Here is a 72,089-nt window from a genome sequence, read left to right as displayed (position 1 = left end):
GTAGAAAGGCTACATTCCATATACACTAAAACTAAATCAGCTGAAAACTACTTCAGTATATTACACTTGAGGGGGTTTCATGTGTGAACCTGAAAAGCTGCCTTACAGTGGTCAGAAATATGTTTTGAGACGTCAAATTTATGAAGGAACAGAATTAAGTGAAATTGTGGCTGGAACACTAAAGCAGATAAGAATACCCTTGAACTTGGCTAACTTCTGAAGTAGTTATTCGTTCCAAACAATCCCAGCTGGTTTTACTGCTCCAGAACTATTGTAAAATGTATATTTTCAAGAGTCTTCAATTAGGGAAAAATTCCAACTAGAAAATGTGTTTTGCATTTCAAGAAGTTTAAATCTTCTTGTGGTGTTCCTGGTCTCTTCAAATGAAGAAATCCTCAGCATATTTAAATCTAAGAGAGAAGATAATCATGGAACTGCTAAATTTTAAGTTCATTTTTAGCTAGTCGACAGTTTTGAAAGCTCATTTTTACTAGGACAAAAGAAAAAAGACTTTCAAAAGAAATCCAAGGAAAACTAATTGCATTTTAATTAACTTAGTTCTGCCTCTTCAAGAAAGTTGTAAATAGATAAAGTTATGGATTTATTTTTTAATTATAAGATTGAAGTGAAAAATTTTGTCAATTCTGCAGAAGTATTGGAAAGTTTAAGCAAACAGAATTTCCATGAAATAGTCACCCTTTATTATAACCTTAAATCTCAACAGGTTACAAACAGACAACAGATACAGCCTTTGCCCAAAAAACTTAAAAGCTGCGCAGTCAAATTTCAAATCTAACAAAGGTGTCTTTTGCGGGGAACTGTTCCTGTAGTAGCCTCTAGCATGAGGCAACTGGCATACACTGCAAAACTGTGCAGTGGCTTATTCTAGACGATTTTGAATTAAAAGACAGCACTGTCTCAGACCCCCCGACTCTGAATGATTTTCACATGGATTTCACTGCCTGGTCCTCTGATGGCTACCAAGAGCCTGCAAACGACTAGAAAATTATTTCTCATGACTGTGTTACCATTTACTCCATCTCAGGATACGAGTAAGAAAGTAACATGGAGGCAGACTAAAGAGAGGTAAGAAGGATCGTGCAGAGCAAAAGACCTGGAGAAACAGGTTCCTGGTTTTGAAGACAAAACATCTAGACTACAGTTTATATTTTGTTGCCACTTAAATCAACTTCTCTGAGCAAAAGGCTAGAAAGTATTCCACTGCAACACTGGTATAAAGTGGAAGCAAGTTCCTGAGGAAAATGACAGACACTCACTCAAGCTTTCTCAGAGGCTTTGCTTTCATCTCTTCTCATTATCCTCCTAAATTTAAAATATATCTTTATAATGAGAAAAATTAAAGAAGGAGCATTACAGCTCGTGCAACAGATTTGAGCTCCATGGTAAATACTTTTGATCATAGGACTAAAGACATTTGGCACAGGTTAAAGAAGTGATGTCTCTCATGGATCCAAATAGTAGAGTCCCACTCCAGGTACAACTAGAAGAAGTGGACCACACTCCGACTGTTTATGATAGCTCATCACGATCTCAGGAAGTCAGACTGAACAAGAAATCTCCCCCCTTTGAAACTCCTCCTCTAGAAAGACTGGCTATTGTCTTCAAACAGAAGCAAAGATTTGACTTAAAACAGACAAATGCTGCCCATTATCTTCATGATGAATAGTGAATGTTGAAAACCACCTATATGTCTATAGTCACTATCTACATAGGATCAAATTGTGCAACACTTATTTTCTGTGAGTTTTCTTCGCAGGGAAGAAAGGCATCTGACTCAGTAAGTTGCCAATCAGTTAAATAAGGCAGAATCACAACCACTTAGTATTAAATGACAGAGCTGGCTAGGATCTTCTCCATATTTTACTAGCCTTTCCTTGCTCTTCCTCTCGATTCCACTTTTGGCCTTTTTGCTCTTATATAAAAAGCAGTCAGAATGAAGCCCCACCAAAATCCATATTTTTGCATGATTCTTTTCTAAGGAACTGTATTTCAGCAATTTTCCGCAGGGACAAGGTTTTAATACTGCCAATCTTTCTGAGGATGGACACTCTGACAGGAGGGTCGGTAATGAGTTGGCTGCATGCCCACCCTCTCTGGGTGGCAAGAGACAGAAATGCTAAGTAAATATACACCCTGCAGTGTGATGAATGTGATATAAAGATAAGCTCAGCCAGTCAAGTAAGCAGATACTTGGGTTTGCAGGATTTAAGTTGGTGTCAGAATCTTGTCCTTGCTCAAAAGTACTCAAATGTCAATCCACTAAAAACAGACTAACATCGAGCCCAGAAGCGTGAGCTGCCTGCTTAAGAATACAAAAGTGTAGAATTTCATAATGTATTTTAATCTCATAGGCATAGAGACAATTCATTTATTAAAAGCAGAGCTATCATGATTACCTGCCAACAAATCCAAATTTTTACTTTCCTAAGGGGTCCAGCAGCTTTTGGCATATATGGAAAGAGCCATTTTAAATCCTGCTTCCAACGACTGCCAGACATCGCCTGTCCCAAGTGTTAATTCCACCCTTCCTTTGGCATTAGAAGGCATCGGTTATCAGCATGTGCCAGCGGTTCTGTCCTCTGCACTTCACCACAAAGCTGCAAGACCACTGTAGCTCCTCTACGAATAGCATAAAACTGCAGGCAGGAAGTATCCAAACAGTATGACCATCAATGACAACAGTATCAAGGAACATATTTATATTGTGATTCTAATGCGGAAGCCCTAGTGACATGACCACATTACTGCCTATCAGCCGGTCTGTGGTGACTGTCCCTACGCATATTCTTAAAACATAATAATAATGAAATTTACCATAGGTCTCAGCATGTTATGCTAAGCCAAATCAGCTCACATATACTGGAGGTTCAAATTAAACTGTATTAATGTCAGCTAATGTATAAGTTTGTTAAACCACATTAACTTCATCATGAGCCTTAAAACCTCAAATAATGATCATATGAAGAAAGCTACTCCCTCACAATATTTAACACTATATTCATAAAGGCCTCATTCAGACACTTTTAATAATGTTAACCAGAATCTTGTTCTGCGATTATTCCCCAGACTTTTTCAAGGCTCTTCAGGGTGTAAGATATTATAGACAGCAAAGGATGGCAGAATCAATCTCGCTTTGACAGATAAACTGACCAAATACACCAACGTCACAGGTCTGCTCCAAAGCTATTGTAAAAAGAGAGCTGGATTTGCCTGCAGTATGACAGACCCTAGCTTTTACACTCGTGAGCATGAAACTTTCTGTTCCATGCATCACTCTCCCTGTGATACCAGAAGTTGCTGAGAGCATTGCCAATGCGCACTGTCAGCCAATGTTCATCAAGCAGCGGTCTGACCTTTTGTACCTTTTCCCTCCCTCAGGGAGCATCCTCTGCCCCCATGTAAAGAAATACAGGAGCCCAGAGGACACAGAAAAACAGAAGATCTTTATTGCCCACAGAAGAGCAGACATCAGCCTCACAAAGTGATCACCTCACTTTGATCAAGTTTCATGCATCACTTACAGATCCCTAAAGCCAGTGTGTGTTTCTGACCCCCCAATCTCTTTAGGATTACTCAGCAGTGCACAGTGTTATCCAGCAATGGTCAAGAGGACAACACATGTTTGCCCATTTTCCCTAGCTTGGGCTTGTTGCTTTTATTGATTATGATCAGCTGTAAAACCTGTGAATTGTGGGTGCTCCAGGGGTTTTCTTGACAGCTAACTAAGCCTGAGGCAAACACAGACTCATGCAGCTCCAAACAATCCTACCTGGGTTTCCTCCTCCTCCCCCTCTCTGCCATGCACTGCATTTAATGGTAATTGTTTATGATAAGGAGACTGTAATTAGGAACATGCACTGGCATAAGTGTCCAGCATTTCATATGCCAAGCATGTGCCACCAGAGCAGTCACGATGCCTCCAAAGATTCTTTTAAAATTTATGATTTTCTTACAGCAGATAAAGAATCCCTTCCCCCTATGCACACATACATTTATGCAGCTTAACTCCATTTTCTTGTGACAGATGATTCAAACACAGCCCAAGTTACTAACACTTCATGAACAGAATTGTTGGTTCTTTCTGGGTAAGTAGGAGACAAATGTCACAGAAACTAGCACAGTGGGCTTTTAAAATGGCAGTCAAGCAGAGAAATTTGGGGCTAAACATATGCATAGACAGCTAGCCAATGTCTCATTCCCAGCCCAATGTTCATCAGTAGATGAGACAGTGTGAGGAGCTTGCTTTGCCTGTGTCTTTGCTGTTCACGCTGTACAGATTTCAGAATATAAGAGAATATAATATCCTGTACAAAGGATTTCACAATATAAGAGGAAGGTATGTAGGTTGTATAGCTCCCTCACAAGCACATGCAGCTCCCACGCAATCCACATAGACCCAGAGAAGACACCACTCCAGTGAGAATGGGCGGTTTGGGTTTGTGAAAGACAGCAGTGGGAATGGCAGTTTGAGTCTTACCTTAACAATCTTTCTTTAGAAGTTGCTTATTCATTCAAGCCATCAACATGTTGATTCATTTCTGTTTGGCTAGAGGTAATGTCTGTACTCTCCCATGCATTCAAGTTTCAACCAAATTAGAGTGCAAGTTAGGATTTTTCGCCTCTGGCTGACTGTCTTACACAGCTGTCAAGAGAGCAGAAGGCTTACTCTTCAGCTAAATGAGAGATCTGCATTGCTATGGCGTGGTTCCTGCTGATCGTTTTATCTGATACTCCCATAAGTAAGACCCACCAAAGAAGAAATATATACCATGCCCACAATTAACATACTCTGCTAATTGAGTTTCCTTGCAAAACAATGAGCTTCTAGGAAAAATGAAAAAAAAATCCTGTATGTAATTGATGGAATTAATGCTTCAACTTTTTTGAATCTAACTATGTACATAAAGAACAAAACCATTCCAGTCACATATTTTTACTAGATTTAGAGAAGATTCCTGAGCTACAGGCACTTGAATAAATATTTTTTACAGTGAAGATTGATCTGAAAGATGAATACTCATCCAAATTAAACCTCTTCCTGAAATGGAGACACAACCACCACTCAGAATATGATGGATTTCGCAACAAATTATTAGGCAGTTGCAACCTTAAAGTTTTTTCATTCTACCTAACTTAAATGGAGCTCAGTAAATGGAATTTACTAGAACCTCAAAGACAGGCTATGCATTACCCAGCCTTTATCCACCAACCTATTCCATACCATATAGAGCAGCCTACTCTTAAGAGTCTAAAAATGCCAAGAAACCTTTCAGTATGCCGTTAAGGTCAAGAAGCTTTCGACAAGTCAAGTCCAAAGTATATAGAGGGAGAGCCTGGGAAGGTTTCTGGGTAGTGTTACCCCTTGTGACTGCAGTGGCTTCCAAAAACTCAGAGTCCTGCATATCACAGTTAAGAGACAAGGCTAGTGTTGCAGGCTTTGAACTTTGAAGCATTTCTATTCCATTACAAAATCTGTAAAAATCAAGCTGTGAATTCCTTGTCTTTCTCTACTTACACAGTCAGCACATACAATCTGAGATGGTGAAGACCTGCCCCTCACATGCTAGACCAGGAGACTGCTACTATTTTTGTTGCTTGCTTCCATAAAAGAACTCTCTGATTTTCAACAGGAGAGGTGAAAAACAAATTTGTTCCCCAGAACAAGAGCAAAATTACATCCACTTTCTTGCTCTCACTTTCCTCTTCCACAGAGCATAGTCTCAGAGTCTTTATCTCCCATCAAGAAGCAGTAAAGCTGTTGCAGATGATGAGATCAGCCCTGGGATGGGAAAATGCTTTACCATTTTGTGAATGATTTGACCAAAGTCCTAAAGGCAATATCTGAAAGACTTGGTGAGCATAGTTCTATACATTATTATCTTTCCACCTCCTTCCCCAGCAGTGAGACACGACAGAAGAGAAGAATTTGCAATGAGACTTCAGATGATACGCTGTAGTAGCCAAGCAGTTGGTATTCAGATGGTTTTTCATCACACAAAATGTGTGAGTTTAGAAAAATACTGAATCTAAAGAAATATATCAGGACTATATTTATTAATTTCACAATGATTACTTTTTCCTGTCTAGCAATATTACTTAGTTCATCAACCAATTACCCTGCTCCAATAAAATCTTCATTTATCAAGATATCAGAAAATACATTAACTTAAATGATATATCTAAACTAAAAGCTCAATTAACCACAACTTTTTCTAAGCAAGGAAAAAGCCAGAAACCGATTCTGACCTAATGTGAGCTCACTTCGGCTTCTAGAAGTACCTGCATTTTGCAAAGACCATATCTCTAATTTAGACACGTTGTTAAGTGTTTGGAAACAAGCAGAATGAATCTGGGCTACAATGGACCTCATGTGCAAACATTACAAAACTGCTCCATTCACTGTGACTTTTCTGCTGTGCAGATCACAAAAGAAAGATTGGGTCCACATCACCTCTGCTCCAGTCTCTGTCTTCCCCTCAACTTCCTAGGCATTGACAGCAATTAGCCCTTACCTCTTCACAGAGCAGAGCTGTGGTTCCCTGTTTCTTCCCTCTTTGCACTAAGATAAGAGTGACGGCCAATCCAGCTCTTACAACAGATTATGTTTCATCTGGTCAGTCAATACAGGTTTGCCTTTCTTAGGAGAAAAAAATCAATCATCTTAGCTATTACGAGGAGTACTGTTCTAAGGCATGATCAACAGCATTAAATATGAGAAGCAACCCTACTGTTTAGATTGCTTTTCAATTATGAAAGATTATGACCTTTTCCTGAGATACCTTTGCAATGGAAGCATTTGCAGCAGACCCTTGAAATTCAGCAGAGAAGGCCCTTGAGCTAAAGTAGTGCTTTCCCCTGTCTTATGAAATTCCATTCAGTTTTAGCTGCAATCTCAACTGTTAAAAAATAAAAAAATCACATTTCCTTTCTTTCTCTTGCGTTCCCCAGAACATAAGAACAGCTGCGCTGAGTCAGACTAAAGGTCTATCTAGCTCAGTTTCCTGTCTCTGACTGTGGCCAGCAGCAGATGTTTAGGGAGAATGTATAAAATATAGGGCATACACACAATGATACTACCCCATAAACCTCCCAGCTTCTGTCAGTCAGCAGTTTAGGGACTTCCTGAGCCTAATTTAAAACCCTCCATTCTGTATATATGATTAGATTAAATATTCCCCGTGTGCATTACTTTGCATTTATCAATATAAATTTTGTCTGCCCCGTCATTCAGTATCATCAGATCAGTCTTTAGACTCTATTTTAGTTTTTTATGACTCTGAACAATTCTGTATCATCACCAGTCTTTTTCATCTAACACTTCACCCCTTTTTCCACATTATTTAGGAATATCCTGAATGGCATAGGTTCCAGAACAAGTGCTGTGATACTCCAGCAGTAATCCCATTCCATTCTGAAAAAAGACCATTTATTTCTGCTCTTAACTTTTCTGATACTTTTCATCCCATGACAGCTTTATTCCCTTAAGAACCTTTAGTAAGGACTCCTGATAAAGCTTTTGGGACACCTAAGTACACAGCATCAACCAGGGCAGCTCTATCCACATGACCCTTTACCGCTTCAACAAACTCCAACGGATTTGGGAGGAGACACTTTTTTCTTCAAAAGCTGTGGTGACTCTTCCCTATTAGATCATATGTATCTGTTTATGTACTCATTCTCTTATTTATTATTGTTTATTTCCAGTTTTTCCTAGTAAGGAAAACAGACTTACTGATTCATAACTCTGGAATCTATTTTGGACACTGCTGTCATGTTTGCACCCTCCATTCCCCTAGTACAGAGGTCAAGGTAGAGATAGGTTATATACTACTGCAGTGTCCGCACATTCCTTACTTAAGTTTCTTTAGAAGTTGTGGATGAACAGTTATGAAAATTTGCTACTATTCTTTGTATTACTTTATACTAAAACATTTCCTATTAATACGTGATTTTCAGTTACTTCCTCCAAGTCATCCCACATAAAAAAGCCATTGCTGTAAAAGAATCTCCCTACCTTGTTCCAAAGTTAACACTAATGCAAAAAAATTTTCCTAGCTTGGATTTCTGCTACTAGTCTGTTTTTTTTTCTGTTATTGAACTGTGTCAGGGTTGTTAGGGTCACAAAGATGATTAAGGGATTGGACCATCTCTCACACGAGGAGAGGCTGAGATAACTGGGATTGTTTAGTCTGGACAAGAGGAGGCTCAGGGGGATCTTATCCATGTGTACAAAAATCTGATGGGAGCAAGTAAAGAGGATGGGGCCAGACTCTTCTCAGTGGTGCCCAGTGATAGGATGAGAGGCAATGGGCACAAACTGAAACACAGGAAGTTCTGTCTGAACATAAGAAAAAAATTCTTCCTGTGAGGGTGGTTGAACACTAGAACAGGTTGCCTGGAGAGGCTGTGGAGTCTCCTTCCTTGGAGACTGGGCAATCTGCTCTAGATGATCCTGCTTGAGCAGGGGGATTGGACCAGATGATCTGCAGAGGTCCCTTCTGACCCAGCTATTCTGTGATTCTGTGTATTTCTTTTTGTTTCTTTTCAAGTCCTTTTGGTAGATGAGATACGCTTATTCTAAGTATATAAAGTTGTCTTTAATGTAAGCAGCCTATTTATCCTTTTGGCTGTCCCTTTTTATAAGCTGCCTTAATTTTATGTAGTTTTCCTTTGGGAATTTATATGAGAGTGGATTTTTTTAATTTTTCACTACTAATAATTTATTGAATTTTAGTACATCAGTGTTACAGTTTTGCTCTTTAGAATAATTTTTTGTAGTAGATCCCCAAGCCTGCACAAGACTAAATCAGGAATTACCTCTTCTCATAGTCACTCTCAAATTTTGGGTCAGATAGTTAATATAAGAGCCCCAAAGTATATTTTTTTCACTTCAGGTTAGGATTTTTTAATGCATGGGAATTCTGCATCACTTGTTGATAGTTAGATTATTTATTTTGTTTGATTCTAAGCTTTCCAACAAATATCAAAACTACACTTCAATGAGTCTGTTCTGTTCTTTGTTGCTTCCAAGTTTGATATTGTCAATTTCCATTATATCTTTTTCCTTAAGAACTAAGAGTTTTCATCACTTTACATTAGATTAAAAATCTTCTTGAACTGTGTGCTTATCTATTCTATCAGCTTTTCCCCAGTTCTTAATTTAAAAGCTCCTCTGTAACTGTTTTAATTTATATTATTAGAATCATTAAAAATAGACTAAGGAGAATTCTTAGTCATCAGGTTATTCCCTCTGTTCTAGGATATTTCTGTTTGTCTAATCTATTCTTGAAGATTTCCAACAATGGAGAGCTAACACTTCTTCCCAGGAAGTCTATTCAGGTCTATTCACCTCTTTTATCTGTGGAAAATATCTCTTAATATCTAACTAGAAACTTCCTTGCGGAAGCTTTCTTCTTGCTTAGCCACCATGCACTTGGAGAAAAGATGTTATGAAAAGAAAAATATGTCTTTTAAATGCTTGAAGACTGTTATCATGTATCCATCCTTAGTCTATTCCTTTTAATACTCATGATCCATTTTTTTTCCAAAGGCAATGTCTGTCTTCCTTGCACGTGATCAGTCTCCTGCTCTCCTCTGGATCCTCAGCAGCTGATCCACAGTGAGCAGGACAGCAGACTGCACTCCCACTTCCGCCTGAAGATTTACCTAAGCAAAGTAAAGCCGTGACTCTGCGTGCCCTATGAACTTCTATGATGTATCTCACTCCCCAAATTACCACTGGATTTCGGAGCACTAAGCTCTGAAGGGAATTTAGAAGCTTTTTAACATCAATCTGAAATATACACTCTGCAATTTCTAAGTCAATTAAAAATTAAACACAACTTTTTCAAATATGTCTAATTACAGAATCAAAAACCAGGCATGTCAGTTCTTTCAGCTACAAACAATGTTCATAAACTAGCAGCTGCTACTTACACCCCTTTCACACTACAAAATGACCCTAGTCATATGATTCAAGAAATACACAACTGTTTTGTGTTAGAAAGCAGCTGGAGGGTGAAAGCATCTTTGGTTTGAGCATAGCTGGCCTGTTTAATTCTGCTGCCTGATCAGTCTGCAAAGTGCTATAAATTCTCTCTTTTCACTGATACAGTCTCTGGACACTGATAATAAGGTATCTGCCAAACACAGAGACTCCCTTTGGCATCTCTTGCAGGGGAGACAAGACTTCAGTATAATAAATAAAGGGGATTTCTTTATTCAGACTACTGAGCAGAGGCACTACCTGCAGTCCTCCCTGGATCTTTCATTGCTAGACCAAACAGCACAGACAGCACTGTAACTAGCGAGGTGACACTTAATCTTCACTTTCGTGCGTTAGCATCCCACCTTTCAAAATTGAATTCGTGCACCCTTGTGCACAATACACCCATGACTCTGCAGTCAGCACAGGAAAAGAAATGAATATTTAAAACAATGTCAGTGAGTCCCATTAAAATTCTTCTTCTATCATTTAATATTTTCAGCTTAGTATATATCCTTGTATTGGAAAGCAAGTTTGTATGCAGAAATTGTCTAGGCAAAGCTGGATATTTCAGAAAGTCAACAGAGATCTGAAGCAGCTGATATTCTTGATTTAAGGAGCACATGATTAGTTTTGGCAACTAAAAACAAGTGAAGCTTTTTGGCAGAAATAGGGGCAGCTGTGACTGGCTTTAGATTTAGAAGAGGAAGACCTCCCCATGCACACATACCCACATGTTCTATGTCTCATATCTAAGAGGAGATATATTAGCCTGAGAGATCTACTAAAATGAGTAACTGTTGAATTTATAAAGTCTAAATGTACACAAAAGCAATCAGGCACTTATTTACTAAAGTAACAGCAAGGCAGATAATTCAATACATAAGCACTTTCAACCAGTAGGCATGCCGAAAACTATGAAAGTTCTTGCAACATTAAACTCAGAGCAGAAATAGTTTGCACCTAAGGCCTGTGTTTTATTCAGCTACCATCTTTGACCCAGACCCTCAGCCTTGGATGATGCCAATCAGCTCTCAGCTTTGTACAGTAGACATATAGCTGGTTATGAATTTTATTTTATTCTGCATCAGCATTTTCCATCACAGAAGGAAGACAATGCCAACACTTAGGCATGGATGGGCAAGAGGAAGGACTCTTTTTTTCCTTGAGAAGGGAGCAGCCTGCCCTAAGTCCTTAAATTCACTGGAGAGTGGGGGGGGGTTAAAACTGCAATCCTAAATGGAGGTAGGATCAGGAAATCTATGGGTTCACTTGGAAGCCAAATAACACTTTGTAACAAAACTGTTGTTAGATAGAAGTTATTTCTACAACTAGAAATTTCTGAGGTACAGATTTCACTGGCAAGCAAGGGAGAGGTTAGCTGTAGAATCCGTTTGTCAATGATTTTTTATGCCCAGGAGCCTGATTGGAGCTGTTGGGCAGTTTGTTTCCTGGTGTTCAAAAATTACAGAACAACAGTCTTCAAAAATTCAGATAAACACTCAAAATGCAAGTAGCATGAAGAGCTGCCTAAACTGTTTCATATTAAGCACTGCAAAATCAGAATTGACAAATAAATTTTGACTATAGAATTAAGAATATAGTTCTTGGCATTTAGATTTGTCCTCTTCACCTGACTAAAATAAAAATCTTGGCCACCTAAATCTGCACCCATAATATCTGAGTTAATCACATGGCACAAATTATCTTTCCAGCCCAACCCCAGCTTTGTGCAAAAGAAGAAAGGATGGGAAGCAGAAACTGCATTATTCCTGATTTTGGTGTGTTTGAGAGCTGTGAAGAAAGATGACCTTTTGCATGCACAATCTAAACCACATATTTTTTTCAAAATATTAATTCAAAAATAAAATTATTTATATGAGTTGCTGAGGCTCCTAAAGTTTTGTCAGCATGATAACCCTACCTGAGCATACAGCGTAAAAATAACAATCAGAAACATTGTTGCTCTAAATGATGATCGGCTCAGAAATTCCCATGTTTATATATTATCTGCTGCAACTGTCAAAACACTGGGTTACTGAAGGTTTTGACGAAAGTTTTGCAGATGTTTGTTTTGCATTCACTATTCACCTATGTTTATCTATTGGAGAGCAGGCCTTCAGCAACAGCAATCAGCGAGCCGAACGTGAGCAGTCCACCTGTGCAATATACATACTCCACGCACCTCAGACACGTTAGATTACTGCGTGTACCAAACACACCTCAGCTCCACGGTTCACGCACCAAGGCCAGCCTGCAACAGTGAGCCTGATGCAGCTGGATCGCTTTGCAAAGGGCAGGACCCCGACTCAACACGGCTCGCCCCGAGCGAGCTCTGCGCTGGTGCCTGGGCGCTGCCCCGAGCTCCCGGGTTCCGGCATCGCGTGCTGCCGCGGCGGCGCTCGTCGCCTCCCCACCCCACCGGTGCTGGTCGCTCTTAGCCTGTCCCCCGAGCTGGACGCTAGCTGAAATATAGCTACTATGTGCATGTGGCTCCTCTTGATGTTTTTAGTGGCTGTCTCAGGCAATGTCACAGCTTCCCTAGGTCCCATGCCGAATCACACAGCCTCCCTTGTACAGGCATGGGCATGTGCTTGAGGAACCCGGGTACCTAATTAGAAGCTGGGAATTCATACAGTGCGGCAAGAGATACGTTACAGGATGCTTACAGATTTATCTTAGTGTCAACATTCGGAGTAATTTTATAGGGCTTTACATTTCATCTATCTTTGATATTAGATGTGCAGTAAACTGATTGTCTAATTGCTCAAACAGGTGGCACTGCATAACTGCACAGTTCATTAAAATCACTTCAGAGCCCCGAGCTTAGGGAATATCCCACTCAACACCACTTCCTCTTCAGTGAAATCCAAGTAGCTGAGACACAAATATTCAGCAAACTCAAAAGAAGTACAATATGTGTTAATGTGTATTTGATACATTGATTTCTTTTAACCTGAACTATTAGCAAACGAATATTAGAGAGTTAATTATTTATATTATAATATTTTCAGAACAGTAGAGACAAAAACTTAACCAATCATACATTCTATGATTTTTTTTTTTCTGTGACACACTTCCAACCTGTATTTTCATTTTGTATGTAATATTGGCAAGGAGAAATTATTTGCATGAATCCATAGTTCTTGAGCTAAGAAATCTAACTTTGATTTCTCAGATATAGCAGCTTCCTGATTAATTTCATCGGAGAACATTCTTCCCTGAAAAAGAACCTCAGGCAAAGTTATATGTAACTACGTATTTTGCCTTTGTTTGGACAAACTTCTCAGGAAAGTCTGCATCCTTTTAGCACTATTTTTTTAGCACTTTCAAAGTAATTAATGAAGTCAAAAAGTCTCTCATGACATCACATTCCAGCCATGTTAAAACCTCCTGCTTTACTCTCCACTTTCTGAGCCTGGAGTGAATAAATGAAATTTAGTTTAGCTCAGTGAAATAAATTACCACAGAAAAAAAAGGTCTATCATGCACTTCATTCTGTAATCTTACACATTTTAATGAAACTTCATGCCAGTGGTGTATCTCTCCCAAGATAAATATAACACTATTCTATACAACTGCAAAAACATTAAAATAAAGTGAGAAGGGAAAATCTGGCTTTTTGCCAATTTCAGACAGTGCAGAAATATGTTATTCTCATACACTGCAGGTTTACAAATTTTGCTGTGAGCAAAACACATTTTTGCTGCATCCTTCCCTAAGTAATTTTCCCAGGATAGAATATCATTCTTCCTTGAAGATTTTTTCTTTGCAAAAAAATGTTAGAACTTTTTTTTTTCTTATTAAAAGCAGTTTTGTGGAGTACATTACAAATAAATACCCTCTCCTAACCACCTAATTATTCCAGCATCTATAGAAATCAGAGACAGGTAGTGGCAGAGTAACAGTTCTAAATTCTTCCCTAAAGGTTTCTTTCCTCCACACTTCCCGAGCCTGCTGGAGCGCATGCTAGCCAAGTTGCTCAGAGACATTCACCTGAGGAAGCCAGAAGATTCTTCCTTTTGAACTAAAAATCAGTGAACAAATCATCATTCATTTTAGTGGGATATAAAAAAATCCTTGAAACATCTTTCTCATGTAAAAGATATTTATTTGCAGCGCATTGTCCAAACTGTTATGTTATTCTTTAGCAACACTGAAACTAGCTCCATGGTATGGAAAAAGAGAAGAAAAACATAAACTTCTGTCACACAACAGTTCATCCACTGCAACTGGAGCACATCCTGAAGCAGGTCAGCTCTGCACCACTCCTTACACAAGGTAAAGAGCAGATGGTTTTTCCAGTCCTAAGTGAGTGACAGGAGAAAAGGGCTTCATGCTACAGAGGGATGTCTGTACTGCAGGCTGTGTGGTCTTCTTCAAGCTAGCTAGTTCGGATAGCCCTAGCAGCACGGGCCTAGCAGCACAGAGCTCAGCAAAACCCCATGAAACAGAAGTGCTAAGAAACAAAGCAAATATTCAGTTAATTAGCCCAAACAGAGCTCTCCTAGCTGGCATGGCCAAAGTGCTACTGGTCCTTGGCCATGCCCCTTAAAGCTGCTAAGGAATGTCTTAATTTATAGGCCACGTCCTTAGCAGCCTTCAAAAGCCCTTTCTCCTTTCTGTTCCACCCTAAGTGGATGCAGATCAACAAGGCACTGCTGTTGATTTATTTTTGTGTATGAAGCTGGCAAAATCAGGCATGTCTAGCAGGTAGATTCTTCCTGTATAGCTCTTTCATTCCAGGGCAACAGGAAGTTTTTCTGTTTCCTGACCTCTATGCTGGAAGGATTGTTTCCTTTGCTTTTTGTTTAGATCATACAAATTAAAAGCAATCAGGTCTCATGCTTGTGAGTTAAATGGTTCACTAATATACCATATTTTGCTGTGTAGAAAGCACTTTTGAGATGCAGAGAGACAGCAGGGAGGGAAAGGGGGCACCTTCCTCTGAAACAGCTGCTATGGAGGCTGAATACAAGGCCTGGTAAATCTGTGGCTTAATCTGTTATAGTAAATCAGATGGTTTTATATTTAGTCCTTCTTGTGCACAGAAAAAAATAAAGTAAAAATCTAATACAATAGAGGTAAATAAAGCTTTAAAATAGTTCTTCTCAGCAGAGCCAAGATGATAAACCTGCTGCATTAAAAAGAAAAAAAAAATCAATGATACTTCCCCAAGTGGTCACTAAAAATAGTGTATGTTAAAGTATTTCATCAGATGAATAAACATAAGGAAAGTGTGGCTAAAAGAAGAGTTGAGGCCCCAGGGTGCCAAAGCTAATATTAATTCCTGGTTGTCACAAAACTAATCAGTGCTAGGACAGGAGGATGGAACTTGAAACAGTGTTGAAAGGTGAGTTATGATTTCTGCTTGGGCACTGAAGGCGCACGCCCCTCAGCAGGGATGTGTTAGGGATAAGAAGTGTCCTTTTTCTGAACTGTGAACCTTCTAAGGGTTATTTTTAACTAATTCTACTACCAACACCTGATTTCAAAGGCCTGATCTCAGTCCAGTGCAGCTGGATGTGCCTGGGCATTCACAAATATGATGACCTTAAATTCACACCGAGACCACCGGAACTGCAGGCATTCATCTATACAATTAGAGGAGCTGGCAAAGTTATAAGTAGAGGCCATAACAGACTCACTCATACTGTACAGCCAGCTCAGAGGGGGATATTTAACACACCTGCATCAGTGGGTTACCCGTGACCCAGTGACTTCAGTCTGACTCTGAGCTTACCTGGGAGGTCATGACTGGCCAGGAATTTTTTCACCTTTTACATGGTAGAAAACTAGACATACCTCATGTGCATATTCAGTCCCAGAGGTAAATCCTTTAAGATACAGTGTTGCTGAAAATTTCTGTGTTAAATATACTTTGGCAGACTGGATATGCAGTCTGTATATATTCTATGAACTTCCCCCACCAAACAAATCATGCTTTCCAACTATTTCAGAAGTGACAATATGTCACACAGAGTGCATTAAAATACATGAAAAACTGTAAGATGTGTACATGGTCAAATGCAAAATCTAGTATCAAATGTAGTGTTTAGGTTGCTCAATCAACCACTCAGGTCAGGAAATTCCAGGAGTTAATGGGCCATAGTCCTCTCTTCTGTAACTCTGTTGAAGCTGTTTTGCATTTCCAGAACTCACTGACATTATACATAGGAAGGATTTCTATTCAGTTTAATTTATTAATGTTTGTGTTATTTAATCCATGCTTGAGACTACTAGGAAATTCCATAAGGATACATTGACATGGTGGTAAAACTGAGATAAATTCATCCTGGGTATATAATCTTTTCATGAAACGATCTTTGAACCTGAAATCAAGCCAGAGTGGTCCAAAGACCAGTGAAGTACCTGACAACTCAGGAGTTAAGTTAATTTTCTCTCTCTCCAACAGATTTCTGTGTGTGACCTTTGGCAAGTCACCTAAACTTTCAAGTAATATTCATATAGTCATATAGTCATATATTTAATACACAAGCACTTCATTTCAGCTTGAGCTGCTTTATTTCCTTCTGTTAGGACAATGAAACAAGACAGGTTTGAAGTTGGCATCAGTCACATTTTTTATTTATTTGAACATTTATTTTTAAATCACATCAAAAGAAGCATATATTTTTCACTGTCATAACAGAAGTAGCCACTATAATATTTTATGAAAATTCAAAACAGACTCACTAGTCATGGAAAATGTCAACTCAAAAGGACTTTTAGGGAGGCAAGACTGACTTAAGTAGGTTTAGAACAGAAGTTTGAACTTGTGAAGGAAATTTGGACAATTATCCCATTGACTTTACTGTTGTCAGGGTGTCACCTAGCACTTGTGTTATGTTAGTTGTGATTGCTAGATTGCACTTTCAGCTTGGTCGGGAATAAATACATTTAAATTTCATGAAAAATATTGAAAGAAATGAAAATTTTCATATCAGTCATTTTCACTGATTTCTTTTCAGGAAATAAGACAAGAAGAAAAGAACACTGCTGCTTTTTTTCTCCTCCATTGCAAAAGGTGAGCAGGGAGTGCTTACCTTTTTTTAGAGTTTTTGAATTTAAAATATATTTAAAAGAAAAAAATATAAAATATGTACTTATTTATTTGTAAAACACCTTATAGTTTTCTCCTTTGTTCCCTAGTGAAAAAAGCCGGGTCAGCTCTATTTAAACTAGTCGGTGTCTGCACCACTTAAAGACACTCCTCTACAATTGCAAATGCTTTGGTGTTTGTTTATGGAAGAGAAGCTGAAAGATAGTGGCCGTGCTAGAAAGTTAGAGGCACCATAGTACAACCCCAAGCTGAGTTATATCACAAATACATTTGTCCTAACATTTTTTATTTTTATTTTCATGTTTCTTGTTGGTAAAGTATTGCATATTCCTCCATATGCAGACCTTAGAAGAGGTCTTCTAAGAGGTAAAACATAAGTGTGAATTTCTTAGTGGAGGCTCTCACTTCCCTAAAATACAGAATACACTTTTTATACTTAGAGATTACATAATACCTTTGACGTGTACTCACAGCTCCCTTGAGTTTTGCTGTAATGTTATGAAATGCATGTCTTTACAGATGGGGGAGGTTACAGCGGTTTAAAAATGTGCCACACAACCATCTCCTGAAAAACAGTAAAACTTTGACTTCCTATTTATTTTATAAACTGGGATAGCCAAAATATGCATATACCACCCCTCTTTTACATGTATATGTCATAGATCTAATTATGGATACTCTCTCTTCCTTTTTATAGGCTATTTCTATTGTAGTATAAACAGAATTAAAAATGGTGTAAAATAAATGGAAAAATATTACCCATGTTTCTCAGCCCTGAAGTATGAAGTTTTAGAGATGTCAGATTTCACATACTGTTTGTGCTTAGAGAGATATTCTCATCTTTAGAATTGTCAACATCTGGCTAAATAAATATGAAGAGCATTTGCAAGGCTGTCACACACAAAAATAGCTGATTAAACTCTTGTCTTGCATGAAAGCAACCAGTGAAATACTCTGTCCCCCCCATTTTATTAATAAAACAGGACAGATTTCACTGGAAATTTCATGTACTCTCTGTAACTGAGGAAAAAATCAGGAAGGAAGACTCTTTGTTGCTCTGCAGATCCAAGTCACCCCAACAAAGTGCCACAAATCCAAAGAATGCTCCCGAGTGCTACATTTTATATAGGAATCTCTAATTTAGCTGACAGATGTGAAAAAGTGCATGTAGCCAGAAAGCTCCCTAGTGACAATACAAGCAGATGGAAAAGAGCACATGTATTCCAGCATAGGTCAGCATTCATTTGTGCTTGAAATTAAAAACTATACTCCAGAAAAAAAAATGCAAGCCATCATTAATCAAATGAACTTGATAAGAGTTAAGGAGAGGCCCTTGCTCATCCATAAAAGATGAGCTGTAATAACATTATTGTAATCAAGTTTTGGAATCATTTGATACATGAAGCAACTTGAACTCAGCCTTTTACCTTTACTTTTTTTATATCTTTCTAGGAACATGTGCTATGCTGTGGGTTAACTGAAAATGTCCCCAGACTGCCCCACTCAGAGGTACCTCTGTTACCTGCTACTGCTGCTCCTTCTGCAGACACTGACAGCTGTGATGGAGCAAGTCCTCCTGGCTCACAAGCATGCTGTTGCCCACTCGTTCCCCATACCTGACTTGCAGTGGTCTCAGAAAGGGCTTTCTTCTGTGGCCGCAAAGGAAAAGATGAAGTAACTCATAGCATTGGGAATAGGGACCAGAACACAGGATTTCTTCTTTTGCAAGGAAGCCACCTCCTCCATGGTTGGCAGAGGTAAATAGTCATTGTATGCAGACCTCCAGAGAAAGGATGTGGGGGGTCCCTGGAAATTCCCCTTAAAGCACTGGGATATAATAGCTTATGCCACATGTAAATCACAAATGAGAAAGCTCCAAATTGCCTGGATATATGGAGAAGTGGTAAGTGTCAAGCCATTCCTGACAGACTCAGACATATCAAAAAACTTCAGCTTCTCAGATTTTCTCAGTAAAAACTACAGTCAAACCAGAAATAAGTAAGCATAGTTACTAAGATGACAGCTGATTTATTTAGTCCCCCAAATTGTCTTCCTTTGAATTAAAAATGCTTTCTGAGAAATAAAACAAGGTAACATTTTTCTGTATTTTTAATTTAATAAAATAACAGCATTTAAACATTGTGACATTCTTGTAGACTGGCTTTTCATTTCCTTTTTTTTTGGTTCTTTAATTATGAGCTACATGGCAGGCTCTGAGTCTTTCACTATAATACACCATCTCTCAGAAACAAACATGTTAGTTGGCACACATTTCTAGCTTGTGCAATGTGTCTAGTCAGCTCCCAAAGCAGATGAATGCAGTTTCATATACCTCAGGTTTGAGTAAAAATATGAAAGCCATAGTGGAGGGTATTCACAAAGGCCATCTTTGGCCTCAGGGGCTAACCTCCTTATGCAGTGTCTCCTGGCTACTGCTCTGAAATACCCGCTGCTGGAGCCTCTCTCTCTGCCGAGCACAGGGACAGCTTAGGAATCAAAAACCCCAAGGCTAAATTACCTGTTGTGAATACCCCACTTCTAAACATGCAGGACTTTTTCAGTAAGAGATTAAAGTGCAGGTGGGCTGTACACTTGTCATATGCTCACAGGCTGATATCCTGATGTTGCCTCCAAACCCTTCCCTTCTGCTGCTAGTGCTCCTCTCACCAGGCTCCATACAAGTAGCTACAAAATCCATGTGAATCTACCCTGAGATGCTATCTGGGTTCAAAAGGGAGTACCCCAACAACCCACAGCTTTCTTAAAGTCTGCAGGATTAGCAAATACTACAAATCTAAAACTGTTCATAGAAAATGTCATGCATAATGTATACATAGATCCAGTGAATGCTCTAACAGATTATTCCTGGGTTACACACAGTGGACAGACTCAGGCTAGTCACTCCTGGTAGTGTGTTTCAGCACTGACATTTTGCATATACATACCAATATTCCACAGTGATAGATATACACTCTGAATATGAAATAAAGCAGTTTTTGGTGGAAAATGCATATATTTTCAACAGTATTCATGCAGTGAAATATTCTTGCCAGCTAAGTAGAGCTAATTCAGAATATAAACTTAAGCTTCTCCTGGATCTCAGTTCATGAGCTCTGCAAAGAAGGGGCTATGGCTTCCATAAAAAGCAGCAGTCCAGAAATTGTTCCATTTAGGGAAAACCCTGACTTTCTTTCTCATTCACAGTTGAATTAGGGGAGTTTTATAATTATGGGTATCTTAAAATGTGAGGGTGATAGAGGCTGAAAGTAAAGATATTTAGGTTAGCAGATTACTCTTTCCAGAGGATCCCAGTCTTTTACAATTGCCATGCATCTCCACCAGAAAGGAGTTTCACATCCAGAGAAGAGCAATAAATCTTATGGTCATAACAAGAGCAAAGGGAATAAACTTAGTCTAAAAGCCATCCAAAAGAATATGCAAAATGCATTCTTCAGAGACGACAGGAATATCCGTATGGACATAATCCACAATTCACTGTGCCAGAAGTCTGACAACTAAGGATAGGAGGAAAAGACATGTGCAAGAGTTCAGACCACATTTATGAAGAAAAGTTCTGAAAACGTGAAAGCAGCGACTCTTATGCAATACCTCAATTCCCTTATTTTCTGTCATATAGGCCAGTACTATCTGCAAAAAAATGGATAAAAACAGTCTTATCTCATTCAGCATCTGTTTGATGGTCACAAAATAAAGAGTCACTTCAGTCCATATGTTATTCTAACATCCAGGTGAGCAACAGTATTAATTTGCTTAGCACCTAAATAAAATCTGGAAGAGGAAACAATCTAATTTTTTAGACCTATTTTGTGAAAGCTAGTGTGAATAAAAGTATTTCATACCGCCTTCTACTTTCCCTGAAAAGATTAAGAAAATATAAAATTCCCTAGAAATGCCCAGAGATACAAGACCAGCTCTGACAACCTTACCCATTGGACAGCCATGGACTAAGGGACTACTCAACACAAGTACATATTGTAGGTTCTACTTTTATAAAGTTAATGGAAAATTGGATCATTTGATTTACACTTTGTGAAATGCAGAAATGGTAAGTATTAAAAGCAAAGATTTTCTAAAACATGTCTGTGTTTCACACTGCTGGTTAACACCAGAAGAAGTTAATACTGGTAAAATTATTTATTTTCATAAGAGTGTGGAGTCCTAGGCTCATTTGAGCTGTGACTTTTGGCTTAAGTTGATTAACCTTCTTATTTCTATGGCATTCCTTCTCACTGCCACATCTAAATCCAGTTTTCAGGAGGATGCCAAGTCCTTGTTGGAAACAGTCTTTTATAATACACTAACCAATAGACTGGAAATAGACTGGTTCATATGGGAATAATTAATCACAGTTTACATTTAGGCCATTCAGCACATTTAATACTCACACACACACACATCACATATAAAAAGATATATGCTATTAAAAGCATTGTTTTGACACAATTCAAGAAGTTATAGATTCAAAGTATTCTAGGTCATTTGGACACATCTTTCTTCCATTAGTTTTAATGGAAGAGATGGACCAGAATCATAGTTGGCTCACAGTGATCCAATTTCACGGAAGTCAGTTGAATTGTATTGATTTACTTCTAGTAGGAATCAGGGTGTAGTTCTTCCAGAAGAGAATCAATTTGTGAATAAAAATTATACTATGTTGGAAAAATTCAAACGTACTATTTTGGGGTGAAAACATAGTTGTCAAAAACTGAGTTACATCCTTTCTTTTAAATATCTCATTCTTACTGGGTCTCACCATGCATGATCACCAGTCTATTTAATTCCCTTTCAAACATAAGAAGTTTCACACATAGGGGCTCCTAAATAAGCACACAATTAGCAAGTTAACTTTTAAAAGATTTCTGAAAACATTTATATCCTCAGAAAATGCTGCTGTTGCAAACCACTTTCCTCAGAGATGAGTTAATTTATCAAAACAAGCATGTTTCAGTACTATCAACTTGCACTAGCATTGTAAGAGTGTTAAATGATTTTTAATGCACTTTATATTTTATATTTTATAAAATATACTATAGCATAAAATAAAGACATCAAAATCAAAATGAAAGGTCTTTGCTTCACTAAAAGAGATTTTTTTTTTTTAAATGCATCTTTTCACATGCATAAATGTGCTGGAGCATAAGGTATTTCTTAAGATATATAGTTCTTAACATAAATAGCTGGTGTAAATTTCAAAGAATTTCACTAGGAATGACTTAGGACTAGCTACCCAGATAATGCATTTTATTGTGCTCCATATTTATACTACAGAGTTTTAAATTCAAGAGGTGATGCAAGCCATCAACAAGTCTATATTCTAGTATTGGCTGTAAGTTTTTGTCTTTAGAGAAGATGCTTGTAACCACAGAAAGCTACAGTAACTGAAATGTAAATGTCAAATCTAACATGGGAATATAAACAAGAGTTAAATGATCCACCTTTATTACCCATTTTCTTGTTTTTTTCTTTACATGGCATGCTTTATAAAAAGTGACCAGTTAAAAACTTTAAAAAAGAATCTGATCTTCATACTGTGAGGACAGTTTCTTAAATTACATGAGTCTCCAAGAATGAACTACACATTCTTTCTGGATTCAAGGCAAACCAATTTTTATAAGTCCCCCCTGCACCAAATCAATAATGTAACATGAAGATTTTTGAGCAAAGGGAAAAAACTACATTCCTGTAGTCCCAGCTTTGGGACTGGCTGTTAGATTCAGGGCCGAGGTAGAAGATACAGAATAATCTGTCTGTGATGCCCTCTAAGCATGTACCAACAACAACAGCCCCAGATACACGTATACTGAAAACATAGTACAACATACACCAAGAACAGCGCTCAGGATACAACCCCTTCACAATCAAGATTTAAAAATATTCCTAATGAACCTCCCTACTCAAAAATCCCTAATCTCAGCCATGAAACTATTTTACTCCACTGTATCTAAACCTACCCTAAGACTTACCAGGACCAGGGTGTGTCTTCCGCTCCAGGCTTTAATATCACCCCCTGGTCTCCTCTAATAATATAACTATAACAATACAGGATTGATGGCTAAAAACTAAGAATGTAAAGACTTATGACACTTTGTGCAATAGTACAGTATACAGTATTGTAGCAAGCCAGTATGATTTTAGGAGACAGAACATAAGTGCATAGCTTTTTATTTCCTTCTGAAAGCTAAGTAATATGAATTGGAAAGAATCACAGTCTTTTACAAGGTTAAATGCAACATAGTTAGGAAAGAAGTCATATTTCTATCCCTTTTCTGTCACTGGAGACTCCACTCTCTCATACCACATTTTTCAAATCTATCCACTGGGTTACCTTTGACAATGCTCTCTTTCTAGTTGCTCACTCTAGTTACTCTCCAGTCAGGTAGTATCTTCATCCTGATAATCCTTTTTGCTCCCCATTTGCAAGGGTGTTAAAGCATGCAGATGCCCAGCTCTCCTGCCCATATTGCTGATCCCATCAACCATCAGTTACTCATTTCCACTCTGTGCTCACTAATCCTGGGCTTTGACCTTCAGGTTCCTGGCGGTACTTCCAACCCAGTCCGGAGTATTTCAATTGCAAAATTTGTCTTTTGTGGGACAACTAATAGTCCTGCCAGTGGAAGTTATTTAGTGCACCGCAGAGTGTAGCTTTGCCAGCCTTTTATACTGCTCATTTTCTGCATTTATACTTGTGGGCAGGCTATGAAATTAATATATGAACTCCCCCGATGCATGTCAACTATTTACTAAATAGGCCAATTTTTCAGTGGCATGCTGGGACACCTTTCAGACACTCTAGGAACACCCAAAGGCATCGGCCAACAATGGGTAGGGAGAATTGCAACTGAAAGGTATAATGAATGCTGTGACTGAGGACCTGTCGTGTATGCAAGTAGGAAAATACAGCAAGCAGTTCACCAAAAATGTCATGCAGTGGCACCGGACCATTCACATAAGGCCCACTCACATGTGTTCAAACCAATGCGAATAGCTGGTCTCAACTATCAGGCACCACAATATGCAGCGGAGGATGCTCTCACTGGACAGCTTACTCCTGCAGTATGAATGCTTCCTCACACTTCTCAGGTGGGCTGGGTTCACGGATAAGCATTTTGGCACTGACAGATAGTCCTCCAACTGCTGGTGCTAGCTGTGATCTTCCTATGAATTTCAGCACACCCAACAAGGCCAGAAAAAAAAAAAAAGAAAGAGCTTAAGACAATGGGATTTCCAAATTCTGATTTACCTGTACCTGTAGTTTACCACCAGAAAGAACCAGCAGATATATTAACTGCACAGAGTAATACTGTCCAGTTCTGAAGAGCTTCTTGAACATGGAATCAAGTTCACCTATGACAATACAGGGAGCATGTGCACAAAAGTTCAACCATTTACGTGCTTTGTTCACATATGATCATGTTATAGTCACAACTCATATTAATATTAATATATTATATAAATGTTGTTATACTAAAGACATGCCACATCATTTTTACTGACCTGCTGCAAGAGTAAGCCTCTATTTTGGAAGACCATGAATGTCTTTTTTTTGCCATAGACTGTGAAGTTTACCTCAGAAAACAGAAAGATGCACCAAAAATTTCAGTGACTTCCTAGCAACAACATTATAGTGGTTCATTTGGAGTGCTGATGGCAAGATATTGCTGATTTCAGAATTATTTGCATGGAAATATAGGATCATAGAAGAAATAAGTTGGAAGGGACCTCTGAAGGTCATCTGGTCCAATCCCTGCTCAAAACAGAGCGAACTTTGAAGTTATACTCAAAGTCATTATTAGATTAGATTGCATTGTAAATGCCATACACAAGACTGTGTCTTATTCCACAATACGCAATGCCTATGTAGCTAGAGGCAATTTTTAAAAAATGAAACAGATCCTGGGCACTGATGAACTATTAGACAGTTTACACATTCAAGAAAGCACTCTTGTGAGTACTACGGGCAGAGCATCAATGAAGTTATTGGAAACAGGAGTGCTTAAAATGGTCACCCCCATATCCCATGTGTCAGTTTTAATAAGTAGTCAGCCTTTTGTATTTGCTGTTTTGTAGACCTTAAAATTCTGTGGACATATTGTGCCAATGTGTTGAAGATTTCCAAAATGTCTAGGTGTGGGAGTGTCTTTTTTTTTTTTTTAATGCTTCCAGCAGCAGTAGGTGGGAAATCTTTCTGGAATATCATGCCTGATTATATTGGGTAAAGGCTGATTTCTTTGCCAGCTAAAATATAAATGTAAATATAAATCTGTGTGCAGGCTAATCTGGAGACAAGAAGTATTATTTAATTGGCTTGTGCTGATGACTTGCTTTTTTGATATTTTAATAAAACATCATAGCACAGTTGTGACTTTTCATCTCCTTAGTTAAGTGGAGAATAGCACATGCTTTAACAAACATAGGCTTTTTTTTTTTTACTTACAAATCTATCCATGTAAGAATTTGCAAACAACACAGTAAGATATTCTGACTGCTAATAACATATTGAAGAGCTTTGCAATCTGTAATATAAAGGGGGCAAAGAAAGAAAAAAAAACTGAAGGCTGCCTCAGCAAGAGTACTTTCAGTCTGCAGTTCTGATCCTTTTATTTTCCTTTTCTTTCCCACATTTTACTATATGTTCTGGCAGTGAAAAGTTATTGTCTTCTGCAGTGGCTAGAGTGATTTCTTTCCCTCTTTCATAGGATCTTTGTTATCTTTTGCACTGTAAAGAAGGCCCCTCTGGAGGAAAGGGCATTGAGAGGTGATGATTTTGACACTGAAAAAACATCTTAGAGCAAAGTCACAATATTGGGATACTGCTAGAACACTCATTAATCTCATCTCATTATAACTGCTTGAGATATTTCATATGCACCCAGCCTTGCAACCATTTCCTGAATTATTTGCTTTTAACACCTTGCTCCTTTCTTTGTGTACCTCCAGCACTCCCACTTCTTACCTCATCAGCCATGAACTCCTCACCTTTGCCTTTAAGAGCCATCTCCTACTAGCTCCCATGGACTATCAAAATGTTGCCCGCGTCTTAAATTCACAAACAAGCATTTTCATGTTTCAAGCCCCTGACTGGTGAGGCAGCTGGTGCACTGAGATCACTGGCACACATGCAGCTCTGCATTGCCTTGTTGTTTCCTTGTGCTTCCTCTGGCTGTGAAGCACCTACCTGTTGTGTCTGCTCATATTTAAAAGTTGAAAGCTGCATGATGAAGGATTTTCTTCCTTCCTGTTTGTACAGTACAGCACATAGCACCGTTGGGTCATAGACCATTGCTAGTGCAATAATAACATACAACCAAGGGGTAACAGGTAAATATATGCTCACAAGAAGTCAATAAATTTAATGCTTATTGCCTATCCTCTTCCGTATAAATAATGAAAATTACTTAAGAGAATAAAACTCACCTTCAATATTTGCCAATAAAATTTAAAGAACTGGTAGGACTGTCACTTGGTTGTGCACATTCCCCTGAATCAAAAATAATTACTCGTTATGAACACTTTGATGAAACCAACCAATTGTTAATTTATAGGGTTGTCTGAATGAATTGGTGTATGGGAATGCTTAAAAAACAGAAGCGTTGCAGAAATATTGTACATAAGGTCTTTATTTACATAACATTGTGTCCTTTATGGTGGATGTGTAATGTATTCTGCTATTCTCTGATTTATTGCTGTTCATTTAAATGACTCTTGCTGAATTCTGAAGGACTTCTGATATACGGCATTTCTTTTCTAGTCCTTAAATACATGCACATTCACACACCAAAATGCATTGAACAAGACAGATGTATTAACATTTGTTAGCGGGTCAGAATAAGACATTATCAAGGATACAGTGTTGTCTTTGACCTGCTAACACTTAAGCAAGCTGCAACAGCCTTGTATAATTCAGATTGTAATATGCTTTACTTAACCTTTGTTAACTAACATGAAGAAACAGCTTTCTCCTTTAGTAAGGACAAAGGATGGTATTTCAAAAGGGCTTATGTGAGCTGAGAGGAAGGCTGTGTACACAGTTAAATCCTACATTTGACTACTGAGCCCATTCTTTCCCTTTTCTACCCAAATCCACATGGAAACAACAACAAAACAGAAGAAAAAAATGGCTGAACAGAAACTACGTTAAAATATTTTCTGCAATAAACCCAAAAAAATGGAAAGCATCTCTTCCCATTTGTACAAAGTGCTCTCTAGGAGACAAAATGAAACACCTAAATGCACTTTGTCAGGAAAGACCAAGGAAATGAGGGACTAGGCTCAGAAATCCGTTGCAAGATAATTTCCACTGGCTTATCATCCACTGGACCAATCACTGCAGCATACTTTATGATATCCGAACTACAGCCTCTGCCTATGGGATTTGAAGACTTTTCTGAAGAGTCCTCAGCAGAGAATGCCCCCACCACAGGGTGATCAAGTACTCTGGGTTACTTCTCAGAGTACTCTGAAACGGGCAAAAGTCCTCAGCGCTATGCTCCAGTATAATTTATCTTTTGGGTCTGTTTCAGTGATGATTTAAGCACACTGCAAACGGTGAAGCACCTTCCATGGAAGGGGTTGTCAGAGCTCAGCCCCACAGGGGCCAAGTCATACATTTTGGAGGAAATATTACTCAGTTCAAACCTGCTATTTGCCTAACGCAGGTCTCTTCCCCTCTGGATTCAGTAGCCCGGTCACCGCTCCAGTACTGTCTGCTGAGCCCTTCGAGTCCTCTAAGCCTTTTCCCTGTGGTCTGTGATTGCACTTGACCTCTGTAAAGGAAATACAAAAGGAGTGAGAGAAAGAAAGGGTCCTGCCAGACACAGTCTGGCCCTAACAAAAATATCAGTAAAAACAAAGTTACCTTTACCCTCCCAGCATTGTTCTCTTATTTTCAGGAAACAGAGTTTTGCTGGAAGGCTGCAGAAGTGAGCTGCAGGTGTGAGTGTTAAATAAACCTGTGAAAAGAATTTATGAAGTGACTGATATTCTATACACAAAGCTCTGTAAGCATCTAAATCCTTTCTGCAATGTTGCAAAAGCAGTGCTTCCAAAATTTCTAAGTATGCATATCTTATCAATACAGAAATGAGAAAATTCATAAATAGATTTTAATTTTCAAATCACCTCAGTCACAAGCAGGCCAGTCTCACATTTCTGCTTCAGTTATCTGATTTTTCTATGATCTCAAATAAAATCAAGTTCCCCAAACTCACACCTATTTTAAAGAGACATTACAGTTTGGATAAAGGATGTGGCTGGCTTATTCAAGATCATCTGAGTTTAGACAACCTGGCAATTAGGCCCAGGCCTACAGCAATTAATGATCCCTCATCCTGCTGAGTCAGGAAGCCTTCAGGAAGCATCTCAGTATTTATGACCAAGGACTGACCAGCCAGAGCAGGACTTACATGCTGAAGTCCTTAAGCAGACAAAGACGTCAGCTCATAAGCATTTCTGTGCAGAAATATTTTAACATTGAAGTGCTGCTGAACAATCTCGATGTGTCCCCAAGTTTCAGGTGTCAATCAAGCTTTTCAAACGTGACTCTAAACCATGCAGCTGCAGCCACAGCACATGGTATGGGAGCTCTCAACCAGCACCAGCCGAGGGCTAGCCCACAGCTGATCAAAGACCCTCATGCCGCCTCTGAGAGACAGGAAGGCAACTATTATCCAAATTAAAACCCGACATTTGGGAGGAATATAGGAACGTTGTCAGAGTATGCAGGGATGCGACGAGGAAGGCTAAGGCCCGTTTGGAATTAAATCTGGCAAGGCATGTCAAGGACAGCAAGAAGGGCTTCTTCAAATACATCAGCAGCAAGAGGAAGACTAGGGAAAATGTGGGCCCTTTGCTGAATGGGGTGGGTGCCCTGGTGACGAAGGATGCAGAGAAGGCAGAGTTACTGAATGCCTTCTTTGCTTCAGTCTTTACTGCTCAGGCCAGCCCTCAGGAACCCCAGATCCTGGAGGCAAGAGAGAAAGTCTGGAGAGAGGAAGACTTTCCCTTGGTGGAGGAGGAGTGGGTTAGAGATCATTTAAGCAAACTTGACACCCACAAATCCATGGGCCCCGATGGGATGCACCCACGAGTGCTGAGGGAGCTGGCGGATGTCATTGCTAAGCCACTCTCCATCATCTTCGAAAGGTCATGGAGAACAGGAGAGGTGCCTGAGGACTGGAAGAAAGCCAGTGTCACCCCAGTCTTCAAAAAGGGCAAGAAGGAGGACCCAGGGAACTACAGGCCAGTCAGTCTCACCTCCATCCCTGGAAAGGTGATGGAGCAGCTCATCCTGGAGGCCATCTCCAAGCATGTGGAGGAAAAGAAGGTGATCAGGAGTAGTTGGCATGGCTTCACCAAGGGGAAATCATGCCTAACCAATCTGATAGCCTTCTATGATGGAATGACTGGCTGGGTAGATGAGGGGAGAGCAGTGGATGTTGTCTACCTTGACTTCAGCAAGGCTTTTGACACTGTCTCCCATAGCATCCTCATAGACAAGCTCAGGAAGTGTGGGCTGGATGAGTGGACAGTGAGGTGGATTGAGAACTGGCTGAATGGCAGAGCTCAGAGGGTTGTGATCAGTGGCACAGAGTCTAGTTGGAGGCCTGTAGCTAGCGGTGTCCCCCAGGGGTCAGTCCTGGGTCCAGTCTTGTTCAACTTCTTCATCAATGACCTCGATGAAGGCACAGAGTGCACCCTCAGCAAGTTTGCTGACGATACCAAACTGGGAGGAGTGGCTGATACGCCAGAGGGCTGTACTGCCATTCAGAGAGACCTGGACAGGCTGGAGAGGTGGGCGGAGAGGAACCTCATGAAGTTCAACAAAGGCAAGTGCAGGGTCCTGCACCTGGGGAGGAATAACCCCATGCACCAGTACAGGTTGGGGGTTGACCTGCTGGAAAGCAGCTCTGCTGAGAAGGACCTGGGAGTGCTGGTGGACACCAAGTTAAGCATGAGGCAGCAATGTGCCCTTGTGGCCAAGAAGGCCAATGGTATCCTGGGGTGCATCAGGAAGAGTGTTACCAGCAGGTCGAGGGGGGTGATTCTCCCCCTCTACTCAGCCCTGGTGAGGCCACATCTGGAGTACTGCGTCCAGTTCTGGGCTCCCCAGTACAAGAGGGATGTGGCACTACTGGAGCAAGTGCAGCGAAGGGCCACAAAGATGATTAGGGGACTGGAGCATCTCTCTTATGAGGAAAGGCTGAGAGAGCTGGGCCTGTTTAGCTTGGAGAAGAGAAGGCTGAGAGGAGATCTTATCAACGTGTACGAGTATCTGAAGGGAGGGGGTCGAGAGGATGGGACCAGACTCTTTTCAGTGGTGCCAAGCGACAGGACACAAGGCAATGGGCACAAACTGAAACACAGACACTTCCATCTGAACATGAGGAAAAACTTCTTCACTGTGAGGGTGACAGAGCACTGGAACAGGTTGCCCAGAGAGGTTGTGGAGTCTCCTTCTCTGGAGATATTCAAAACACGCCTGGATGCAATCCTGTGCAATGTGCTCTAGGTGACCCTGCTTGAGCAGGGGGTTGTACTAGATGATCTCCAGAGGTCCCTTCCAAACTCAGCGATTCTGTGATTTACACTAGTCAATGAAACAGCCGAGGACAGCTCTGTGCCCTGAGGTGGGAGGGCACAGCCCAGCTCATGTGCATACATGAGTCCAGCACAGTCCAGCTCCAGCCTGCCACTGGGAATCGTCCCTGGACCAGGCCAGGCCCTGAGTGCCCCTGGGCGTCACTGAGTATCGCTGGTTAATGAAACAGAAGGACAGTCAGCAGCTGTACTAGCAGCACAACCCTACTGAGAATGACATGCCAGCCTTGAACCCAAGCTAGAAAGTCAGTATTTGGAGCCTAAGGAAAGGAAACATTCCCAGCATACCTCATGCTAAATATTTTCTCTAGGCAAGCAGGCTGACCCCCTCCCTGCTGGTGAAAAGCATCGTCCTAGTGAGTCAGGCAGATCTTGGGGAACATCAAAGATAAAAAGCTATTATCACAAGGCCTTGTGTCCCATTCTTCTCAGATGGTCTGAAGGACATTCTTCCAATCCCTCACTGCAGTCTCTCACCATAAAGAGTACAGATGTGGCTTTGAATTCAGTTCCGCAGGCTATTAGTTTTCCAACACATTCCCTCCTTGCACTCAGAAGTAAATCAATCTCCCCCCTCACCCAATATTCAAATCCCCGTGCACAAAAAGACAGGTCTCTACAGAGTATAATTTTGAAATGTAAAATAAAGAAAAGACAGTTAAAATGAAAATGTTGACCTATTTAAATAAATTGATAAAAGATTAACCCTCTCCCCCCCACCTTTTTTTTTTCATTATTCAGTTAATAGCAGGATTTGCAGTCCTGAATGGTTCATGACATTGGGCAAGAGGTCATTTGAAAATATATCTGTCTTAGAAGATGTCTTTGACCTTTGGATGTTGTCTTGGCTCATTCCTGGATCTCATACAATGTTTGCCAAGTTGGACAACAGTTTTGGAGATGACTGATATTATGATTTATACCTAGTTCAAGGCATTCCAGCCCATGAGGCAAATTTGATTTTGCAGCACTGGTAAAATGGATTCCACAACGGGGAGGACCTCAGAGAAGCAGTGAGATTTCTGGGGGGAGCCTCTGAATTCAGACCCTGGGATTTTAGGATGAAGGCGGGAATGAATGCCTGGAAAGGGGTGGTCTGCAGTTTGAAGGGGCTCAGTAAGCCATGGTCATGACCTTCCTCTCCTGCCACTTCTCACTGCTTCTCCTTGAAGATAGTCTTTCCTATCTTTTTTTTTTTTTTTTTGCATGCAGTCAAACCACTGAAAAGTTGATCAAAAAAATGCTCCAGTACAGATCAAAATTGTGAAATAGCCTGAGAAACCACCATCTTCTGTTTATTTTCATTTCTCTTCCAGCATTAATCCCCAGGAGGGCTACAGCACAATCTTACTTTGTGATGCAACCTGTCAATGGCTTGAAAGCAGGCAAAATGAGGAAGGAGGGGGAAGTAAGAGTAATTGTAAAAAATGAAGCGATTTCTCAAGAGCATCCCCTGGAGGCCCTGGAAGATGTTAGCATAAGGTCTCATAGTGGCTAAGGCCAGTGCTGGAGGCAGATTAGATATATTAAAATAATCTTAGAATAGTAAAAGCTGAGAGAGCTTGTGTAACTCGACATGTTCCCATTTTCAAAAGGGCCAGTATGAAAGGGCCAGTTAAAAAAAAGACCTTCAGTTTTCTTACTTAAATAAATGACTTACAAAAGATATCATTTGGCAACACTAAAGGGATAACTGTTTTATTGCCCAAAAGCAACACCTTTTTAAAGAACTTGCTAAAGTGAATATGGCTGTTGGGAAATGTACATTATTGTTCTATGTGTGAAAATTCTGGTTCACGATGGGCTCAAAACACTGTCTAACACAACTATTGTTTCCTTCCTCAGGGTTTTCAGAACAACAGCAACTGCATGCGAGGGACAAGGCTTCAGTGTCTGAAATGCATTCTGTGTTCACAATGTAAATAGTTTTCTTAGCATCTAATATCTCTCCTTCCCAATTCCCCTGGCTTACTAAGGAAATAATTGACAAAGCTAAGTTGAATGAGGAAGAGTTAAAAGAGAAGGCAGACCATCTAAAAGCACAGCCTAGGAAGCAGGGTAAAGACTGAAATCATGGACAGTTCCCTGTTATTCAACACAGCCAGAATTTCCTCCATGGCTTCCAGCCTTTCTTCAGTATATATGGTGTTTTATCAAATAACATTAAACAAATTGCTTAATTTCTTTGTCAGAGCTCCTTATATGTGACATGGGGACAGTAACAATATCCATTCTTTGCTGTTTCTACATGTTCCTGGTGCTTCATGTATTAACATCTGTAAACATTTAGTTATCACTGGATCCATTAGTTTATATTCCAAATTTATGTATATTTTTCTTTGACTTTGTCAGGAATTACTATCCATTAAAAAAAATGTAATTCAGAAAAAAATTCTTTTACATCAACATTTCATAATATTTATTTCAAAAAAAGCTAATAACTTGCTTCTTTATTGCTTTGTTGTGATAGCTATTTGATATTCCCACTTTTAGGTACAAATTGCAATTCTATCAGGAAGTTATAAGATATCATTAATATTTTCAGCCCAAACAAAAGCACATATTTGAAAATATCTTGTGTACATTAATACTCATAAGATAGTTTGTCTGGCTGTTTAGGTCATGGGTTTTTTGGTGTCACTCTCTTTACTGTGTCACTAAATATTCAGCATCCAAATTTTTTAAAGGAATATTTTATCCCTAGCTGCCTCTCTGCCTTCTTCTCCACAGCTGAAAATGCAGTGGACTCTGTGTTATCTGGCATTTTACATTACGGCCATTCTCTTAAGGTCACTACACTTAATATATGCAAATACCTGGAAAATCAACTCAATCTCCAAAGCCTGTCTGATGGGGACCCTGAAGGAGGTTGGAAGATATATTTCTAACTCTTCCACCTTCCTCTTTTCAAATGCATGTGTAAGTAGTTCTTCTGCTTTTAAGACATGCACTGTGAATTTTATTTGTGTTTTATTTCCTCAGCAGATCTACCCTAGGATAGACAGACCAAAGACTAGCGCTCCAAGGTTACTCCTCTATTAACAGCCCCATGCAACCGTCTCAGTACTGGCTTTTCCATTTCTCCTTGCTGTGCAGGGGAAGGAGCCAAGGAGATAGGAGTGCACCTTTATTTTACAACTTCACCTGTCATGGGTTTGACACCAACAGCTACAACATGTCCAGCCCAAACCTAATACTTTCAAGAGGGCTTTGAACAGCACATGTCAGTAATATGTTCCCCTGAGAAGAAATACAGTGTTTTTCTTCCAGGGGAGTTCCTTTATATTTAAAATATTGCTGTAGTAAAGTTAGACTATTGCACAATTTTGATTACACTGTGCCTGTTTTAATCAGCAGCTTCACTCTTTGATATTATTCATTTAAAAAAAAGGAATATCATATTCTCCTTAAATCTGTCATCAAGAGCACTGACTACTGTCTTAATAAACTTTTGTTGGAAACACAAGTTTTCCCGATCTCAAAGACTCTCATCTCTGAGGTACGTTGAACTAATTAGTAATTTAGAAGGAGTTGAGGGGAAAAAAAAGGTTCACTTCAGGCACTTCGGTAGACAAAGAACCAAGTTCCTTCATATGTATTAATACATTAGAAAATAGAATTAATGACCTGAAGCTAAGACAGTACCTGGGATGATTTTGTGGAATCAGTTTTTAATTTGAAAACATTTACACACTGAAAACATTTAATTAAACTAACTAGGAACCAAATCCCTTTCCTTTCAATGGAAGGAAAACAATATTCATAAATAAGTAATTTTAAATCATGTATTATTAGCAAAGCCAGTAGTAGACTCATTGAGATCCCAGGCAGAGGCTAAAGCAGGGCAGTATGTGCCTCTCACCAGCGTAATGGGTGATTTGCACTGGTACCTATCTCAGTCAAATCTCTCTCCGTCCCCACTGCAACTGCAGGCAGTCACTATGCTTTTTTGCCCCAAAGACCATTTCACTACTTTATTTCACTAGTTGCTCTCTTACTGATGGGGGTCCTACTTACTTTCCTAGGGAAACCTGATGATCCCGTGCTCAGAATATTTCGTTTTCAAATGCATAACATAACTCCATGCCATTACCAAAGCTGGGGTGGGCAATCCTTTGTGTCGTTCTCAAGCAGAACTAAACAGGAACAACTATTTCATGCATGCTCAAGAGAAGAAAGCAAAAACCTCATTTCATAGTTATCCACCTCACTGGTTGCTTCAGGCTAGTAGCCCTGAATTGTGAGAATCCGTATGCTCTAAATCAAAGCTGTATCAAATAAATATCTATACCACAACCCAGAATCGTACAACAGGCATTGCCATCTCCTAGCAGACTGCTGGTCCACCTGGCTTGAACTTCTTGCCTCCAGTAGTCATGTATCAGGGAAGTATGATATTTTCCACAGTAGTAGTAATGTGAGATTTCTTTTTATTATTTTATATATATAATGCTAAATTAGACATCAAAAATCAGTAACCAAGTAGTCATCATTGCCCATGATGTGTTAACAGCTACGGGCATAAAATCAAAGGAATAAATAGATAGAAAGGTTTTTATATGTGATTAGAAAGGAGGAAAAAGCACCCCAAGAGTGATAAAATGTATCCAATTGTCCTTTATTTTTTACATTTAGTCCTTCAAACAAACAGTTTGCTTGATGAGATCTTTCAAGTCTTCTGCAAAATCCTAGAGAATTAAAAAATTATTCTGTGAGCTGACAAAAATCCTTTACTGCCTGATTTTGGGGACTCTATAAATCCACTGGTTGAACGTCACTAGCTTGAAGTACAATGCAATGAATTTTTAAAAGGAATGAAGTGATAAGTACTGGTATATTAGTGATACATAGTGAAAAGACTGGTATTACAGGTGTGTCTTCCCTTTGTATGGCTCAATCTGTTTTTTCTTTTAAATATAAAAACCAAATATAATAACATTGTATAGTTCCCCCAATTATACAGTACAGTTCATTTACTATTTTTAAGGTCTTTTTCTCAGATTTGGTGTCATAACCCTATTGTTACCTCTTGTAGGAACAAAAGGTCGATGGTAAATTGTATATGAATGCAGCAAAAGCTTCATAGCTTTTTCCATACTTATGAGGTTACTGTTACCTATATATACACAGTCAGTAGCATCTATTAAGCTCTTATCTGATAGGTGACTAGTAGAAAATGAATAGAATCAGAATGGAATTTTTACTACTGAAAGAGATTTTTACTACATAGCAAAATTGCTGGGGAATGAAAGTACCATAGGGCTGAGGTCCAGACCCTTCCAAGCAGCCTGGACCTCCCTCATTAGGCATCTAAGATCTCTCGTTTAGGTGTCACTGGCACTTTTGAAGCCATTCTCAGCATACAGTTAACCACATGTAAATCCTGTAGATGATTAAGCTCTTCCTTCTCACACAGCCAACAAGCTAGTACAAAATCTATTTCAACCTGTAGTCCTGAAGTAGGATTCAACATTATAAGGAAAAAACAAATATCTTTCAGCACAGTTGCATCTTGTATGCTTAATCTGGGTATACCTATACCTTTTCAAGTCTCCTGTCACCTCAGGAAGGCCGCTTAGGAAAACAATAGGGGAGGGATTTGCAAAAGCCATGAGAAAGATAGAGATACATGTGGGCGCATGGAAATTTCAAACAAGAAGAGAGATACAAAAGCAACTGGAAGACAGAGATAGATCCAGCTGCTAGGATGAATACATACGTGCCTGAGCCTCATCAGATGCATGTTTCCAGGAGATGATCTCTAGTTAATAGAATTATTTCTTTCTAGAACATCACTCAGTTGCTTCAAGTCAGTTCCTTACACGCCTAAGCTGTTCTTCTCTCTCAGCTTAACCCTTCAGGGTTTTACCCCGAGCTTGATAAGAAGATTTCCCACTCAGCCAGCCAACTCCTGAAGTCCTTTGTTAGTTTTCCATCATTGTCAAAACTCAGCATGTATGCTGGAACTGTCACCTTCCTTGGGGCTGGGAATTCATCTGGGTGGTAGACCATCATGACCAGGGCAATGCCTGTAGAGATCCAGCTCTAAGGGCCAAAGACTACATAAAAGAGAAGTGCTTAGTGAGATTTTTCAAAAGCACCTAAATTTCTAAATGTTTTTTGCAAAACCTTAGTGCCAAGACACCTGTCTAAAATGCCATAAGAACTTTTCAGAAGAAGAGGGGGTTCTCTGAGTCCCAGAAAAATGTTTTAATTACCACAACATCCTTCTTTACTGAGAGCTATAAGACAATAGAATAATTTCATAATAAGAGTGCTTAAAACCTCATCATTTGGACTGTGCAAAGTGAAGTGAGGAATTGTAAACTGACATATGGAAAGCTGACCTGGATGGAAAGCAGAAATTTTTTTAGTCACTTATTCTCTGAGCTGGAAATTTTGAATTCCAAATTAGAGATAAATGTAGCAACAGGCAACTATTATTTTTAATACATCTTTAATAAGATGAATAAATAAGCTTTGTGCAGATTGGAGATACTAATACTAAAACGGGATGATATAATTTAAAAACAATCTAAAACAAGCAAAGTCACTTCTTAAATCAGTTCCTTAATTTTACTTGTAAATTTTCTTCAACATGCCATAAGTAAACTGCTTACAGGAAACTTTAATCATTTGCCAGTCACAGTCAAATGACTGAGATTCTTCTTAGGCCATTTGCCTGGGATTTGAATCCAAACGACAGAATTATTTGGATGTAACACAATTAAGTCTGTCCAGTCATAATGGCCATTTAATGAGCTTCAGCAAGGCAGAAGGGAGTTAGCTCTACCTGTCTAAGCAGGAATTTAGTATGCTATAAAGCTAACATAATAAATAATTTAAGTGCTGAAATATTACAAAGCTAAGACTTTCCCACTGACTCGGTAATATGGATTGTCATGCATGGAGAGAGCCATTAGAAATCCAACAGATAACAAAGTGAAAAAGAGTAGATCACAATATTTGACTGCTAAATAGTTAAAAACGTGCTGTCTCTCTTCATAGGAATGTGTTACGGTTTGAGATAGTTGTAACTTGCACTTGACAGACATTTATGTGACTCTGCCTATAGGTCTGCTCTCCTGTGTCATCTTGCTAGAAGGCAAGGTCCTGGGAAAGAATGAATGAATGAATGAAGACAGGGAGCATCACATAGAGTTGTATGAGAAATCATACGCCGCCCTCTATTAAACAGAAAACCCAAATGATTTCTATCGGACACTAAATTAACCCAGCGGGGATTTCTGACTGTTCCAGGCAGAAGACTACTTTATTCATAAGAATAATTGGATATTGGAGAAATTATCATGTTTCATATCGTGAGTTGTAAATGTCGGCTCATACATAAAGGATTATCATGGGGTCTGTGTGTCTTTGCCAAGGCAATTACCCAGCTGATTAAGTTCAGCAATGCCCTGAAACCTAGCTTTAGGACAGAGCCAAGGTCCTAAACCCACAGAAGTTTGCCTCTTCGGTGTCAAGCAGGAATAAAGTTGGCAGCATTGTTCTAGGAGCCTCCTCTGTCACTTATGACACTGACCAGCTAAAAGGAAATGGAAATGATGCTATCAGGAGAGACGTGCGGAGGGGAGGGATAAAAGGACCGTCCACCTTTAAGAAGGAAATGTGAAAATTAGCCTTGAGTTATGGTCCTCGTGGAATTAAGGAGGGTGTGATTTTTACATCTGCTGAATTTTTCAAGTCCTCTTTTCTTTTTAGTGACAAAAATATATGATTCAAAGACAAAACATTTTTTTTCCACCACCATAAAAAGTTCACAAGTTATGAGGTAATTGCATTAGCACGCTGAGAAAAAAGAAAAGTATGCAAGAAATCCTGATTGGCGTTTCTCTGTTTAAAAGGAATTATTTTCCAATACCTGAGCATGCCCAGAGGAGCTAGTCTCTGAGCAGCTGTGAAACAGAACCTTTTTACTTCAGGGTTAGTGCAGGGAGCTCATTAGCACAGCCTCAACCCTCAGCTAAACAGCCTTGTTTGCATATTGAAGCAATAGAATGTGAAGGTGTTAAAAAGGAAGAATTGCAGCCGCTACTCCTGACTGACATGTCTATCTGGGCTCTTGTGTTTACAAGAGAATAACGAAGCTGCCCCAAAGCCCCTACTGGGCCTGATTATTATGCAGAGGCTTCTTAGATTATGTATAATTGATATCCATTTTCCCTCCAGCTAACCAATGGCAGCTCTCAGGAGTAATGCTCACTCTCCTGCATCTTACCAACCAAGCAAACACTGGAAATTGCTATCTTTTACTAGGCTTAATAATTTTTAAAGACCAAAAATTGACATTTACATTTTTCAGAAGCACAGATGACTGTACTGTTGGTATGGTTTTCCTGCTAATAACAATCACTAAATCAAACAATGGAAATTTAAGGGTGATGTTGATCTGGGGGTATGTTTATGTGTCATTTCTGTATATTTTATATACACACATTCCACAGTGTGTGTATGTAAAGTGTGTCTGTGTCCCAGTTTTTCCATATATTAACAATATGGTATCAAAAAGCAAGGACAAGTTCTGAAAGCTTATTTTCTACCATTTTTGTAAAAGATTTGCAAGGTGAATTATGCAGGCAAGGACATTCCTTCAATTACTTTTACTGGTCCCCTTTCTGTACTTACAATAGTTATCTTCATTCTTACCAGTTAGGCCAAATGTTCAATTCCTAAACCTGACACAGGCATAAAATTGAATAGTGCAGTGCTCATTTTTTATTACTCAAACAGTCCTCTGCTCATCTAAGAGAAAATCCCATTGAAGTTTTTTCTCAAAAATGAGTCGTTACATTTTACCTTTAAATTACAAAGCAGTTACAAGACAGGGTTTTTATTTTGTTGGTCAATTTTGGGGGGGTCTGATTTAGAGCTGTTGAAAGAATATTTGTTGGGGAGGATTGGGCAGGATAATTTTTAAAGTTTTGTGGGTAAAGAGCTGATCTTGAAAATGAAATGCTAATAGCTGGAGATAAACAGGCAAAGTCTGTACAACCCTCTCAATATACTGTCCTTCAACCCTGACCTTCAGCCTTTTTGCTGTTTTGATCATGGATATCTCTTCAGCACAAACAGTCAATTGCATAGAGATTTTTTTTTTATCCATACAAATAGTTGCCAGAATAAGGATGTGTCCAGTCCAATCATTTGCATGTCACCTCTCTCTCCAGAGGTGAAGACGTAGTTCACTAATCCTTTCTGCTACCTAACCTTGGCAGAATTTTAATTTTAATTTGCTCTCTGAGGAGATGCACAAGAAAATGCAAGGAATATTAATACAGGGGCTTAACTGGGTTGAATGTGAAAAGGTGGTAGTTCTTTCGGTTGCTTAGATATAAACCTATTCAAAATCATAGCCATTATGAGTGCACTAAACCCACTTTCTCTGCAAATAGCAAGTCAGACTGGCTGAAGGACAGACCCTAAATTAATTGAACCACTTTTACCACCTGAACCACTACCAAAAATCTACATACTCTTTCCATCCACTGAAGATCCCGAGCAAAACTAGGTAACAGTAAGAAAGGAGCATACTACCTTTACACAGGATTTCTGTTCCAACAACTTTTCAGAAACCATAGGATTGTCACAAAAAGCTGAAAAGTTTGCAAGCACCCTTACCTCTAATGGAGCATAATAGACAGACTGTAACAAAAAAAATTCTGCCTGCAGAAAATGCAAGTCCCAACAGGCAGTCATTCATACAGTGATCTCTTGACCTGTATTTAACAAAAGCTACACGCTAGCACTAAAAAAGATTGAAGTCAAATAGTCATTTCAGAGTTACCCCTTTGGCCAGTGGACCACAGACCTGCAGTATGCACTATCATTCAAGGATTTCAGGCTATATAATTACATTCCAAGCAGTTTTAATCCTGCACTGACTATGTAGCTGACTTAAGAGATGCCATAGGTCTTTCTGCTTTACAATGTAAGCTTTTGCTTTCTGCATAAACCTCTGCAAAGCGGTCACTGCTGTTCTGCAGGGAGCTAACTGGTCACATAGCTCTGTCTCCCCACCTCCTTTCAGGTGCTAACATTCATTAAAAGAAGCTTTAATTAAATATTAATTTATTACTTATTTATTACTCACTGCTCTTCCATGCCAAGAACTGCTGAGCTTGCCATACGGATACTATTTGATCTCTGAGAGGAAAGGAGTCTGTGTGTCCATGAATGGGAGGAGACATGATCTGTATTAAGATGCAACCCACATTGTGAAAGCATTAGGAAACAGCCAGTATTTACTCTGAAGCTTAGGAGTGTCTCTGTTATCAAGCATATTTGTGATCTTCACACCTTCAATATGCTATTTTGAGATGTTACTTGAAAGCATTTGTGGCATTTCTCCACTGCCTTCCTTGGAAAAAAGGTAGCAGAAGAATTACACCTTCGCTTTCTCTCTCTCTTCACATTCACTCTTACACACATTGAAGCCCCAGTGTCCAAAAAAAGCTATGACACTTTCTTTTTCCTTAGAAACATAAAACCATCCCATCGCTTTGGGTTTGGGGTCATCTCATGTAGGTCTCCACCATGAAGGGGGAGCACGCCTGGCCTGATATGTCAAGCAACTGCAAGCTGTCACCTTGTGTGCAGTGAACATCACCTGCCCAACGTGAATTTGAGACTGAACCATAAAAGCTGACTTTAGTAGAGGTAGGGACTGGCTTCACTTACACGGAATCTGGACTCTCTCTTATAGAATATTACTCTTCTCCGTTGTTCTTTTCTCTATAAGCATAAAATAAAGACATAAAGTCACCATTGCCCAGTCTCCTTCTGGAGAACGGTCTGTGATTGTTTCTCAGAATAGAACCTGTTAGGATAAATTTCCTGAGGAGTGATATAATGAATACTGAGTATTTTCCTTTTATTATGTAAGATACTTTCTGAAGTCCATTTACCATAATCACCAGGAGAAAAGTTGTGATAACTATCTGACAGAGGTAATAATAAGTATATATGCAAGGTGCTGTACAGATTGGAGTTCTGGTCCAGTTTTATAGATGACCCATCAATATTAATTAAGAAACAATCAGCAAGGTTTTGTCAAGGAAAACATTTAAGTATTCAGTTATACATACAGATATCTTCAGTTTAAAATGCTGATTGAGAACCTTGCAAGAGGTTTTCTTTCTATTTCCATTTGCTTCGAGTTTACATCAGATTTTTCTCACCCTATCTTGGTGATTCCATTTCCAGATCCAGTTGAAGTCAAGACATGCAGACAACGCATGAAAATCTGTATTTTAAATCAGCTCTGCAACACACTTCTATATTTATTCTGTGCTTATCATTTTCTTTGGTAGTAACAGGGGTCTTTTGAGTCATAGTTTCCATGCCACACTGATGGCACATGGCACACAGATGAAGCCACAGCATGAAAAAGACTGAAGGACGTGATTATAGCAAAGAATAATTGAAGGCCTAGGAACCTGTGGTCCAGAATAAATTTTAGTCTGCCACTCAGCATGTTCTGCATTCATTACTATTCAGTAGAAGCTCCGTACACAAAAAAAAACCCCAAAATTTACTCCTAGAACTAGAAATTTTCACCAGCAAAAAGGCAAAACAGTCCAAACTGGAGACAGAGTAACTGTTGGAATTAATATTTAATGACTGCTTCGAGAGTTAGCACAGGGAGGGAAGAGAACAAAGTCTGCCCTTCAAAGACTGCTCTTGTGTAAGGTCAGTGCAATTTGTTTTACAACTCTATTGAAATAAAATATAAATTCCTTCTATATTAGACAGATAGGTTTTCTTTGCTTTAATTTGTTGCTGCTACCAGACTGAGATTGTGATATACCTGATATTTCCTCTGTCCTGAAGAAACAGACTGTATATTGACATAAACACAGAAATATTGGTAGTCTCTTTATTAGCCAAAACTCTATTTGTTCCACATTGTTTCCTGTCTTCAAAAGGGGAACTTAACACAATCAGTGTACACAAGTCAGACAACACCCAGGAATTACTGTAGCTTTTCATTTTCTCTCTACTTCACTGGGCTATAGCTACTGTACATTGATCTGAAAAATCACTGATCTCAGTGCTTTCAGTTATATCCTTGTGAAAATAAATGCCTCAGAATTGTAACAAGTTCATGTAAGAGAATCTCAAAGATAATATCAGGAGAAAAAGCAATGATTTTTGGAGAGACAATAAAAGCACCACTATGCAAGACCATCACCTCTGCCAGCTCAACATGCTAAAATTTCAGGGGCTAAGAATCTGATTATGTCAATAAAGACTCAAGTCTGCAAGTTTTCTGGCCATTATAAAGAGTGGTCTTATATCTATTTATATGTCTTTAGTTTTGAAAAGTCTTTGGATGTCTTTGATGTCTATCATAGGATTTCTGTTAATTTCATGCCAGAATAGCTATATGCATATAGTATGCATAGAGACAAAAGAAAACTTCCACAGCTGAGCACGGTTCACTAGGGCCATTTTGTTCCTCAGAAGCCCTTTTTCAGGCAGCACCTCATTGCTCCAACATATTAATCACCAAAGCCCTGGTCTCATAATGAAGTGCTATGGATTTGCAAAAGCTCTAAAGGCATTACATCTGTTACCTGAAAGAAAAATGAGGTGAGTGCTCAGCGCAGGAAAATTAGCACAGCAGTGCTGTCAGAGGCTAGGCTTCCTCTGGCGAGGTTATTAGTGAAGCTTAGAAAATTTCCAAAACTCTGGTGGTTCAGTTTGGCCTGGGCCAAACAGTCATCTCCAAAATTGTGCTTGAAATCTAGCACAAGAGATGTCAAGACTGTGCACCAGAGCAGCATGGAGCTTGGGTTCCTATGTTGCATGGGTTTGATGAAATAAATAATTGTCAAAGCCTGGCATCAGCTTGATCTTGATCAGTAATCACAGAGGCTTAGATTCATATATAAATCTGTCATTATCTTTAGCTTGTTTTTGTCCTTCCTCCTTTCCTATCCTAATTTTTATCATGTTCAGAAAGAACGATTGTTATGACGTTTATGCTATTATTCAGGTGGGCAAATTAATTACATTCTACCTTATCAAAAAACATTTTTGCAGTTTGCCACTGATGACAGTTCTATAAAATAAGACAGACAGCATCTTCCGGGGATAGGATGGGCAGATGTCTTTGGCTTTAAGCCACAACAAGAAGAAGGGGGAAGTGCTATAAATGAGTAAATATGGCATTTCCTAAGTCGCACTGAAAAGCCCTGCAGCATATGTCTCCTTGGACACTTAAGGCTCTATCCAAGTCTGTTCTAAAAATCAGGCTCTTAATGTTTTGCTGAGAGGCCTCATCCTCTCGAGCTCCACAGCCCTTTGGAGAGGGAGAGACAGCATCACTCAGCACTGCACTGTTGGTCTGAGCTTTTATTCATGAAGATGGATCAGGCCCTAGAAATCATCCACCAACCTCTGTTCTTCCAGAATGAGTACTTTGAGACTGAGCCAGAGCTGCCCTACAGCCCACTCAGCACCTTGCAGTGTTGGTACAGCCACAGTCACGAACGTGTTACTCTGAATCCACTGAAGTCACTGTAGTTACTCTGATTTTCCCTCAGTTGCAACTATTGCAGCTGAAAACAAAATCTAGTGCCAAGCAGATTGTATTGTCCACACATAGGGTTTGGGAGCTCAACAACAAAAAATGCATCCCTTGACCTTTTATTGGAAATGCACCTCTTGGCAATAAACAGTGGAAAAGAAGGGTGTGAGGTGAGGTTTGCTGTTAAAGCCTCACCAAGCACGCCAAGTGCTAAACAAGTCTTGTACTCAAACACATACAAAGACAATCTCTGACTCTCAGTTTTTTCTAATTCAAGAGACAGCTTCCTATCTTTACAAGCAATATAGTGTCTTTCTTTCAGTGTGGTGGAAATGCCTGTAGCTCATGGCCTTGTCACATGACCATAGTATAAGCCATGAAGCAAAACATATCCACTCAAGATTTACCACTTAAAAATGATCTAGAACAGTATCAAAATTACATTGCTGCATGGTATCATATGGATATCATATGACAAATTTTAGATGAATGATCAAGGGATTTATTTCTCTTGATTTCCCTCACATTTCAGATAGCTGTAAATACTCACACAAAACAGTATGACATATAACTATTCATCACACCTGGTTTTTACCATGTAAAAACACAGACTCTGAACTTAAGGCAGCCCAAAAGACAGCACACATCATCCAAACCTCGGTGTCTAGAACAAGTCTAATGAAGCTGAGATGGCTTAGACTAGTTGTCTAAGTTTAAAGCAGCTGAAATCAGATAATATGAACACTCTCTGAAGTAACTATGCCCAGAACAAGGCAGCAAAGAATTTAGGCCCATGTGGGAGAATAGGAACCATCTATGTGAACCAATTTTTGTTACAGACTTTGAAGAAGATATAATTCTGCCTGTAATTTATGCAGAATGAAGTTCTTCAATCAATAGGTGACAAACGATAGTTGTAACAGGTGCATAAATCCAGTTTTGTACATTCACTAAGTAATTCATCACTAAGTGACTTCAGGAAGTCATTCATGGGAGACCTTGTACCTCCAGTGCGCTGATTCCTCTTCTTGCAACAGATAAGCTACTGTATAACATTTAGAAATGGGTATCTATTACATCTAAGCACAGCATAAAGGGAAACTCGTGGGTGTGCAGGGCAGCAGCAGACATTCAGTAACAGATTAAACCTATTACCCAAGTGTGAGAACTTTTCTTTATCAGAATCACCTCTGCATATCATACCTTCACCCTAGCATCACCACGCTGTCCTCAGTTTCTCTCATTCTGGTGGTTAGGATTTATTCATGTATGTTAAATCAGAAATCTTTCAATACCAAAAAGGCTGAGCTGGACTTTCACTAAGCCTTTTGGTGGCTGCCATTGAGAGAAATAGCCATACAATACATAGCCATACAAGTGGCTGTGACAGCCACTTAAAATGAAACAGCACAGCTGCACATTTTTTACATTGACTGTCAGAAAGTCTTGTGTATTTTTAAAAGGCAAGTTTCACCAGAAGATGAATTTTTTTTAAAAAAAGATCAGATTATCTTCCAGAAATGAAGAGTCTGGGCATAGTCAAGGATTTAATAATTGTGAAACACTCCATGAAAACTAACAAGCAGCCTAAATATATATATATATATATAGCATAGATAGTACGGTCCCTCTGAACAGAAGTAACAAAACACCTTTATGTAGGGAACTGGCGATCCTTTTAACCATCAGTCATCAGTTCATTCATAGTTGCCATAGCAGAAAGCAACTGAAGTATTTCAAAGAGTGTCATTTCAGAATTCCTGCCAGAAATTGGAGATGAAGGCTTTGCATTATCAGAATGGAAAAAACAAACTGGCACGGATGTAGCAAGGAAAGTAAGAGGCTGAAGTTCAAATTTTCCTTTGTGCCATTCCACCCTGCTTTGATATTATAGTTCCTAAGTTTGAATCATGGGAACAAAAAATTGGTCCCTTTCCTCTAAGTCAGTATTTTTATGGCATCTAGCAAAATGAGGGTTTGGCCTATGCTTTACAGTTCCTTGGCATTACAATACAAATAAGAAAATACTAAACATAATCATTCATTAAGGGACTAATCTTTCCCATACATCTCTTCTTATGGAATATGTCTTTCTGTCCATCAACTACTCCACATGCGATAGCTAAGAACTACATTAAAAATACAAAATCTATGAGGAAGACTAAATATGCTTGTGATCATCTTACATAGTAAAAAGAATAATTTACAACCAGCTCTAATAGGACCTTCCATCTGGAAAATCTGTACTTGCAATGCTGGAAGTTAGAAATTTTCCACCTTAATAAACAAAAGCAGGAGCAGGATTAGTGGTGCTGAAGTTAGGATGGTCTACAGATACAAGAAAGGCAAGGTGTGTAGGAGAAAGCAACATTCCTTTATTAGACCGATTTTTTTAGTTAGAAAAAAGCAGATGAGCTTTCAGACACACAAAACTTTCTTCAAGAATTTCAGGATACAGGGTTATTTGTTGGGATTACAAATCACTGTCCGTTATTGCCTTCTGTTCTTTGTTACTCCCACACAGCGTAAATATTTATCCCATTGACCATTCAGGTTCCCTGAAAATGGATGCCGTTTATCAGGTAAAAGTCCCTTTTATAGCACATACTTCATCTCTAATAGCAGAGGTCTTTTTATCAGCTCTATTACAGTAGGTGTATTATGTCTTATTTGCATTACTGTTGCCTAATGAAACCCTACCCAGAACTGTACCATGCACTCTGAAAACACAGTGGGAAATATTCTTTCACTAAAAGGTTTGTCATCTAAATAAAGAAAGCAAAGAGAGAATGAAAACAAGGGCATGTTACAGATGGGGAACTGAGACAGACAGATTTGCTCAGAAGTATTTTCCAAAGGTATACAATAAATCAGCAGAAGAAGGTTTGATCCCTTCAGATCCCTATTCCCTATTCGGTCCCTCAAACCTTCCTTTCTTTCATTATTTCCCTCTTTCAAATGATAGCACATAAAAAATATCTACCCATGCTTATGAACAAGATAACTATCACAACTATGATGCTGTGCTATTATATCCCACTAAGGATGCATGAAAATGCAGACTATGGAGTATATCAGTTTTATACTGTGCTTTTGAATGTCACAGATCTCCACCCATAACAAAACTGCATCACTGTTTCCATAGTAACAAGATAACATGAGCCACTTTGGTGCCTGTTCCTGTCTCTGAAAAAGTCCAAGCTTAAGATGAGAATACCATATTGGACTATGTAAATGAATTCTGATTTCTGCTTTTTACACAAAATATATCCCCAAATGATGTATCAACTTGAATAGTGCAGTTATTTAATTGGGTGATAGCAAAGACTGTGTTATAGAGAGAGAAGAAAACAGGTTTTCAGGTGTGACAATGAGCTGGAAATGCTTTTCTTTTTAGATAACAGGAGCTACAAGGCAACAGATTTCTATATGAAAAATATTTATATTAAATTGTCAAGAAGAAATTACGGGATGCTAGTAACATTAAAGACCAGCAAAAGACTCTAGAGAATTTTTAAAAATAGAGTAGTCCCTGAAATGCATCTGCTGATTTGGGGAAAAGGTGTGATATGAGTAGACACATAATGGTAGCAAGCTAGGAATCTGCACCTCCCAGTAGCCGAGATGTGGGTGGCAGCAGATGTGGGAAGTACAAGAGCCCAATAAGAGGTTAGCAAGTTACTGTGGAGTTGGAAAATAGCAGGAGGAACAACAGACACGGAGTTGAGGATAAGTGTGTGGAGACAGTGGAGAGAGGAGGGAGTAGTGCTGTAGAGGGAGATAAGAAGGGATCACATACAAGGTGCAGACAAGTCATACTAGTCTAGCCCTAGGAGCCATTCCCACCTCTCCCAAAAATTTGACCTGAGGTAGAGCAATCCCACACAATCCACTTCCCAGTACTAAGCTACAAAGCCCACCCTATGAGCTCACTTTCTTCTCTTATTTTTAGAATGTTTTTAGGACATCAATTGATTCATAGAATAGTTTGAAATGCAAAATGTATATAATGAGTTATAAAACATAGGGAGTTTTCTGACTGGCTCCCTATGTAGCAGGAATGCGATTGAAATACTGTAAGGTGATGCAGTCTTACAATTCAGTTATTACTTTCTTCATATATTTTGTCTGTTTATATATTTTGTCTACCTTTTGATGTCTAAAAGTTAAATTAATTCAAAAGGCCTGTGTAGTTAGAAGAGCCTCCCTCTGACTTCTAGAGACGTGCAAGGCTGGGCTTGTAGTCTCCTACCATATGCATCCCTTTTAATGGTTCAGACTTCAAGGAGCTGATGGCATTTCTTCATTTGATCATTAGCCTGAACAGTTGCTCTGTGCTCCAGCATGTACAATGGAAGGGGCCCAGCAGTGCTATCTCTCAAAAAAAGCATTAAGACAAAGCCACTTTCCACAGCAGTCTTACCTGCCTGCTCTTCATTTATGTTGAATGTCGCTAAATCCAGACACAGAATCCACGAAGCTGCTCTGAAGCAGCAGCAATCCTGCCCAGACAAGGTCAGCAGCCACAGGAGAGCACAGAGGGGTGCTTTAATCAGGCAGTCCCTAAGACGTTGAGGAGAGATTAAATTGCTTCTGCTAAAACACTGGCCAACTCTCACCACAAGGAAAGTCTTCAGTTAAATGTTCTTTTCTTCTCTCAAAACTTAGCCTCACATCATTTATGAGAGGGACCTGGGGAAACCTTTGTACAATTATGAGTGCCTTGTGTGAAAGTATGAACGTGTAGCTCTATGGTCTACGGCGCAATAGTTTTCCTCATAAAATATCCTGTTCTCCTATTCCTGTTTCATTCAGGCTGGTGGGGACTTCAAGTGGCTCTAACGAGACAAGCACATGTGAAAGAAACACACACAGACTGTGAACTGAGTTTTTGCAATAGTATTCCTCAGGGGCTAGGCATGCTCCCGAGTTTAAAATGCCACTCACTTACTGCAGGGAGATAACTGAAGTGAAGATGAGTATAAACACGTATCTGAACATAAGTGAGATTTGCACTGAGTCACCCAGTGATGTCAATCCTCACTCTCAGTGAACCAGTCCTTCCACCTGCCCCAGGAGAGCTTTTCCCCTTCCTCCTTCACCACTAACTCAGTGAGAGTACTTTCCATCCAGAGGTCTCTACCATTTCAGGGCACATGAAATGGGTACATTTCAGGTCTAATGCTGACTTCTGCTCTGGCACTGCTCATATTTCTAGGGAGTTCAGAAATTATCTTGTGTGTTGCATAACTCATTCAAGCATTCAAGCACAGCAAAAAATTCAGCACCTATTGTGTGATAGGAGAGTAAAAAATAAATAAGTTCTATACACTGCTTGTATATGGTATCTAACATGGCGTGCCAAAAAACTTGGCGCCTTGTCTGCAGAATATACAGCTGAAATGTACTTAACCCTCAGCACACAGAGAAGCAGTAAACAGCTAGAACATTGCTTCATAACAGGGACATGACAAATGGTAAAATCTGGTCATTAATGAGGGAGCAAATCTTTAATAGTAGAAAAGCGAAATATGCAGCCGTAATCATGACTCTGACAGATATACCTACACTATTACTGTAGGTGTTGGAACCAGTTATGGGACTGTTGCCCCTTTGCCTTAAAAAGGAGCATGCCGGAAGATACTAAAAGGCTTCCAGCCTCTAAACTTAAGCTTTATTAGCACCATTGACAATAAAATAGAACAATATTCTTTAAATGGAGACGACTCAGAATTGAGGGGTGAGACAGATAAAATAAAAGCTTTGAAAACAAATCTGCTCCTTCCCAGGGAGAACCTGAAGGAGGCTGGGGGTGTTTTGTTTTGCTTTGATGTTTTTGGACAGCCCTGATTTGAAGTCTAAAAAGTTTCAGTGACTTCCTGGATTACACTGACTTCACATCATCTCTTTCCAAGAAAATTCTTCTCCTCCCCATCACCTCTGAAGGTTCATTTTGGGTCTGCTCCTTGTTGCAAACAAGACTTCTGTTCCTCTGAGAAGTCTCCCAATCTGCACTACTGGCCAGATTCCCAGATTGTTTTTTACTTATCTTTAAACCCTTTCCTTTCTCTCTGGGAAAGAAAAATTTTTCTTTTCTTCAAGTGCGCCAAATGCTGCTAGACGAACATAAAGAAGCTTTACTTTTTAATATTACAATATAGGATGTGTACAGCAAACTGGAACATACAAATCAAACCGCTTTATCAGTGTCAGTGGTATGGAATAAGATAATCTCTTCTTTCATCAGGATTCCTACTTGTGACTTCCCATTGCATACGGACTCTGGACGCAATGATTGCACTATTTCTACCAAGCAGTGGTGGGAGATGGATACCAATAGGTATTCTTAATAATTGGTTGGAAAGATATAAGCATTTTCAGGCAAAATTCATTTAACAAACTTTAAATGTTTATTTTAGGCTGAGATGAGTCAAATCCTACTTGGGAGGCGACATTTTTGGATGGCTTTTGGTTTTTTGGAGCTATATTAGCTTTATTTTCCCAAAGAAAATCAGATATGAGTAGACTGGAAGTGGACAAATACATGCAAGATATTTACCTCTAGAAGACCTAGAAATGCGGGGTTTAGTTCCTCCTCTGCCTCTTGATCATAGCAGGGTGATAATAATTACCTAATTGGCTTAGGGCACTGAGACCTCTGGAAGAAATATCACTGTGTGATGAAAAATGCCATCAAGTAAGTGGAGCACGCCCTGCAGAACACATTAATAGAAAAGAGGTTTTAGGACTTATAGTTTAAACCCCACACCTTATGGAAAACAAACTACTCAAATTTTTAAATGCTTCTTGCTTTTCTTCAATACTATTATCTTCTCTTCCTATCAGAACAAGCTAAAAATTTTGAAAGAGCAAACTAAAAATTCCCCACCCAGCTCTTTTTCTTCACCTTTCCTGAAAATCTGCAAGTCCTTGTACTGGACAGCTGGGTATTTCACACTCACTATGGTGCTGAAATATCATGTAAATAATCATTTACAGCACATGAGGAAAATGGAATAATTTCTCAGTGAGATTATGCCAGTCCTCAGGTTACCGATTCTCCTGATATAGTTTATAACTGTTTGTAAATCTCCTTGTTGTCTCACACTGACGTTCCTAACTCATTCTGTAACATACAAAAAGTTGTCATAAGCCTGGGGCTGTTAATATCATAACATTGCATTAAACTGCAAAGAGAGAAATAGAAAGAAATATCTTAGATATTCACCCAATATTGCTGCTCCTCCTGTCTCAAAAATTTCAGTTCCAAAAAGTTTACTTTCAGAAAATATCTCAAGCAAAATGTGTGTGCTGTGTTGATTAGGAAAGTTAGATTTAAACCTAGCCAGCTTGTTATCCAAACACTTTTTTAAAGTCAAATGTTATCTCATTAGTCTACCAGTTGTTTAGAAAATATGGTCAACTAACAAGCAGGAGTGTACTATGTCTGTAAAAGAAGTAGGACTATTCCAGAGTAATAAACTGACATCCCAAAGTGCTAAAGGAGGCTGTCCTATCCAAAATTCACACTGGATATCACTTTTACCCAAATCCTCTCTGACAAGATGGAGGAAAGCATTCACATGAACACTTGGGAGCACCGCAACATGAGCCAGGGAGAAGGCAGCTCAGGAGTAATTCACGTCGCTCAGCTTACTTGTTCACTTCTCCCAGAGAATGGAATTCCCTGCATATATCAGCTCACTCAAAGACCACCCTTATTACTAGGTAAGACTGAGAAAAAAGAATGAGTCTTATTTGTACTATCAAGGTAAAATACTAAAGCAAAAGAATACAATATTGGAAAAAAATTAACACAGAAAAGTAACTTTAAGGATCCTCCCTATCTTTTGCATTGTACTAGTTTTGTCGGCAGGCTAGAAACCTAGTTACTTTGCTCTGAAAAGCTTTCTATGATTTCTTTGCTAAAAGCAGAGTTCCTCTTCAGCTATTGCAACTTAACTGCTTGAAATGCTCTTCAGCTCAGCCCCAATCCCTGCAGACTCAGTCCTGCTTAATGCCCCCTGAATTCATGGGTTTCCTGTGTCTTTGCTAAAGATAGCTCTGCGCAATACTGGTTGGAGCAGTCTGTGCTACCTTCTTCTCCCAGTGCCCCGCTATGCTGAACCTGGAACCCGCTGTTACGTGACTCAGTTTTCTGCACAGTGGATGGGGGAGAATAAAGGGTTCCTAAGAAAAATGAACTGCTGAGGGAAAGAATATTAGAAACAGATCAAGCATAAGAGTAAGCTTCTGATATATCCTCTCAGCTTTTGGCAACTAGAGGTTTAGAAATTTCCACCCCTGGAGACTGAATCAGAAAAATCATAGTAATAGCTATCTATATATATACTGGGGAGAGAGTATGTGTATGTATACACACATACTCATATATATAATATAAAATCCACTTATATTTTTGGTCTCCTTAACACTTTGTAGCAAAATGTTCCATGTATGGCTTTGTCTGGTTCCTGCTGTTTCAGTAGTTTTACTGGTTCTTGTATTCTGAAAAATAAAGAAAAATGATTCCCCATCGCCTTCTCTGTTCATGACTTTCTAGGCCTCTCTCATATCCCTACGGCCTCTAATCAAATGTTTCTTCTCTAAAATGAAGAGTCCTAGTCTATTTAGTTTATCTTCACATGAAAACTGTTTCATATCTATTACTATACTTCTTGTTCTTCTCTCTAAATATTCTTGCTGTAGAATACGTTTTTTCAGAAGGAATACCAAAACTGTGGACAGCTTTTAAGATGTGGGTGCACCACTGATTTATAAAAAGACATAAGGCTGTGTTTGGATGTTCTGGTCTCCACTTCCTTCCTGACGGTGGGAAATGATCACAAACATAGCATGCTGTGTAGGATCTGCTTAGAGCTCGCTGATAGAAATACTTAGAATAAGGACATGCCACCACAAAATCCCACTCCTCTCTGGGACTCAGTGAGCTCCAGACTGGGATTAAAAAACACGGAACCTTCTCCTGAGTAATTCAAAGTCACAGCTGCAGGATACTCCATGGCCTCATACACAAAATATCACATTGTATATTCACTTTGGGTCTGGGAAAGCTCTGGTTCAGTTTACCTCTTTCTGCTTGTGAAGACTGAAAGCTGTCCTTCTCAGCTCTAGAAGGACCTACTTGGAAATGGATCCCCTCCCAAGTGACAGGGAAAGACCAAAAGTGACTGTCCAGGGGAAGCATCCAACCCTCCTCTGATTCAGTGGATCCTGGAGGGTTTTTGTAAGTAGAACAGCTTCAAAAGACAGGATAGAAAGTATTTTCTCTTTAGACTAGAGCTGTGATAGGGCACTGTCTTCAAAGGTAAGAAACGTGGATTTAAATCCACAAAATTAAGGAACTAAACTATGGTCTTCCACATGCTGGTAAAATGCTCTAACTAGTGAGCTCTGTACAAACGGAAAAGAGTTCTCATACTATCCAGGTTTGTTGAAAAAAAAAAAAAGCCGGAACTAAAGATAGTTGTTCCATTTTTACAGTCCCTGATCAATTAGGCTCTTTCGGATAATAGGGACTTTGTAAGATGTCTTAAGCTCAAAGGCTGAGGTACCCAGAAGTCATTCATCACTTCTGAAATTCTCAGCTTAAAAGCCTAAATTTGTAATTGCAAGAATAAAAATGGACAATAGTACATTAATGCAATGACACTCTTTCAAGAGCAGGAAAGCAAGACTTTCTTTTCTGTTTTTCCAGGCAAACACTAGTTCAGGAACTGATACTTCTACCACAGTATAGCAGCAATAAAATAGGGTAGTTTTATCCAGCCTGACAAATTGCAAAGCCTAGCAACAGTGAAAGACAGGAAATTTCTTTTGCCTTTTTCTTTTGCTTTGTTGGTAAATTTTTCCTCACTGCAAATGAACTTGGGCTTGAATTCAGAAGAAATGAGACTTTGATCTTAAAGAAGGTAAAAATCAGTGCATACGGAGTATGAATATCTCACTAGGTATGGGAAAGTGATGTCACACTAATAATGAGCAACAATGATATTTCTGAAAAAAATAACTTCAAAAACTGCCTCCTAGATATTAAATCAAGGGGTACGTTTGCACGTTAACTGCCTCCAAGCAATCTATTATATTAAACTACTTTACGTGCAAGACTTCCAGATCATTTGCAGGGTAAGTGCTTAGGAAAATAGGGGTTTTCCAAGTGCCTGAAAAGATTGTCTGACTGATTGTCTGTCTACAGGTTTTCTTTTAAAGCTATTTTAAGTATATGATCCCATCCCAGCTATTTAACTCAGGAACCTGTCAATTACACGCTGCCTAATTGAACTCTCGGATACTGTAGGCAAGCCACAAAGCATATGAACAAAAATGTGAAGAAAGGGTTTTCTTCTGTGATTTCATTCTTCAAACCCAATTTGAAAAGGTCAGATTTCAGATTGCACAACCCCATTGAGACTTAGGGACTAAACTGGGACAATCACCAAAAAAAAAAAAAACTTAATTTTTTTTCCCCTGTTGAAAGGCAGGAGGAGGTCTTTAATACCAGCTACTTGCTGAGACTGATAGCAAGGGCTGAGGGTGGGGAGAAGACAATGAAAACTGAAAAAGGGAAACATATGAGTCAGTTTTTGTACTGCTGAGCTAGTAAATGGATGAATGACTGACTGTGTGACATCTCCGTCAGAGACTCTTTGCAGCCCTGCTTACTCTTGTTCAATTTTTTTTCTTCAAAGAAAAAGTATGGGATACAAAACAGAGTTAGGAGTTAAATAAGGGGAAAATACCACTGGAAGATATTTTAACAAAGGCTAGAAATAAATTGTGTATTTCATAAAGGTTTGACTAAAGCCTGAGCCAAAACCCCCTGATGTTAATTGAAAACCTCCTTGATCTCAACAGGCTTTGTATCAGAATCTAAAACACAGTGTTTTACTGAAATGAGAACGGCAGTATCTACTTCAATATATATTAATGTAAACCATTTATTTAATACACATGCAAAAGGATTTACATTGTCTCCATGTCTATGGATTGATGCATAAACCAGAACAACCTCAGCTGGTGTAATTCCCTAGGACTCCACCAACTCCAATGGAGCAATGACAGTTTATGTCAGCAGGGAAATTTGAACCAAAAAGGAGGACTAGGGACTTTACACAGTATACGGCCGAGCATGCTGTTAAACACTATGACATATGACTGAGTGAGCTCACAACGTTAAGCTGATGAGCAGTTATTTTAAAGAAGAAAAAGCATCTAACAACATATGCTCCTGTAGCAGGTGGCTTGCAATTATGATCATCTCCAAATGTTGTCAGAACTATGCCTGGCACCCTCTTTGACATTTAAGGGGTAATTGAGTGTTAATTCTATTGACCTTATTTGCAGAACCTCTTCCATCCTGGGAGCATTAGCGACTGTCAAACTTTACATAGCTGCAAACTTTACATAGCAGCAAACTTTACATAGCTGTCTACTGAACATTTTTCTTTTTAGTGATTTTTTTTTTACCTGAGGCATTTCAGTCATGTAACTTCAGCAATCAGTTTTGGCCCAAAGCAGCACAGGCCTCCATCACAGAGAAGCAAGTATTTGCATGTAAACTTGCTATTCACGCAACAAGGGAGAAAAGCGAGTCCGCAAAAACTTAAGAAATAGGAATCTGAGTTGAATCATCACACAGCCAGCTAAATTACTGGCCATGTAATTAGCTTTTTTGGAGGTCTGTTAAATTGCTAATCCCTTTGCTGGATGTAATTACTTTATTGAATCTAAATTAATTCAATGTTTTAAGAAATAATCATGCAATTCTAATGGCTACATAAAATTCAAAAAAATGGAAACTACTTTGAGACCTAATTTAGATTAGACTGCTGAAACAATTAGTCTTCTGGAATGGTATTTTGTGCAAAATTTTGTTGGGGAAGGGTTACGTTTGAGGCTGGGGGGGGTTAATATGTAAAAGTGTATGTAAAGCAGTTTGTATTTAAAAATTCACTAGACTGGGAGTATTCACTGCATAAGGAGAGTGAATCAGTGCCAAATCAGAACTGGATCCATGCCAAGAAAGAGAGCTGGGGGTTAGACATCTGTAAAGTGTTGGATGGGATGGAAGACAAACCTGAAACACTTCTGTTTGTTATACATCTAGGGTATTTCCTAGCCATTCATCTAGATCTGAATTTTCAAACCAAAATCCCTGTGTCTAAAGAAGGGCATTTACATATTTTGCAGTGCCCAGAAACTGCATCAGATCCCAGAAAAATAACTTAACCTGAACAGATACCACTGAAATACCCAAGGGTAATCAGGTCTTATTTGACACAGTCTGGGATAGAAAAAAATTTTATATATATATATGTGTGTGTGTGTGTGTGTGTGTGTGTGTATACGTATATATAATACATACATACATACACAAATATATATATATATATAATCCAGGTGTCTGGGACTTCCAACACTACCAGGAATTACCTCATTATCCTACAGTACTAGCCTCATCAGATAAAGGCAAAGATAGGGGGAAGAACATGGAAACACAAGAAGGAGAGCAGATAAAAGGGAAATAGGGAGAAGAAAAAACATGTTGAGTCTTAACTGAGCTTGGAGAGGAAGCAGAAGGAGGAAAACATAGTTGTCTGGGTTATGATTTATTCCCTCTAGTGATCTATGTTTGCAGTGGATTGAAATGTGCTCTTGTTCCTAATGTATATTTTATACCTTGTTTATCAAGTGTGAAGTCAAGGATGAATAAGTTTAAGCTATGGGCAAAGTATGGCACCCCTTTAGAGCCAATCTCATCATACATTACTTGTTAACATGCTTGCTGGACTTCACAATTTTTTGAGTTGTGTGTATGGTGATTCTGCTCTGAGCCCAAGGAATATGCTGTCTTCAATTTATTACAATAAACACCGGAATGCATTACACTTCATGTAATTCCTTATATGCATAAGGTGTAACCTTAGCCCCAGCACTCATCATTGAGCAGAAGAGAATCTGAGGTGAATTTTGAAGAGGGAAAAAAAAAAAAAGCAGAGCTAGATAGACACACCAATGGAAGTACAATCCTCTTTCATTTACCACAACACCCTATAAAAGTAAAGAGAGGTGACCAGACTGGACAAGTAGCAGGAGGGAACTAACACAATGAGCAGAGATCACTGCTAGCAAGTCTCCAAGGATTCAAAAATAATGGTAACTTTTGACACTTACTTTTGTTTGGCTTCCTATTTGTAGAATATTTTGCTACCTTTAAGAGAATGCCAAAAGATTCCATGTTTATACACACATTTAAAATTCCATATTCATATAAACAGATATGTAGGGTCATTTCTTTTATAAACTACTTCTTGGACTCTTGAGGCTCCAGCAGTGTACATGAAATATTTAGAATATCTCACAGTTAGCCCTGATAAAAATGAAAGGAGGTTTGAAACTAGCCCGACTTACTTAGGTGTCCAGTTACCCTTGGGAAAGCAAGTGCATAAGAAAGTGACATCCTTGAACTATGGCTCTGTATCTCTTACACACAGCTGAAAAACTGCCACTTCAGCAATGAAGCACGACAGCTGCTCAAAAGCATACTGTGACTCTAAAAGCTATTCTCTTGATTTGGTTATGATATACTTAGTAGCTTTGTACTTATGAGAACTTTTAGCCAAACATGTTTTAATTGGTGCACAGAGGAGTGTTTTATGATACATAGTTCTCAAATGATCCATTGCTGTAGCACATGGGTTTTTTTCCATGATCACCGAATTCAAAATTCTGTAGACAAATAAAAAAAGGCAGTCAGGTTCATCTGGTTAAAATCCATGCATCTACAACATCTGATGCCATTAACTTGCTCAGGCCAGTTTTATTAGTCCTTCTTCACTATTTACACAGAGAAAAACACCAAATCAATAAGTTGCCTAAAAACAACTTCAGACAGTTAGCAATATGCTTCTCTAGTATACTCTACAGGGAATGAAATTTAAGTATTAAAATAGCAACCATCAAGATCATTCTTTTTCCTTTCAGAAGATCTGTCCTGACTTCTCATTTGGCTCAAGTTTCTGTTTTAACTGCAAGCACTTCTTGAAATCTTCACCCTTCACTTCACTGGAGGAACTCATCCTGCACTCATACCAGCATCTGTACCATGCCAGCTACCTCAGAGGGAGGGAAAGGGAGGAAGTGCTGTGGGACACCAGTTTGGCCTGATCATGCATTCCTCAAAGACCCAGTAGTCAATAAAGAACCATGAAAAAAGCATGGTTAAAAGGAGAGAAAGAGAGAAAGAGAGAAAGAGAGAAAGAGAGAAAGAGAGAAAGAGAGAAAGAGAGAAAGAGAGAAAGAGAGAAAGAGAGAAAGAGAGAAAGAGAGAAAGAGAGAAAGAGAGAAAGAGAGAAAGGGAGAGAGAAGAGAGAAAGAGAGAAAGAAAACTGTGTGATTTAGGACAAATTACTAAAGGCCAGTGTAAAAGGATAGCACAAACATATATAGAAAAAAACTCATATAAGCCCAGACACAGAATTGTGATAGAATTTGCAAGAGACATAATGCATCATGAGAAAAAACTTTCAAGTGCATTATTAACAAGAGAAAAATCAAAGAATCTAATATCTAACCACAATATGAAGTTAATTACAATCAAGCAGCAAGTGTTGAATTTGATGCAGGGTTTGCGGAGAGAGGTAATATTTTTTATTTGACCAACTAATTAAGTAGAAAAAAATACATAAGCTTTCAGGAACACAAACCCAGCTCCTGAGGAACATATTTTTCTTTATTTTGCAGCTAAATCAGTTGATCTAATAAAAGACATTGCCTTTTCCCACAATCTTTCCTTGCTTGTATTCTTAGACTATCGTAGTTACAGTACTACCACTGTAACTTGAAAGTGTTGAATGATTTTTTCGCTCCTGCCTCTGCTTAAAAGATCGGTTTTGATGTCAGAGCCAACCCCATTAAAATTGTAGATATAGGGGTGAAAATCAGGCTAGAGGAAGGAAAGCATAAGGCTAGAATCTATATAGATAATGTAGTAGTGTTCAAATTGACTACCCCTTACATAATTTAGCACTGAGAACATAAGAAATAGTTTCAGAGCCATCACCAATTATCTTTAGCAACTTTAGGAATATAGACTTCAGAAGACTAGAAAAGACAAACATTTACTTATATCTAAAATGTCAAAAAGGAGGAGAGACCCTAACTTCAATCACCAGAAAAATATTGGAACAAATAATGAAAAGATCTATTTGTAAGAACTTGGAATATAACAAGGATGTGAATAAGAGCCAAGAAGGATTTTTCATAAACAAATCTTGTCAGGACAAACTTATTTCTGTCTATGGCAGATAACAAGCTTTAAGGATAGAAAAGAATCAATATTGTCATGCATCTGGATTTGGACTTTTGACATCGTCTCACAGGAGTTTCCCATAAACAAGCTGATTCAAGGTAGGTGTACAGTTACTTGGGAAATCTCATTCAAAGAACAGCTATCAATGAGAAAGATGAATCCAGTCAGGTTTTGTGAGAATCTGTCTGTATGACATACAATTCGTTATAGTCATTAATGAACTGGAAGACAGATTAAGATGCTTTTTTGCACTTGAAAATGACATGAAGCTATAAAGGCTTCAAACCCTTCAGAACACAGGATGCACATTTGAAATGATCTTCATGAACTAGAGAAATCAACAAAACAGAATTAAATAAATCCACATGTATGTGAGCAAGAAAAATTATCCGCATAAGTACAAGCTGGAGAACGACTGGCAAGACAAGCATCGTGTAGAAAATAATCTAGCAATTAGAAGGGATCACAACCAAGCAATAAAGTCATAACATTGCATAAGAAGTAATCATGCTGGATCAGAGAAAATGAGAACATTATATGTTGAACACTCAGAACATTCCTTCTGCTCTACTCAGCGTTGGTAATCCTTCACCTGGAGTCCTGTGACCAGTACAGGTTATCACATGCCAAGGAATACATCGACCAATTGGAGAAAGTCCCAAGAACAGAAATAAGAGTGAACTTCCAGAAAAGGTGATCTAGCAGGAGACCTTGAAAGAACTTGCTTATTCCATGAGGGAGAAGCCTAGAAAGAGATTTGATAACAGTTTTCAAATTTTTAGCAAGATTTTTTGTGAAAGAAGATAATAAATTGTTTTCCACAACCTCTAGAAAAGAGAAAAGATTGCAATAAGGGAGAATTAGGTTAGAGGTGAAAGTAATTTTTCTGTGTGTAAGGGCAACTAAGCAATGAGTAACAGGCCTACAGAGATTTTCCTACTTGTTGAAAATTTTAAGGAGTTAGCTAAATGTCAGTGAGGATTGATTTGCTATATTGATCCTGCTTGGAACACAGTTTTAAATTAGTTGGTCTCAGATATATTGCACAGAAAGTATTATTAACAACCAGTATGCAACTTTCTACACCTTGCTCTATTGCACAGACTATAGTGCTATATGGATATCTCTATTAAGGCTATTATAATGTAAATCAAACATGAAAACTGAAAATAAAATGATTGCCACAAACAAGGATTTAAAACTCCTTTAACTTAGCAGCATGCCTAATGAATAAAGCAGAGAAATAAAAACTGTAGATATATATGCTCTTCACAGATTTCTCACAGTAGACCTTCACTTTCTGTCCAGAAACTTTGTTGTTCCAAAGAGACCAGAATTTAATTATTAATTATACCCACCAAATGTGAATACCTTCGTGAGTAGGTCATATTACATTGGCTTCTAAGGTTACTGCATGCTCAAGAGCTTTCTGTTTCTTCACATTAAAAAAAAAAAAATCGGTTCCTGTGTCCTGCAGCTTTTAGCTCTAGCTTGTCCATTATTTGGGGAATCTCAATTCTTATCACTTTCATTCCCACTCCGAATTTTTCAGTGGGTCATTATTTATGTAAAGCTCATGATGGTACCTACGTCACACAGTCATATAGCATGGTTATGGACAAATCTATAGCCTTAGTATATGTATCAGCATACCATATGGAAACAGATTCTTTAAGCAGTCTGGATATGATACTCCTCTAGGTTTCTCATAGAGCTGAAGTAGTGAAAATTAGATCTTGGGCCATTAACAGGCAAGGTGGCCCCCCCGTCTCACTGATATAACTAGCTCCAAATGTTCTCTACTTAGTTGTAACCTCCAAGTCTTTGTCACTTCCTACCCTAATGCTTGTAAGATAAATAATGTAAGGATTTTTAATTAAGCCTGTGATGTCCTTCATCTCTAGCTCTTTATAGTGCCTTAATGGCACACATGCGCTGTTAGGCAGAGCTGTACATCTAGGCGGAAAAGCATCAATGAAATCAATAGAAATTCTGCTCACAGAGCTGAGGGGAGGACCAAGTCCAAGAACAATTAGAAGGAAATGCACTGAGCTCACCCTCTCTACTTAAAACTCTGCCTGAAAGTCCTTTATTTTGATAACACATCTTATTCTGGAAAATAATGGGGCAAAGCATAACTGTTGTTAAAAGCAGCTGATATTTTATCTTTCCCTGGTGCTGTGCATTCATAAAACTCACACAGAAATCACTCACAAAACTTCACTCACCTTGCAGATTTATAAGAGAAAAATAGAGTTTACGAGACCACATTGTCAGCATGGATTCTTGTACTTGCCTTAGAACAAAACTATGTACATACATATCTTCTAAAGAAAGTGAGCTATTGCAGACACATTGTTTCTCTTCACAGAAAATAATATTTTAGAAAGTTTCTTTACTTCTCTCACAGAATTTCTCCAAAATCAGTGTCACCAAAATTAGGATCGGAGAGAGGTTTTAAAGTTATTTTTAAAAACAAACACATATACTTTCTGACAGGAAAGAGAAGGCTTGTGGTGAGCAGTACAAAACCACAACCTACTGCTGTTCAGGTCATTGTTCCCTGTTCCCAGTTGCTGGACCACATGCCAACGCAGCTAAGACAGCTGGGTCCAAGAATAATTGTGTTGGCAGCTTTTGAGCTGTGTCTGGGTCTGTTGCCTTGTTAGATTGCCCATGTGTTGCCTTGTTGTCCTTGTCCTCCTGAAGACCTTTTCCTTTTCTTTCAGCATTTCTTCATATAATTTGTCTATATTTTATCCATTCGTGAATAACATCCCAATGAAACCCTGTATGCATCCTGTAATATGCAAGGTGTATATAGCAGACCTTCGAGCTATGAGTGACCGGTTTGCTTGGAGAGGTAGATGGATTTATGAAATGCCTGCCGGCTGGGCTCAGTAACACACACGTGGAACCTCTCTGTTGAAATGCAGCCTGACTTGACCACACACCAACCTGCTCAGCTTTCAGTATGACACCTCTGCAAATACCTACTACACCCCTTTAACCAAATACCCATTTCTTATTATAAATGCTATGTTTTCCTTCTAGGTAGATCCTGGCTCAATCTGCAGAGTTCAGATTTGGATTCAGATTTCGTGTGCCTTGTTCATCCCAGGAAAGTTTGGTCTACTATATTTTGTAGCAGGAAGCAAATTACGGATATTCAGAGGTGGATTTGGTTTGAATTTCATATTCCACCACTGAGATAAAAATGGAATTGTATTTTTTTTTTCTTAGCCATGTCTACATTGCTCAACCAGAAAGCTCCTGAGGGTGTCCAGAATATCCTGTGTGCCTCTACATGGAAGGCACCCCCACATATCCAGGCTGTAACTCCTAGGAGCACGCACAAACAAAAAACTTTGGCCACAGGTCTTGTTGCATGCACCAAGTCTTTCTATCACTCAGCCTCATCTTCTTTTTCCATACTATGCACATGCTCTGAGCCCATCATGTAGCCCAATGTACACCACGGCACCTGGTTTTCCAGGGTCTCATAGCACATGGCTGGGTAGGAGGAGGAAGAAACCAGGGAAGCAGCTGGACACAGATCCTGTGGTTACCAGTTCTTCCCACGGACCCCCCTCAGGCTGACGGTGCCTGCACCTGGCAGCACATGAGCCTGCACCTTTGCATGGAGGAAGGATAAGCTGGTCTGGAGCTCTTCCTTGGTGCAGGGTTCCCTGCAGTGCAGGAGCACTTCTGGGAGAAGCACCCTGGAACATAATTTCCCCTTGCAAGGAGTTTTCACAGCACCTCAGAGGCTGCTGCAAGATGTAGGAGCCTGGACAGTTAGGGGATTTAGCCTTGATGACACCTTCAAGAGTGGTGCAAGGCTAGTGGGTTTTGAGGTCCAGTTATCTTGCCAACTATTTCAATCACCCTGTTTGTACAACAGGGTTGCAACATCCTGCATAAATAAATGCTTGTCACCAAGAATAAGATCCTTGAGGGCAAAACTGCAGCTAGCTCTTGCACGGTGTGCTGCAAACAAGGAGCTAGGGCTCCCTCTCCCCCTTGTCTTGCATGGTGCCCTGTCAAGATGGGCATTGTCACTCCAGTGGGAATACAGGCAATCTGCTACAAAGAGAAGGAAGAAATCCCTGGCAAGTGGGAAGGAGAAGGTCTCACCTTTCTTCCTATCCTCTTGGTCTCTGTTGTGATCTGTGGATGTGATGTGATTGATGACCAGCCTGTATCTCCTTTATTTGGAAAGAACACACACGTCAGAAAGATCGAAAGGGAGGTATTATATAATTTCCAAGCTCCTTTCAAGTAGTTCCACACCATCCATTGCCAGCTTGTGTTTTGCAAGCCCAGACTCCTTCTCCAGTGACAATCAACATTTACACTGTAAGCTCTTTAAGGCCCAGTTTTTGTACTGAGAAGAAGACAGTGCCTTTTTAGGAATGCCATAAAATGCCATGTATCTACTAATAGATAAGAAAACAGTAATAAATTATCTCTTCAAAAATATTAATTAAGCTTTATAACACCATTAAAAATGCCAGGGCACATTAGATACTATTAAGAAAAGACAGCAATATCACGAAGTGCAGATGACATTCTCACCTCCAGAACTTCCTGACTTGAATATATTATTCAATACCTTCATGAAGATGGTCTGATTTCTGAGGCCTTCTCTCAGCACAAAGAGGCAAAGTGACGTGTCCACAGTCTATAAAACCTTTATTCAGGAGAGTCCTTCCCCAGCCCATTATGACATCTGCTACGCAATATTTCTTCCCTTTATTAACAATCTAAGAGATCATGTTAATTAATCACTATGATTAGTTGTGTTTATTCACAAAATGTTTATCAGCAGGTTGAGTTTATTATGTCTGGGTCTTATGAGAAATATATTGCATATATTGCATTGAATGACCGTGTCGGTTCTGCTGGTACTGTATTTTTCATTGCTGAGTTATAAATAGTGCATGCAACACATGTGAAAAGGATCATGCTCCACTCTGAGGTGGGAAATAACCAAAGAAAACTGTTCTAGTAAACAAGCCCTTCCTGAAGAATGTCAGAATAATTGGCAGTGAGAGCAGCTCCTGGATCGCTCTACTGACAAAAACTGCCTTGCTCCTCCCAGCTAGTAAAGCAATGTTGCATGTCAAGGAAGCCAGAGACCACTAATACTGAAATTAAGAAGTCTTGATGCTGGCCTCAGAAAAACTCAACCAAAACTGCATTAACAAATTATCTCCTTAAGATGGTTCAGGTGTTCATTCCAGATACTGCCTCAACTGTTGATGCCACCATCTTCCTACTAACATTCATGACATGCTCAGGGTCTGTTCGGTACTGCATGTCAGATCTGACATGTTTCTCCATCATGAAAGATTTTCAGTAATGACAACTTTATAGCCTCTGCACACAACCTCTTTCAGGAGAAAGGTTTTTCTTATATCTCACTTGAGTATTCTCTGCTTCAGTTTAAGCACATTTTGCTGCACTGTGCACCAAGAATGTGGAGAACAAATGACACACTTCACATTTTAAACATGCTAGACAAGGTTGCTATACCTGCCAGCAGTATATTACATATTTCAAGACTGTTAAGTGTTTGTAAAAAAATCATCCTGTTGCAGAGAGCAAATGGGATGCAGAAGGACTGGTACATCCTAGTTACTCAGTGGAAAGTGTATTTATGGGATCACACACCTCTGCTCTGTTCAGCAGTGTCATGCACTATCTGCAGTTTCTGCATCATGTTGCATTTAATAATCTCTTATTTTCCCCTTTCACCAGTCATAAGCACAGTACTAACTGCAAATACATCTTGTGTCCAATGGAGGACCTGTGTCAGGAAGCTTGGGAATTTTTTCCATTTGGTGCGTTAAGTCATATTCATGTGAGCATAAAATATGTCAGCTGACTTGCTATTAGTAAACATACCGAGAAACTAATAGAAACAGTGCTTGGTCAGACATATTTAGGCTGTAGACAAATACAAGAGGGGTATTCATACCATCTAACTTGACAGTTTGCGCAAGTCACTCTTTAGAGTTGCCCATCCCTTTCTACCAACTCTATGAGGAACTCAGGCTCCTAAGTTTTGGTGTGCCTCATTGTATCTTAGTCTGATGTCTGAAGTAGACAGTGAGTCAATCCTGCATCAGCACCAACACAGGTTGCTATCCCAGCATAGTCCTTTTAGCATGTGCAATATTTGAGTGAGAACATGCACAACAAAACGCCCAGAAGTGTTCAGGCTGGCAAAACTCAATGGCTCAAATATCTCCATAAGCAGCAGCACAATCCTGACTGGAATTAACTTGTTTTTAAATGTAGGTGAAAGCAGAGGAAATATTTTGCCGCCTTCACTCTGATAATTATGACACAACATCTAAATCCTGAGATTCCATTTTGAGTCAATAGTCAACACCCTGTACCCATTATGTAGCCAGCACTGAGTTTCACAGTACAGATAATTTATTCCAAACTACTCTGGAGATATACATAGCTTTACAGAGAGAGTCTGTTTAGTTAGTATTAACATTTAAAATATGCTGTTCGTTTTCCTTCTCCTTCATATTTGACAGTTACTGCTTAAGAGAACATCTCGGAAAGAGGGACTTTGCTATAGTCTATGACATGCATGAGGATATTTTTCAAGAGCAGATTTGGGGGAGGAGGAGGAGAATGAGTACACAAAAATAATGCCTCAAATTAGTGAATTGCATGCTTCCAGATGTTTCCTCCTTGAGGCCTCGTACAGAGCAGCAGCATCAGAACACCTGTAGCTTAAGGTTTTCAGTTGTCTCTAAATCTTCCTGCCTCTTTCATAAGCTGATCTCATATTTTCCAGAGTGATATTGTTTTTGTTTCACATCTTCTGTGCAAACAAATGAGGTATTCCTTCCCCCACAGGCACTAGTGCACACACACACACACACACACACACACACACACACCCATCTGCATCTCTTTGGTCTGTGCACAGCAGCTCAGCACAAGAAAAATATGTGATTAAGTTTTAGCAAGTGTCAAAGCCAAGTGGCTCACAGACACTTACCTGAAGATCAGAATGTGGTTTAGGTGTTTTCTGAAATTCAAATTAGTGAGTGTCATTCCTCCTGCTTCTACCACCCTTCAGGGAATGTTTGATCTGCAGAGAGAGAAGGAGAGAGAAAATGAGAAAAGAGACAAACCCCCGGATCCAGGGGCTGAGACTTCCCACTCCCAGACGCCAGCACTGGAAGCACGCAAATAACCGAGTTTGTACTTGGTTAAATGGCCAGATTGCAGGGCACCAGTGTCAGATATTGTACAACAGATTCCCTCATGAATATTTAGGTCCAGAATTTCAGCACAGAACAACAGTACAATTAACAATTCAAAACACTACCACTGAAGTTACATTTGACACCTAGCGCATGGGCTGGAAGTGTGCAGACATGCCTTTGTAATGTTACCATGTAGTCTATCATTTGTAACACACTATCCACGCAAGAACAGCGCCTCAGAGCATTGATCAGAAATTTCATACTCTTTTTTTGTTCACTAAAGAACACATTTTATGAAGGCTGTCATGGTCTCATGTTACTGCCACGTTGCTCAGAAATAAAAGACATTGCAAGGGAAGGAAGGAGATCTAACATCTGACGACCTACATGGGTTCTTTATTGTTAAAAACACTAGATTTAGGTAGTTTCTGTAGGGGGGACAAAATGGAATAGATTGGTATACTGAAAAGGTATTGTTCATATCAAATTCAATACAACTTTTATACTATGTATAGTGGTCAGGATTAAAATATTGATATTTACTTGCAAGTAATACTGCCTCAACACCTCTCTAAGATGTTATTACTCCAGTATTTGAAAAAGTGTGCCAGCAATCACGAACACAAGCAAGTTGCAATATAAGAATGCAGGGTATAAGCAAAAATAATTTCTTTTATGAAAGCTGTTAAGAATTGGGTCCAGTGAATTGCAAGGACCTGCATCCCTTGTCCATCTGAATATCCCGCTAAACTCCAAATCAAATATGGCAAAGGCAGGGTGGGGGGAAAATGAACAAGCAGCAGGAAAATAGGAACTATCCAAGAAGCAAGTTTCTCCTGTTGCATGTGCTTAGTCAGTCCTGATAAGTCATGAGCCTTCTTCTGGCTTTGCAGTTTCTGTGAGAAGTTTGCACACAAAGCTGAGTGACCTGTCCTCCAACCTCACACTGAGCAGGGGCTTCTAACCTAACTGCATATACTGTCCATTTACACACACTTTAAACACCAACTCCCTTTTGCTGAAGAAAACAAGAAGAATGACATCTTTACACTGACTCATAGATGTTCTCTACAAATTAAAAATTCTCAAAGATGCACTTCCCTGTATATTGATGTCATTTTTGATATCAATAGAAGCAAAGTACAGGAGCCAGAGTAAGAAAAAATTGTAAGACTGAGGCACCATGAAATCTTTATCTTTCCCATGTGTTTTTTGCTCAGCTTCACCTCTACTTTTCAGCCCATCACCAAATTGCACACGGACCCGCTACACAGGATACACACACAGCGCATGGTAGAGAAACCACTTTGTAGCAAAATTTCCTAGGTTGGGATAGGATAAAGCCAAACGCAGCCCCATTAGAGCTCTCTTGACTAGAGCTAATTCTCAAGCCACCTGTTTCCCTACTCACAGGGAGCAGTGCAAGGTCAGGGCAAAGGGGAGCGAATACGTTTGAAAACATACATGCCTTTAAGCAGGCCTCTCACACTGTTAATGATAAAGTCCACTTATTTGTACAGAAGAGGTATAATTGCTAACAAAAAATCAGACTGTCCTACACTGACCTGCTGCTCATTTTTACAAATACTTATGAGTATAGGATGTGTGATGCTGTTTACTTTAAAATCTTGGTGATGATCCTCTAACTTGTACTTGAGCGCTGCTAATTTTGATGTGGCTATTTTATGTTGACAGCAGATAAAATCTAAGTGCTTTCTGAAAATGCAAGAGGATTTAAATGGATGAAAGGTCCAGATCTAAAGACATTCTTTCCACTTTATTTTATTTTTGTTCTTTTGTATATTTGACAATCTACTCTTTCAGACTGATGCAACCCATTCAGAAAAGATATCGTAGCAACAAGCTTGAATTGCAATGAAAAAAGCAACAAAGAAATCATTCTGTTCACCTTGTAGCAAAGAACTTTTCCATATATTTATTTTATATAATATATAAAACTTTTATTTACACATCTCTTGAACTATAAAAGTGAATAAAAAGAAAAGTATTGAATGATTCATCAAATTTTCTTCCTTTATCACTCAAGTCCAATCTTTCCTCATAAACGTATAAAACCAAACTGAATTCTGTCAGATTATTGACATAAAATAAGCATATGCAGAATTTATCCCAAAAAGAAAAAAATGCCTTCCTGGTCAGCATTGGTAGGATTTATGTGACTTAAGCTGGTCATCCTAGGCTGTATGTATAGCTGGTGTAGGCAATAGAGTCCAGGGACTAAGTCATCTCATCCTAATTAGAGACAACACATCCATTATGTCCTGATCCTGACAAAACTGTAAACAAACTAACCCACCCAAGCTAAATTATGACTACTGGAACCGTCACACAAATACTCCACATACCAATATCCCAAAATATTCCAAATATACTGCTACCTTCAAGGAACTGTAGGTAACTCCAGTTAAAATGGGAACTTTCCAGAAATACCCAACTGGATCCATTGCAAAGCTTACACTTCCATAAAACATTCTCCAGGGGCAACAGAGCTTTGACACTGACATCAGTGAAAACTGGGCCTTACGTAGAGAATATTTTTTCTGCAATGTTTACTAATTTAGCTTGCAAGGCTATGTTTGGAGGGATATTAAGCATTAACTAGCAAGTTCTCTTCTGTATTTGTGGAGTATGTGTATAATTCCCCACATTGAAAGATGAGTATATACATCTAAAAATAAAGCTCTATACACAGTTTCCCAGAAGGCAATTGCTTACTCATTTAAAATGTATGTTTACTTAGATTTTGCTCCCTGGGATAGCCTTATGAAATATACATTTCATTTTAGCAGGGATTCCCAAAGGAGTCAGCTGCCAGGCAGCCTTGTTCTAGCTCCTTCAGTACAAACAATGTAAAGCAGGACACTAAACCTGCCAGAGCAGGCAACACTCAGGAATTACAGTTTCAGTTCACAGTCTTTTCCGCTGACAGCGTGCCTGAGGAGCACCCAGTTCTGAACCATTCTGTTAATGCAGTGGATAATTCATTCCTAGCAGTTTATTATCTGGCATTAATTTTCTACAAAACCATGGCATCTGAACACCCTCCATCATTTTTGGGAAGGTCAGGGGCCAAATAGGAAATGAATGACTGATATTTCCCTAGTCATGAATGTTTTACATATTTTTTCATCCCAAACTCCTGCTAGATCCTCCCAGAGTAATTTTAGCTGCTTTTGTATTGAGGAACAGGTGCATTCATTCTCCCAGCTGGAAATCTACCTTAAGTTCTGTCCCACATTTTGAAAAGAGGTAAAGAATATAGAAAAGAGTTAACAAAAAAAAAAAAAAAAGAGTTAAGAAAAAGTAAAATTCACACTATCACATAAAGTCACTATCAAACTACCAATGAATTCCATCAAAAGACTTAACACTATATATTACATCAAACTTTTCAAAGCAGGGCCCACAGATAAATGGAAATTGTGCCAAAAAACATTTTTACTAACATTCATGGTCACATAGACAATCTCTATTGCTGGTCAGAGTCAAATAATATCTATACACCAATGAAAGGACAAGTTCACAATGAAAAGTTTACTCGAGAAGTATTTTGTGCTTTGAACGAGCATAGTGTTTTATTGTATTTTTCAAATCCTTTAAAACCAACATAATTATTCAAAACAGTGAAATTACACTACTCAAGTTTTGGCTGAAATAAGGGACAGGAAAATAGTCATATACTGCTTGGCAGGAATCCTGAAAAAAATTTATCAGGAGTCATTTAAAACTGAACTTAAAGGGATGCAGGCACCTAAGGCTACAATAAACCCCAGTCAGAGAAACTAACCTGTATGAAACCATACTGAGAAAACCCCTTAAAATATATTTGCTTGCACCAAAACTTTTCACAGGGTAAATTTCTGGAAAGAGAGGTATGTATTAAGGTGACACGATCATCAGAAAAAACAGTCTCTCTTCTCATTCCCTTCCTTGGCTCTTGTTTCCAGCCCCACAGTACCCCAAGCTGTGCAAGTGCAAACACTGGTTATTTTCCAGCTGTATCAATGCTTCAATCCAATTTACCAAAGAGCTGCAGCAAGTCAGAGGCTGCAGCGCTAACTTCCCTGCCTGAAGCAGGGGGCAATCAGGCCAGGGTTGCTCTTCATGGTAGCCGTGATGGTTCAAATGCCCCACAAACGACAGCTGAAAGCTACTTTCAGTAATAGCTTATTTTGGCTGGATTATGCTATTCCATAAGAAGCCTCACTAACTAGAGAAACAGGATTTACAGTTGCATAAACTAATTCCATCATAAAAATACAGGTGACAAAACCACAGTGGATTCATTTATAAGTTTCTTATAACTTATAAGAAGTTTTGTGACTCAACATTTCACTGGAGGAGTGGAGAATAGGAAAAAGTTAAAAGAATGATGCACATAACTTTATTAAATAAATGTGTATATCTATCATAACTAATTTACTGTAACTGCTGTGGTACTATTATACTGCCTCTCATATAAAAAAAAAAAATCCATACCACTAACATTTTTGCTTATCTTAATAGATGTATAAGCACCTAAATTCAATTTGTTCATTAAATCACTGATAGGAAAGGGAAAAGAAAAGCTTACACCATTAAGCTTTTTCCTTATTAAGCTTTGCTAGATTGCTGAGTTACTCTTCATTACTATTGTCTCTCAAAACACCACCTTCGCTTCAGCTGTAAATAGCCCAGGAAAATAGTTCAAACCTTAAAGGGAAACTTCCAAAGAAAAGATTTTTTTTCCTCATAGCTGAGACCTTTCCCAAGGGAACAGACCACTTTTGGAGGTGTTAGTGCTTCATGTTTGTAGCAATGGAAAAAGTATATAGAAATAATGGGTTGGTTGAGCATATTATGAAAGGCTTGCTCCTATTAGGGGATACAGGGCAAATAAGAGTCAAGATGAAACAAAGTTATGGTTGAAAGCTTGGAGAATTTGTACTAGTTTCAATATCTTTGCTTCCATCTTCTAAATTGCCAGTTGTCAAATGTCATTACTGGCCAGGCTGTTAGCTGGTTATTTGATTACACTTTCGCCCTCTTTCTGGAGCATGTGTGTGCGTGCATGTGTAAAATCCTAAAATGTGCTTGTGCAGGTGCAAATGCTCAGGAAAGCATGAAGATGATAATTAAAGATATGTTGTTGTCTTTTTTTATACATAGATAATATGCTTATACAATGAAGCAAGAGAAAAACTAAGCTGTTTGCTTCTATTTCTCCTGGCAGAATTTGTGGCTGCATGTACTTCAGTAGTTACTAACAGTTCTTG

General features: G+C 39.0%; 1 long non-coding RNA gene across 1 annotated transcript; it reads right to left on the bottom strand.

Annotated features, from left to right (window-relative positions):
• Positions 1-48,681: 48,681 nt before the first annotated feature.
• On the bottom strand, positions 48,682-66,677 carry LOC106489977 (uncharacterized). Its single transcript, XR_001293507.2, has 4 exons — positions 66,603-66,677; positions 63,710-63,780; positions 50,801-50,954; positions 48,682-48,804 (listed from the first exon to the last, which is right to left on the bottom strand). It is a non-coding gene; the product is annotated as an uncharacterized lncRNA (long non-coding RNA).
• Between the last annotated feature and the right edge of the window lie 5,412 nt (positions 66,678-72,089).

Source organism: Apteryx mantelli, chromosome 2, assembly GCF_036417845.1.
Source record: "Apteryx mantelli isolate bAptMan1 chromosome 2, bAptMan1.hap1, whole genome shotgun sequence".
Taxonomy (NCBI): Eukaryota; Metazoa; Chordata; class Aves; order Apterygiformes; family Apterygidae; genus Apteryx; species Apteryx mantelli.
This window is presented reverse-complemented; position numbering and strand designations above follow the sequence as displayed.